This window comes from Populus trichocarpa, chromosome 10 (assembly GCF_000002775.5).
Source record: "Populus trichocarpa isolate Nisqually-1 chromosome 10, P.trichocarpa_v4.1, whole genome shotgun sequence".
NCBI classification, from domain to species: Eukaryota; Viridiplantae; Streptophyta; class Magnoliopsida; order Malpighiales; family Salicaceae; genus Populus; species Populus trichocarpa.
In genome coordinates this window covers 9,311,800-9,367,505 of record NC_037294.2, presented here as the reverse complement: position 1 = coordinate 9,367,505, position 55,706 = coordinate 9,311,800, and the positions used below count along the sequence as shown (strand labels likewise).

Sequence of the window (55,706 nt, the reverse complement as noted above, 5' to 3'; positions counted from 1 at the left end):
ATTAGTTCCATTATATTTTCAGTTTCTATTACTTATCTAACTGATTCATAATTATAAAATTATTAAGTATAAGCTCGGTACAGCGCATGTGCATCTCTTCTCGTAATTATATGAAAAGTAAACGAAGAAGAAAAATCGCCGTTTCGTGACTCGTGGTCCCCACGGTAAAAAAATAAAAAGAAGAAGCAAGAAATAAGAGCAACTCTTTTGGCATTCTTTTATCTGTTGTTTTGTGGCGGGAAGAGCAGAAGCAATGCAGAGAAACGTCTCAAATCCCCAAAAACCCTAGAATTAGAAATCATCAATTCAATATATTCAATATTCTCCCCAAAACTGAAAGACAAAATTCCAATATGTACTGGTTAGCAACTAGAAATGCCGTCGTTTCACTTCCCAAGTGGCGCTCCTTCGCTCTCCTCCTCCGTGCTCCTTTCAAATGCAGTTCACTTGGCCTGTCGCCACCGCCTCTGTAATTTCTCTCTCTTCATTCAAACTTATATTATATTTTTGTGTTTTATCATCTAAAAAAATTGTGAAATACTGATAGTTACAGCAGGATCGGACAGGCTCAACCTATTTATTGCTTTAAAAATCCGAAAGGAACCGCAAGAAATAGCAAGAAATCTAAAGCATCCAATAGTGTTCTCGACGATAAGGATCTTTCACACATTATATGGTGGAAGGAGGTGAGCTTCCATTTCTTTTCCTTTTCCCTTTCTTTTATTGAAAATGGAATAGAATTGGAAACATGTAATTTTGTTTTATTTCTTTTTGTGCGCGCACGCTCTATTTTATTACCGCAGAATTTGCAGCGGTGTAAGAAGCCTTCCACTGTTAATCTGGTTAAAAGGCTTATGTATTCCAATTTGCTCGGCTTGGATGCTAGCTTGAAAAATGGGAGGTACGCTCTCACAATGCATCTTTAGGTTACTTTTTATTGTTTTGCTGCATAAGGACTAATTACGAAAACCTTTAATTTTTCGGTTGCAGTTTGAAGGAAGGAAATCTCAACTGGGAAATATTGCAATTCAAGTCAAAGTTTCCACGCGAGGTTTTGCTCTGCAGGGTACGTGTTTCATAAACTCCTAAATTGTTAATCCAAGACAACAATGAATCCTGTTTGTCTTTCTCCCTTTAATATTTATATTGTTCTTTCGCACTACATATTTGTTTATAATTGGTTGATGATAGTCAAGTTAGTGTTTTATGTTTCCAGGTTGGGGATTTCTATGAAGCCATCGGAATAGATGCTTGTATTCTTGTTGAATATGCTGGTTTAAATCCTTTTGGTGGGCTGCGATCTGATAGCGTTCCTAGAGCTGGCTGCCCTGTTGTGGTATTGGATTTACATCCCTCATTTGTTATAGTAGATTTCTTAGATTTAGAATGTTTATGAACTACAGTTTTATTGCAACGTTCGCACATGCCATGTTCCTTACTAGTTTTTACAGGAAGGGGAAAAATGTGTAGACTCATGTTTAGATAACTTATAGCCTCCTATGCCAATTAAGCTGCATTCCCCAACTTGCATGACTAAGCGAAAGTCTTGAGAAGATTTCTTGTTGAGTTTAAGGAATGACATAATGCACTATTTTGTGATTGGTCAAAATTATGATGCAGCAGAAAGGATGTCAGTTCTGATTGCAGTGTGGCATCTAGAAGATGGTCCTAGGAGGGATGCTTAATTACTTCCAATTTTGTGTTACTGCGAGACTCTCTCTCTCTCTCTCTCTCACACACACACACACACACTTACACTTGCATTTATTCAGTTTATCTACATATGGATGTTTTGCTGTTTTTGCATCCTAACCCTATATCAGGTTCTTTGCAGTAGTCCTCTAAGTTACTTTCATCTTTTTTCAATAAATAAATAAATAATTCCTAGTTTCTTCAGTTATGTGAAGAAGGATTTTATATATAGAGGATAGATCTTGTCTCTTTTTTTTCTTTTCTAGAAATCTTACTTACCCAATTAGTTTAACAAACTTCATGCTTTACCCTTTCTTTTCTTTTCCCCCTGCATTATTTTCTGAAGAATGAGTAATGATGCTTTCTGTTAATTCCATTCATTCTCATTATTGGTGAAACTTTAATCGTTGTAAAATGCTCCTGCAGAATCTTCGGCAAACTTTAGATGACTTGACACGTAATGGGTATTCAGTGGTAAGTATGGAAACTGTTGCACAGATCTCCTTTTTTCAGCTAAACACGAAGGTTGTAGAACCTTTCTTCCTTTTAAGCCTATTTATTTAATGTGGCATGGGAGATCAAGTATTGTAGTCTTGTGCCTTTATCATGTGCTGCATATGTTTTATTATTATTTTGGTTGGAAGTGGAAAGGAAAATACTGATAATGTCATGCAATGTGGCATTGAATAATTTAAAATTTCTTTGGGAAAACTTATATGTTTTGACTACTTTAACATTTTCGATCCTTCTATTTTCCTTCAAGATCAACATTATTTTAGTTTTGCATTACTAAAATTGACCCTTTTATTTATTTATTTCATCATGTGGTGTTAATTCAATATCGTTGATCCCAATTAGTTTGGGATTGAGGTTGGTTGTTGTTGTGGTGTTAATTTTATCATGCCTAATATTACCATTTTAAGGTATGAACCTTTACCGGCTGATTTTGTTCAATGGTTCCATTATGTTTCTTACAGTGCATAGTGGAGGAGGTTCAGGGTCCAACACAAGCTCGTTCACGTAAAGGTCGTTTCATTTCTGGGTAATCACACAGAAAACACCCAATATTAACGTTATGCTATCAATGGTGTTGGTGGCCTTGGTCTTGTACTTGCCAAAGCAATTTATTCAAAATTTTTCTGGTTACAATGAGACAATAATAAAATATATACTGTAGTTTTAAAGCCTTTTCACCTTGCCCATACTCAAGAACATGTTTGGAATTAACTTAATATGTAAAAATGATTCAGTTGAGTTTTGAGAGTTTGATGTTTGTTTCATGCATTTTCCATGTGAGTTGTTCTTGGTGTGCTGCATTAATATGTTTCTAAAGAAAATAATTTTAATGCTTGGAAGGCATGCTTATGTGCTTCTAGTGGGAACAATAATAGTATCTGATATACGCAGATGATTTTGCACTATGTCTCAGTGTTTCGCAAAAGAAAAGGCATTGAGCAAGACCAAAAAACGAAACGCATTATGTGATTTACAATAATTTTTCCATTACGTTTTAAATTTGTGTTTCACTAGGAAGTCTTAGGTTCAGTTACAATAATTGCAATTGAGAAAATTGTAAGAAATGAAGGGATCATATAAATTAAAGATAGGCTGTGTTTCTGTTAATCATGTTAAATTTTATTTTTTATTTACAATTTCCATATCTTGTTCTGACTTGTTGCTTTGAGGATTCAGGCATGCACGTCCAGGGAGTCCATACGTTTTTGGACTTGTTGGGGTTGATCATGATCTTGAATTTCCAGAACCAATGCCCGTGGTTGGTATGAAAAACTATCATCATCATTAATCTAGTTATCTCAGTGCATATAAGATAAGAGGAAAAAAAAGCGAACTTATCTTTTGTAAAATATTTCTGGCACTTGTAGGGATATCTCAATCAGCAAGGGGTTATTGCATGATCTCAGTCTTAGAGACCATGAAAACATATTCATTAGAGGATGGTCTGACTGAAGAGGCTTTGGTTACCAAGCTTCGTACTTGTCAGTACCACCATCTATTCCTTCATTCATCCTTGAGACACAATTCCTCAGGTTTGCACTTTCTTACTTTTGAGGCTTTTACTACTTTCTTGAAATGACACAGTTTGTTTAATAAAAATTGACATCAATTTTTACTCCCCACATACCGCATCAATTCTTTTTCTTATTTGAGGCATACCTAAAAATTAGCATTCATGATTTTCTCAAGTGTGATACGAGATTTCACTTGTGGTGTTGCCTCAATTTTCATTCTTTCCTTGTCTGAAATGTCAATCACCCCCTTCTTTGGTATTAAAATCAGTGCAGACTAATGGAGAAAGGCAAGTACATCTTATGCTTGGGAACTTAAGCCTAAAAATGCATCTTTAAGTTTTGCTTCCCTTGCATGGAATATTTTATTTCTTAGTGCTCTATAGAGTCATATTTGGGTTACTCAGTGAAGGTTCAATTCTTCATTTCCAGTGACAACATCGTATTAAAATCAGTGCAAACTAATGGAGAAAGGCAAGTACATCGTATGCTTGGGAACTTAAGCCTAAAAAATGCATCTTTAAGTTTTGCTTCCCTTGCATGGAATATATTATTTTCTTAGTGCTCTGTAGAGCCATATTTGGGTTACTCAGTGAAGGTTCAATTCTTCATTACCAGTGACAACATGCATCTTTTTTCGTTGTTATTTTCTCTTCTCTTGCCCATACCATGTACTTTGTTGTTCACAATAGCATCTTTTTTGCAGGAACTTGTCGTTGGGGAGAGTATGGTCGGGGTGGCTTGTTGTGGGGAGAATGTAACGGCAGATATTTTGAGTGGTTTGAAGGAGATCCTGTCACTGAGCTTTTATTCAAGGTTCAAGCACATTTCTTCTTGTGCTCTTACTATTGTTTGCTCTTTGATTATAGTTACATAATCTAAGAATATCAACACTTTTAGGTCAGGGAGCTTTATGGTCTTGATGATAAAGTTGGGTTCAGAAATGCTTATGTGTCTTCAGAAAACAGGCCCAGACCATTACACCTTGGAACGGCAACACAAATTGGTCAGTTGAACTTTATTTACACAGTTTAATGTTGAATTGTTTCATTAGCACCAGGTTGCGACATGCGAACCAATTCGGCAAGATTTGTTCCATACTGCCAGGTGCCATACCAACAGAAGGAATTCCTTGTTTATTAAAGGTGTTACTTCCATCAAATTGCACAGGTCTACCAGAACTGTAAGTGTGATTTTTCACTCTCTTTCTTAAAAAGCCATGTAGGGGCAATAGTTGATGAACGTATCAAATCTATGTTCCTTGTTGCCAAGGAATGAATAAAGTAAAAGGGAGCTTGTCATCCCCACCAACGAAAGGGGTGTATAAAGGATCCATTCAATTTAATTCTCAAAAGAAGAAAAAATACCTGCCCATCCCTACACAAATTTGTACCCAGCGTATGAGTAATGATACCATGATACTTTGATTAACCGTGGTCAACCACATTATTTTAGTTGATTAAATTAGAACTTGGTTCTCTAAGAAGGTTCAAGTTCCTTAGTTGCCCCTGAGTTGACTCCTTAGTATTTTCTTTTTTGACCAGAAGTTCAGGAACACCATATATGTACAGAATTTTGGCAGTCAGTAGTTCTTGCAAACTAAGTTTTGAGGTGAATTAACTCTTTGAATGTTCATCTAGTGCTTGAAATTTATCTGGGAGCATAATGAGTGCAAAGAATTTAAGTATGATCATTGGTTAGGTAGGCAAGGTATAAAGATCCTTTTCAGTGTGTTGTGATATGGATCCTCTATTAATTTTTTTTTGTTTTCTCTTGTGAGATAAAAAGTTTTTTATTTTGGAACTTTAAGAGTGTCATTATTTTATTGGTCAGATTTTAAAAATTGTTGTATTACTAGTATTATTGAGCAGAAGTTGACTATTGACAATATAGTTGCAGTCTTAGGAAACTTGTGAAACAAAAGAAAGCCAGCTATTGGAGCTGAGCTTTTCAAATGCACTCTTGTACCAGATTTTATTATCTGCGAACTCTTTGAAATTTATGTTTTGATGCTTTCCTTGGAATGGTAGACATGAAAGTATTGTGCCTTGAAGACTGCTTTGCAGTTCATCCAAAAGAATGGATGAGGTTTCTCTGGTTAAGGAAGCTGAGAATTTTAAAGCAAGAATGATCAAATGTAGTACTTCAGGAAATTGGTCATTCCGATCTGTATTTTCCTTATTGAGGGTGTTTGTAGGGACAGGGGAGTGGATGTTGATTGAGGTGATGAAACATCAAAACTAGTTCAAGTTATGCAAATCTTTGTATGCACTTATTCTTTCATGGGTAGAGCCATTAAAATCTAAAATTGGTTCAATTTGTACATATAATTTGTTTATATGGTAGTGGAATTTCTATCTTGCCAAGCCATTTTTTATCTTCCACTTCAAAGAAGCTTTCCTCAAGCTTCCTTTGTTTCTGTTTTCGTTGTTATTAGAACTATGTTCTTCAAGATAGCTTTGCATGAAGTTTTTCTTTTCCTTGGTCTATCTAGAAGATGAAGGTGCACACACTTTTCTGTTCCCTTCTTGTCTTTGCGATGTAAGAAGGCTCATGTTTACTTAATATTTTTCATGATCTCTCAGGTATGTCAGAGATATGCTTCTCAACCCTCCTGCTTATGAAATTGCATCAACAATTCAAGGTGAGTTCTGATATGTATTTTATATAGGCTATTTATTGGTTGTTGAATTGCATCAAAATGAAGTTCATGGTTGTAATGACTTTAACTCATTTTCTTGTAAATTATTTTGTTGTGAGTTTAATTCCAAAAAAGTTGCTTGCTGTCTCTCTTAACAATTGGAAATATTCGTCGACTTAATTTTCATACTAATCTTAATTTAGAAACACTTTGGGTGCTGGAAGTGTATTCATTTCAGCTGAATTATTAAATACTGTGATTTCCTTTTGTTCGCATGCACAAATATAGATTCCAGTGAAGGGTAAATTTGACTTTTTCTGCATAATGTCATTTTTATCATGTTACGCTTTGGTTTTTGTATGATGTATACTCTTCCTATCTTGTGGTTAAATATGTTTCTATTGAAACTTGAAATGAAAAACAATATCATTTATCGTTATTTGAGAAGACAACAAAGGTAAATATCATTGCCAGAAGGAATTTGCATATTTCTTAAAACAAGGATATCTTAAAATAAAATAAAAAATAAATAAATTGGGCTTTGATAAGGCTAATTCCAATGTCACCCTTTAAAAAAAACACTTTTCTAACAAATAATTCCATTTGATAACATTGTTACACGCACTATAAAAACATTGCATTTGGAGTAGGTGGTGGTAGTAGTAGTAGTAGTACTAATAATAATAATAATAATAATAATAATAATAAAGAGTAGTTGAATAATGAAAAAGCAGAAATAAGGCTTTTCTTAAATATTGAAATATGCAATTCAATCCCCCGCTTCACTCATGCTAGTGATTATGTGACACTCATGACCATTAATTGGGCCAATTTATCACAGAAATAAAAACAAAAAGATAACAGAGACAAACAGTTCTTGATGCAAATGAAGTTTACATTATTTTAGACCATAATAAAATAAAAATAGTTAGTTATTGCAAACCTGTCAACTTTAATAGGAAAAGGCAACACGTCTTGCTAGAAATAAGTTATACTGAGTAGTGCATAATGGAAAAATTTAACTAGCAATATCTCAGGGCAGTTTATGGGATTTCCCCTTTGAATTTATTTTGTTCTGTTTTTGTCTGTTGAATTTCTGCTGTTCTTATGCCTTATGGTAGTGCCAATCATGTTCTTATGTACTATTTTGTTCTTGTTTGGCAGCAACATGCAAACTTATGAGCAATATAACATGCTCAATTCCGGAGTTCACTTGTGTGTCCTCTGCAAAGGTTGTTTTTAAATTACCTTTTTAATATGGTTGATGCAAAATAACTGCATGTTGCATTCTTTTGCTTCCTTTTTGTTTACTGTTTAATCTTAATTTTGGCTTCCATCTTCACTGGAATTAGAGTTATTATGGAATGTAGTACATGAGTTTCCTTTCCCATTAATGCTTTGTTAGGCTCTTTATTCACCATGTTTCGTTGTTTTAGGATTATGCTATGATTTCTTGATGATTGATTAAAATTGTTTGTTAAATTGTAATGGTGAATTGACTGAATTCAAATCATGTGTTTGGGAGGGCACGGTTCTTTTGTTTTACTTGATACAGTCAATATAGAATTTATAAAAGATAAGAACTGCAATTTTTAAGTCACATTCACGATGCTGAGGGCAAGATTGGATCTGGAAATTTCTTCAAAAAATGTTGGAGTTTCAGACACTGTGATCGACTGGGACTCTTGCTATGATGGTTAAGTGATTACCCTCGTTAAAAATTCAAAAACAATAAGCTCTTAAAATTTGAGCTTGTTAATTTGTATGAAGAAATTATTACCCAGTTGTAAAAGTGCATTTGATGGATTGAAACCATTGTTTATTGTAATATCTGTTCCTGCTACTTGCCTTTGATGCACCCTGAAAGTAATAATGGTTGCATGAACTCAATCAGTATGAAGATGATAACAACATAATATGTTTACTGTTGCCTAAATTCGGCAAAATGTATGGTCATCATTTTTTATTAATATTTTTTTTTGAAGATATCCATGCTGAATCTCTAAAAACTTTAAAATTCTGTATCTGATTCTTGGTTTCTTATGTGATGCAGCTTGTGAAGCTACTTGAACAGAAGGAAGCCAATCATATTGAGTTTTGTAGAATAAAAAATGTACTTGATGAAATATTGTTCATGTATAGAAACTCTGAGCTCAATGAAATACTGAAATCATTGATGGATCCTGCTTGGATGGCAACTGGTTTGAAAATCGACTTTGAGACATTAGTAAGTGGAAGCATCCTGTTCTATATGTTATTGATACCCTTTCAATAAACTTCTTCCTTTACTTGTTAAATAAACAAACACTAGTTTATGCTTTGGATGTTGGGATGGGTGTGATGCATTAAATGAAGAACATTTATCTTGTATGGTTGCCTTGTTTAAGATGCAATATATGCTGATGTTCACCAAAATATAACATTAGCTGTTCAGTAATGCATAGGAAAAAATTGAATCTGACATTTGAAGTAGTCATGGAGTGTGGTATCTTTTTTGTTTGAATTTGGAACTTCTATTTTTATTTATTAACTTCTTTTGTATATATCAGACCAATTTAATATTTTTTACCAGAATGTTTAACTATGTGTCATCATTTACTTCTTTGCAGCTATAAACGAATTCAAGGCTGCTTAAATGCTGCAGTGTTTTTTTATTTTTCTCATATTTCTTGTTGTTTTCTGTATAATTGATGCAACTTCCAAGGCAGTGGTGGAACGCCACTACTTTGCTAAGGAGGGCCATTGAGAAAAAAGTACCTTTTAAGGAGTTGAATAACATAGATTATGGGCGAAAAATTCTAATAACTTTGAGAAAATTTATTAGGTTAGGGATTGCTATGGGGAGGGACTCTCCCAAGGAATTTCCACGGTTCCAAGGACTCTATGGATTTAATGCTCCTGTCAAGATTCTACTTTCTCTATTTATTTATTTATTTTTTAGTTCTTTTTAACAAGAAACATTTTATTAATTTGTTTATTTTCCATAATTATATCTCAAATGCTAATTAGAATTTTTAAAGAAATATTGACACCTTAAGCAGATATTCCATTTGGATCACTTGGATTAATGCTTTAGTTTTTTTAGCTTAAGTTGTAGCCGTTTGAACAAGATCTCATGTGCTGATGGTTGTAACAAGCTTTTCAATTTGTGGCAGTAAAATCTAGTGCCATTGTATTTGCGTCCTCAGCTAGTTAAACATGACCCAACAGTAATGTTTTTGGCATGTTTTCTTTTTTCTTCTTGTATGGATTTCCTGGTTCAGTAAGCTGTGTTCATTATTATTTTTGTTTTTTCCAGGTTAATGAATGTGAATGGGCTTCAGGCAGAATTTCTGAAATGATTTCCCTAGATGGGGAAAGTGATCAAAAGATAAGTTCTTGTCCTGTTGTACCAAGTGAATTTTTTGAGGATATGGAGTCTTCATGGAAAGGTCGTGTGAAGAGGGTCCATATAGAGGAGGAATTTTCAGAAGTGGAAAAGGCTGCACAGGCCTTATCTTTAGCAGTAAGTCTCTGGAATAAAACTTTTCATGCTATGAGTAGACAACTTGCTTCTTACCCTAATTGTTCAATGCTCCTAGAAGAGTATTGATTTTTTCTGTTTTTATGTTCTTGATGGTATATTTATAAACTCGTGGCTATCTGCTTTGTCTATTCTTTTTTATTTATTTTGTAGTTCATTACTGAATCAGAAATTCACTGTTGTGCACAATCCATATCATGCATATTTATGAGTTTATCAGCAACTCCAGTCTTGGTTCATAGTGCTTTATATTTGATAGCTCACAGTATGACTCTGGATGCCCATGGTGTATCATCAATTTTATGTTAAGATATTTGACAAATTATCTGAAAAGGCGGATGATAAAGCCCAACTAGAGGGTAATTTGAGCAGCCTTAGACCAACTGACATGTTAAAGCTTAATCTAAAAAGAAAGTGGAAAAGCGCAATAATATGCTGTGACAAGAGAAGATAGACTATTTAGTGTTTTAGACTGAATGGGCAGCCCTCAACTTAAGGAGCATTTGTACTTATTTTTAAAAATCTAAGAAGATGAGAAGGTAGAATAGGATGTTCTGTAGAAAAAAAATACCTGTGCAATCTGAATTAGTCTCAGGCACTATGTCTCAATGCCATAATGTCTTAAATATATATTTCTGCATAGTTATATTTTCAACAATCCCTTATCTGATTGATGCCTTTTTTCTGTTAAATGATATCCCCTTCACTTCTTTCCTTGCACTGCCCCTGTTTTTGGGGATGTCCATGAACCAACTAACCTGTTCTATATAAACTGACTTACTATATAGAGTTAGGATGAGTGATTGGTCTATAAAATTAAAAATAACCGGCACAGGATGGTAAGTGGTGGGATCTTGATTTCTTCTACTACGAATATTCTACCTGATTCACTCATTAATTTAAAATAGGTGAATTTTCATTTCACAGTAGGTAAATAAGTGCAGACATTGGATCTCCTAAAGTGTCAGAACTCTTTCTTAATCGATAACTTCTAATGAGCATGGAACTTTGGAAGCCATGTGAAGACCATTGTTTTTCAGCTTGGATTCTTGCCAATGGCAAGAATCAGTATCATGTGCTGTCCTATTTCTTGAGCTCTATGGATCATTATCTTTTTTTTAAAAAAATCTAACTTCTCACATAGTGATATTTGATGGGTCTTGTAATTGGAATAGATAGACATTGGTGCATTGATATCATGTATTTTTATTATCTCAACAACTATTCCATAATCTCAACAACTATTCCATAATCTCAACAACTATTCCATAAACAACATAATCTGCTGGTGCAGAAAGATTTATTTTGGCATCTCCTGTATAAAAAAAGTTGAGACACTTCCGTTCAACCTTGGAATTTTATAACTTGACCTGACTAAATTTGTCATCTTTAGGATGTTTTTTTTTTTTATTATTATTAATTTGCTTGTTAATTAATATGGATAATATGATACAGGCATGAAGCATGTTCCTTTGTTAATAAAATATAGGCTTCCATCATTGTTGTAGGTCACTGAAGATTTCATTCCTATCATTTCAAGAATAAAAGCAACCACATCCCCCTTTGGTGGTCCAAAGGGAGAAATATTGTATGCTCGAGAGCATGAAGCTGTTTGGTTCAAGGGAAAACGGTTTGCACCAGCAGTATGGGCTGGTACCCCCGGGGAAGAACAAATTAAACAGCTTAAACCTGCTGTAGATTCTAAAGGTAGAAAAGTTGGCGAGGAATGGTTCACTACAATTAAGTTGGAGGATGCTTTAACGAGGTGTGCTGTTTTTACTTGAAGCTATGAAGAAAGATTTCTGTGATGTTCCCCTTTCACTTTCTTAGATTCTGTTCTGTATTTAGTTCTGTTTCAATAATCAACTCATGCCACCTCTGTTTCAGGTATCATGATGCAGGCGAGAAAGCAAAAGCAAAGGTTTTGGAATTGTTTAGGGGGCTTTCTGCTGAGTTACAAACAAAAGTCAATATCCTTGTCTTTGCATCAATGGTGCTTGTCATTGCAAAGGCATTATTTGCTCATGTGAGGTTGGTTGCTCATATTTTTGGAAGTTAATGAGTTTGAGCATAATTTCATTGGTAATCTTATCAGAAACTATTTTATTACTGTTTGATAAATGATATTGTCTTCTGCAGTGGTGTTTATTTGAAAAGTTTGCTGGAATAGACAAACACAAAAGAGTACAAAATACTTTACAATTTAGTGAATCTACTTGATCCATAATAGAAAGAACAACAACAAAATATCATTCCCCATTTTAATGGACAAGTTCTTATGGATGGGTTAAGAGAATGGGAATGTCAGTTTATGTGTATTGTATTTGGCAGTTGGATAAAAACCTGATTTAGACTAGGCTCACTAGTTATCAGTTACAAACAGTCCATCAGTCTGTGAAATATCCTATCTACCTTCATAAAGCTGATCCGAACCTATCTTCATAAGTTGACCTACCTCTTAAATGGTTTGCTCAACCAGCAAACTGTGCAGAAGGCAATTTTTTTATTTGATGTCACAAAGTGATTTGGATGAGTTCATGCTTTACAAGTTTATTTACAAGTTTATACTTTTCAACATCAACTTGTGAATGCATAATTTTTTATCTGGCATATTCTTCCACTGAAATGACAATGCCGCTTCGCGCGCGCGCTCACGAATGTTGTGGGCTACATTTCATGAGGTGGGGTGTTATGCCTGCCCAAACCCAATTGACTTTGGTCATTTTCCTATGGGTTTGGCTGATAATTAACAGCAAGAAAAATCCTTCATTTTTCTATTTTATTATCTCAATTAAAGTTTTTTGGAATATTTTGGGACTTGGTAATCTGAAATGTTGGAGTTGTGAATCTTTTGTTAATTGATTCACTATCATGTCTGACTTTTCCTTGATATTTGGTGTTCTTTGATCCACATCTAATTTTGGTTTCAATTTTATTACAGTGAAGGGAGACGGAGGAAATGGGTTTTTCCCACTCTTACTGGGTTCAATGATTCAAAGGTAGCATGCAACATGTCAATTTCAGGTCAAATTAACATTGCTGTTTTTCATGTCCGCAGTATAGAACCTTCAAAGTGTACTATCATTTCACTTTTGCATCAAACAACGAAGATTTTGAATGTACTGCAAATGTTTGTTTCCCATCTCCTGGTTGTATAACCATGATTGGAGCTGCCTAAAAGTAGCACAACTTTTTTGTGTTTCCATCTATGCTAACAATCAGACGTGTACTGCATCATGCTATTGGATCCCTGGTGTGCTCTAATATCAGTAATTCTCATCAGAAGTTATAATTTACTTATTATTAGTGGAGTTGCTTTTACTAAAACTAAAAATGGCAACCAGGTGATCGATTTTGTTTTCCTCTATGTATTATGTTGCTGTATGACAAAAACTGAATCATAGAATACTGCGTGGTAACATGGATTATTTCAAAGCGAATTTGCTGCACTTGATTCAAATTGTACAATTTCCTGCATTTCTGATCACCTGGCCTAGTAGTGTTCAGTGTCTAATGACGTGCTACTTAGAAACTTTATTCAAGGATGTTTCTTTAGCTGTAGCTGTTATACTTGATGGATATGTCACATTAAGGCCCTACAATATTTTATCGTATTGTAAGATTTTATCTCATCAAGCTGCTATGCATTTGTTAGTCTCTGATGCTGATGGTTTGAGCAGGGCGTGAAATCCTCGGATGGTGCTAACAGGATGAAATTTGTTGGTCTGTCTCCATATTGGTTTAATGCTGCAGAAGGCAGTGCTGTACAGAATACAGTGGATATGCAGTCCTTGTTTCTTTTGACAGGACCAAACGGAGGTGGTAAATCTAGTTTGCTTCGATCAATCTGTGCATCTGCATTACTTGGAATATGTGGACTTATGGTTCCTGCAGAATCAGCTTTGATTCCTAACTTCGATTCTATAATGCTTCACATGAAATCTTACGATAGTCCTGCTGATGGAAAAAGTTCATTTCAGGTATTGACTTTTTTATGCTCCATTACAATTTATGTAGTTTTTCGATCTCTTGTTAATTGTTGTCTACCCTGCAGATTGGGTTGTAGAGATGTGGTTGTTTGAATTTTTCTTTATCTTGTTTTAATGTCTCAGGTGGAAATGTCAGAAATCCGGTCCCTTGTAACTGGAGCTTCATCAAGAAGCCTTGTGCTCGTAGATGAAATATGTCGAGGAACAGAAACAGCGAAGGGTGCTTGTATTGCTGGAAGCATTGTTGAAACTCTTGATAGAATTGGTTGTCTTGGAATTGTGTCCACGCATTTGCATGGCATATTTGATTTGCCACTTGATACCAGCAATACCGTGTATAAAGCAATGGGAACAGAGTATGTGGATGGACGAACAAAACCAACTTGGAGGTTGATAGATGGGATTTGCAGAGAAAGTCTTGCTTTTGAAACAGCCAAGAAGGAAGGAATCCCTGAAAGTATAATCCAAAGAGCTGAAGACCTGTATTTTTCAGCTTATGCTAAAGGAGTTATTTCAGGAAAGACAGTCAACAGTGTCGGACAGTTTTCTTCTGATAGGATTGTTAATGATTCTGATGAAGCCCATTTATCGAGTGGAACCACAGCTTCTCTTCATCCTAGTACCCATTCAACAAAGGCAGTGGATACTGTGGAGAAGAAAGATATTGAAAATGCTATTACCATGATATGCCAGAAGAAGCTGATTGAGCTCTACAAACAGAAAAACACATCAGAAGTTGTATCATTCCACTGTGTTGCCATTGGTGCCAGGGAACAGCCACCTCCATCAACAATCAGTGCTTCATGTGTCTATGTGATGTTGAGACCGGACAAGAAGCTATATGTTGGAGTGGTACTTTCTTTTAACATATTCCTTTCCTGTTATTATTTTGAGCTCGCACGCGGACATTGGTCATTGCATGAGGGTTTATTTTTGTCATTGATTCAAAATGTCTATAAAAATAACCCAGATATTCTAGGGTGTGATAACTTAATAAACCTTCATTTCCAGCATCTGGTTATGGATTAAGCTCATCAATTTGATTTATTGAGTTTCAAACTCTTATTAATTACACTATTTGCTCAATTTTTGCCACAGACGGATGATCTTGAAAGCCGAATCCGTTCACATCGTTCAAAGGAAGGAATGGACAATGCTGCTTTTCTTTATTTCATAGTCCCTGGAAAGAGTATTGCTTGCTTACTGGAAACACTTCTCATCAACCAACTTCCTATTAAAGGATTCAAACTGACAAATGTGTCTGATGGTAAGCATCGGAATTTCGGCACAACCAATCTCTCTCTGGAAAGTGTGACTGTTCATTAATGCATCAACAGCTTTATCATTTCGCTTTTGGAGAAGCTGCTATGATGGGAGAAAATCCTGTGAAATCCCATCCTATGTATATGAGAAAGAAGCGATGGACAATACCTCTTTTCTTTATTTTATAGTTCCCGGAAAGAGCATTGCTTGCCAACTGGAAACTCTTCTCATCAACCAGCTTCCTGGTAAAGGCTTCAAACTGGCTGGTGTTGCTTATGGTAAATAGCTGAAACTTGGCACCACCATGTCTGTGGAGGTGTGATTTTCCATTAATGCATCAACTTTATTTCTTCGCCTTGGCAGAAGCTGCTATGATGGGAGGAAATGCCATCCAATTCCATCCTTTGTATATGAAAAGGAGAATTTTCCCGTTCCATGTATATGGCAAGTGATATGGAAGCAGTGTAGCGGTGGCTGCAGCAATTTTGTTTTTGATCCCAGTTGCTCCACTAGCACTAGCAGTAGTTGTAACTCGTATGTTGGCCCAGTTAAGAGGGCAAATTTGTTGCGCATCGATGTATTTTTGGAAACGAATTAATTATGCAACTGTATTCAATGCCTCAAGCAATTAGCCTGTCACTGGATATTCTTGAACTGAAGCTCTTAAAAACACGGAAAGCTGGTCTATGAGAAGTGATGATTAGTCATTACACTCGCTTGCTTGCCAGTAGTTTGGTCTTTTCATTGTGGTGTCGTTAATTATGTGCGTAAAAGGGTGTTGCACTACAAAAAAATAAAAATAAAAAATAAAAATCAGTTCCATTTGGCCGAGAAATTTCCAAAGGAAAACAATCACGGCCGAGTTCTTAATAACATTGGAGATTTAGGTGGTGTTGCGTTTTAATAAAAATATCAATGTGATTTCAATTCAAGTAGTCGAGTCTACATGGTTTATTTCATTGAGTTCTTGACTCTTTATTGAAAGACTAATTATCCCTTCAATTTATTGTTTTTCAATTATATTTATCTAATCCTACTTATTCCAAATAATTTTTACATACCTAGAGTATCATCTATCCATTTTTTTACACCTTTACACTTCTCTTTGAACACTTCGATGTTTGGGAATACGTTTAAAATTACTTCCGAGTGCTTTAAAAGCATGTTTGGTTGGTGTTTTTTTTAGTGTTTACTGGATACACACGCTACCTCAAATTTTTTTTTTTAAAAAAACTTTTTAACTGCTGACCAAACACAACCTTAAGAAAATTACAGTTTTAACTCTTCATTATTTTATTTTATTTTGGTCTACAGGCAGAGATCACACCTAGCGGCAGCTTAGGAGTAGAAGAAACATCTTTCCTAGGACGAGGACGAGGTCGAGGGCGATATGGATGAGGTAGTGGAGGCAGTGGAGAAGGCGAAGAAAGAATGGGAAGAGACGTATTCTAAAGCACAACAACACATGAAAGCAATTCAAGATTACGACGCCATATCTTCTTCTTCTTCTTCTTCTGTTTCTCTTCCGAGATTGAATGGCTTGGCACAAGATTGTTTAGCTTTGCTTCAATCCTTGCAGTTCCAGCTCGATCTCCTTGCTCCTCAATTGCCTACCGATGATCAACTCAAATCCGCCCTCCGATTACTTGATTCCTGGAAACAGCTTTACCATGAGTAAATCTTTCTCTTTTTTTCTCTCTCCCTTAATTATCTTCTTAATAAACACTAATTTGTGTGTTATTTGGAATTAGTTTGCGGGCGAGTTTGAGAAATGCTAATCTGCAAGCCAAGGCTAACATGAGAAAAGCTGCTCAACAAGAGGTACTTCTCTCTTTCTATTTTATTTGTTTTGTTTTAAAAATCTGATTGTGTTTTGTTTTAAATTATACTAATTAACCATTGTAGAGAGAGCTTCTTCTTGGTGGTGGAGAAGAGTCCACTATTCGCAGGCGAAATTTGCAGTATGTCTTCTTTTTACCTTCAATCAGAATATTGTAACGATCCATTGTTTTCTTTATAGATTTAAGGAGTAAATTATATCATGCACTGCTTAAAGAAAATGGGCAACTTGTTACTCTTCTTTTATGTGGTTTTGTTAACACTCGCTGCGTGATTTGTTGCTTTGTATCAGGACAAAGGCTGGGATGACATCCGCTGCAGAAAGCATCACGGAGAGCCTTCGCAGAACTCGTCAGCTAATGGTTCAGGTTAGTCATTGCGCTGTCTCTTTTTCCTCTTTTTTTTTCTTAATTTCTTTTTGTTGTTAATTTCTTTTTCTTACCCTGGGTTTGCAGGAGGTTGAAAGAAGTACTGGCACTCTCATGACTTTTGGTACGTGTTTTTTGTTTGTGCACATTGAAAGCATTTCAGTTTTTTTTTCTTCCTCCATCATAATAACATTGCGAGAATCCTCCTTCGCTCATTATTCCTTTCAACACATGTCATTATTTGTTGTTATCCTGTTAATTTTTGTCTGTTTCGTGTTCAATAATAGTTCAAGATTGGCTGATTTTAATTTCCAAGCAATTATTATTGCATTTCATCTTCTTTTCCTGTTTTATAAATTACGTGAAAGTGAAACTTTGTGAGTTTTTTATAAGATGATATTTTTATAAAGTTGATTCCAGATGGAAGATGATAAACAATTTGTTGGACTATGTTAGTTTTTGGTTCATCTTCTCATAAAGCTTTCTGGAATTCGCAGTGAGCTTTTCAAATGGAACTTGACTCTATTCTTTTCATTAGCTGATTCGATGGTTCCTTTTCTTTTCCTGTCACTCTGCTGTAATGTATCTTAAACAATTGAGTTCTTAAGCAGGAATTCTATACACAAAATCAAAACCTTAATTTACCATTTGTTTCAATTCATTCATACATTGTGTCCTTGAAAACAGTCTAGAAATCAAAGACAACCCGCTGAAATTTATCTTTGACAATCAAAGCCTGTGGACCTGCTGAGGTCACAACTTGGACTTTGTTGGAAATTTTGAATAATTAGCATGGTTTGCTCCAATTGTGTGTTTGGATATCATCACACTGGTTCTAGTATTAGATTGAGTTATTGATCAGAAGGTCTTAGCTCTTTAGACTTGCTTTTTGATATCATTGGACGTCATCACATTACAATTTCCTGTTGGCATTGGTTTGTAATTCAACATGCCATCTGTAACTGTTGCCACATAATTTTCAACTTTATTCTTTACCTGGTCATATATTTGCTACCCAATCTAGTATGATGTAATACTTTTTACACAGTTTTGGAGTTTCTTCAGTATTTTTCTTATTTCAACTTGTGCTCTTTATTATATGGCATGTCCTGGTTCTGTGCTTTTGAGAGTACACATCCTTTAGAAACCTTTGGGTAATTTAGCTAATGTATTCAGGTTGGTTTTGCAGAGGAATCAACAACAGTATTAAGGAAGGCTGAAACAGAATATAAGGGTCATCGCTCATTGTTATCGCGAACTCGCAATCTTCTCTCTACGATGCAACGTCAGGATGTTCTTGACAGGTATAGAAGAAAAGAAAATGGCTTTTTATGTCATCTTGATCAGAAATTATCTCCTTTCACGAAACCTAATGCTAATTGTATCTGGACAGGGTGATACTGGCAGTAGGATTTTTCTTGTTTTCATGTGCTGTTCTTTATGTTGTTTCCAAGCGCATTGGCGTACTTGCATTGCAGAGAAAGGTTACTGCTGCCTTAAAAGCCGGTATGGCCGGAAAAGGAGCCATCAAAGCCAGAGCTGTTGAAGATGCTATACCCAGAGTTATTGAAGATGGTATTGATGTTGCTCAGGTCCTGGACAATGCAGTTCCCAAGGTGGAAGTACCTGTAGAACAAGCCATGCATGATGAACTTTAAGGTTCTAGGTTTTGCTAATTTAAGTCCTCGTACAGGGGCTCTTCAGCTTTCTTACCCATGTTTCCATATGCTGGCTCACTTACAAACTCGAGTAATATACCATGCGATAGGATATAGGCTGTCATTGTTGTCGCATTTTTATTATGTTGAGGCCACCTTGATGAGCGATTAAAAAAATATGAATTTGTCATTGGCTACGATTGATCTCATTTTGACAGAAAGACCAGAGGAAAGAACATGAGAAATAAGTTAAAAGAAAATAGAATCTGGCTTCGGTCGCTATCTTCTTTCCATATGTTTAGAAATTGCGAGAATTAAGAGATGAAAACAGTAATAAAATGAAAAGAAAAAACTTAAATAAAAAGTTTTACTCAATCTGGCAATGAAAGGATTAACAATCTCAAGTTCTGAAATTGATTTGTATGTGTCATAAACAAGCGAGGCTTAGGGGGAGCAATGGGTCTGGAGTCACTTGATTGGCCGATGCATTTCTTCTTGAATCAATTGCCATCACTATAGAGGAAGCTGACCTCGGAAGTGATCATCTCTATGAAGCTTGCAGGATTTTCAAGTAATTTTGTGAGATTGACCAAAAATGATCATGCTAGGAGCCAGAAGTTTTTGTGGGTTTTTGTATTGAGCACATAACCTGCATTCTGTCCTCTTTTCTGCACTGCAACACAAGTGCACTTGCTGTTCTCAATCAAATACTCCGCTGTATCTAACCCCTTTGTACCCGACCCTCCTGACAGTTTATACCTGCTCGTGCTACAGATACAAAAAAGAACAGAGAATTAGGAACTTCATATCCGAAAAGATCTAGATAACAAGATCAAAATGATATCCATTTCTAATAGGATCTTTCGAGTCTGATCGAGTTTCAAGCTCTCTCCTGCCCAACCTCTCTCCAACATTTTCGATCGTCTTCATGAGGAGCAGGACTAGTTGTCTTACTGCTACCCAGATTTACTTTTTGAATGGCATGCTGAGAACCATACCTCATTTTCATGGTTGGAGTGTTTGAGGACCATAATTTAACATAATTCTTCTTTACCAAGTAACCACATATGCATGTTCACAGGCCAGAAATTAAAAAGAAAATGTAGCAGGAGAGGAGACCAGATAGAGACAGCCATAAAAAAGAGTTGCATGTTGTATCGAAAACATGGTATTTCTGCATTCTAGCTAGCTTTGGATTTTGGCAGTTTTGAGCCCTTCAGGATAGATTTAGTTAGGTTTGTGAATGTGGTTTATTAACAGAGTTCATGCAGAATCAGGGATTCCCCTTGCTTCTTCTTCTTCTTTTTTCTTTTTCTTCATCTTCCTAGCTATTTTTACATGTAATGTAATGCAAAGTTTGAAGATGGCTTGTCAATCTCACCCTAATATTGCAGTTGAGAAACCTCGTCTCTGGCCAATAATAAGAAGATCGACCCTTAACAGGTTGCTTTTGTTAAGGATAGTATTCGCCTTGTCCTTGGTCTCCTCCATTAACTGAGTCCTTTCTAAGCGAACAGGGATTTTTGGCTGGGCAATCCGGCACACCTGCCGCATTGCTTCAAGAAAGTCACCTTCCCCAACTCCACCGCCTCCTTCAGATGAGTTGGGCATGGGACCTGGCGTTAGACTATATATCTTTCTGAACGAAAATGTGTTCCACCAAGAATATGAACTTTCGACATGGAGAAGTATGAGCTCATCATTCTCAACAACTACATGGGATAGTGCATATTGAAGCGCACCTGCTGATTCGCGGCTTGGGTCTGCCACCACCATTACTTTTCTTGATCGTGCAGTGGTCTCACTCCCCATCACCACCAACGGCCACCACCGCCACTGCCACCAACAGCTACCAATTGGGGTTTAGACGACTAGAGGTAGAAAATGGGCTTTACAAATTAAATGTCATTGTGGATGGTTTGTGTTAATCCAAAACTACCTTGCTATTTGTTAGCTCATATTTTGTGGATTAACAACACAGGGCACTGTGGAGATGTGCTAAATATGGAGTGCTTTGATGTTCCACGCTAATTTTGGAAGTTTCTGGAACTCCAGCTATGTTTGTGACTTGGTCAATATATACCGGCAGAATCTGCCTGACAATCGGAAACCTTTTCCGGTTGTAGATCGTTCAATATATTCGCGCGCGCTCTGACCAATACAGTGAAAAAAATAATTCAAAAATCGTGAGCGGCAGGATTCGAACCTGCGCGGGCAAAGCCCACATGATTTCTAGTCATGCCCGATAACCACTCCGGCACGCCCACCTAATTGCTGTTTTCTTGAAACATTTGCATAAAGTAGGATTGGTTAAAGTATGACTGTTGCTAGGCTAGGCTGGTTCCTTCTTTAACAAAAAGAAACCTTTTCTTCAAGTAGTTGGGTTACTTCGGTACTGAAGAAAACAGGTAATGAAAGTGATTAAACGAACGATCATTATTCCTTTCACTTCTAGTAATGCCATTGCTATACATTCATTCAAGTAATATCTGTTTCGTCTTCAAGTTTTGTCTTTCTCTTTGTGTTCCTTTAACTTATTTTCATTATTTTTTGACAAAAATAATCCATGGGCACCTTTCAAAATCACTCCTTTTTCTACTTACGATTTCACTTTCACCTCTTCCAAGGATTTATGGCCTTCGTTTTCAAGGTTTAATCATGAATTTATCTTCTGGGTACTCATCAATTTAGCCCTTCTCTTCAGTTTCAGTTCAAAGTTCGAAGTTTTATGTTTTCTTTTTCTTTTTGTTTGGTTTCTTGCTCTCACATTTTAATGCTCTTCGAATTGTCCATTGTAGCTTTTGCTTACCACCTATTTGATATTTTGCAGGGAGTTTGGAGTTAGTAATAAAAAAAACTATGGCTTCCACTCTGTTAAAAAAACATTAAACCGTCCCATTATTGTTATATCCAAGTGCCTTCTTTAGAAGAAAGAATGGTGCCTTGTACTGCACGATGAAAAGCAGCAGCGTCACACAAACTCAAACAGCCACACAAGAAAAACAGCAGAACCCACAAATCAAAGTTTCTACCCAGACGCAGACCAAAACTATTGATAAACTTATAAAAGACTATGAGGCAATCATTGGTATAGAAACCCATGTCCAGCTATCCACTTTAACCAAAGCCTTTTGTGGATGTCCATACAACTATGGAGCTCAACCATACACAAGTATCTGCCCTGTTTGCATGGGGTTGCCAGGTGCTTTACCAGTTTTGAACTCCAAAGTCATTGAGTTTGCTGTGAAATTAGGTCTTGCGCTTAATTGCAAGCTGTCTTTAAACTCAAAGTTTGATAGGAAACAGTATTTTTACCCTGACCTTCCAAAGGGTTACCAAATATCTCAGTTTGATATACCAATTGCAACCAATGGTTATGTTGATTTGGATCTTCCTGTGGAATTTGGTGGTGGGCATAGGAGGTTTGGCATTACAAGAGTTCGTATGGAAGAGGATGCTGGGAAGCTGCTTCATTCAGGAAATGGGAGTTATTCTCAGGAAATTATTTATTTCCTTAGTTTTCACTAGTTTTCCTGAATTCTTATTGTGTCTTTTGGCAGATATTCTGTTTCATTTTTCTTGAATGTGATATCAGTATCTAGTGCTCCTGGTATTGCTGTCCTCATAATTTGTTCATTGGACCGTTATGGATAATGGGGAAAGGGGGTTATTAGTTCATTACCTTTTTTCCTCTAAATCTTCAGAATTGGTAGATAATTAAACTTGTGTTGTGACTGGGCACCTGACAAGTGTTTCTCGTCTTTTGCAGGTTGATTTGAATAGAGCAGGGGTGCCTTTGCTTGAATTGTTTCTGAACCTGATATGAGAAATGGTATTGAAGCTGCAGAGTATGCAGCTGAAATACAGAGGGTGGTCCGCTACTTGGGAATTAGTAATGGTAATATGCAGGAAGGCTCACATCGCTGTGATGTAAATGTGTCAATTTGACCAATTGGACAGTCAGAGTTCGGGACAAAGGTAATTTGAACTTGTGCTTCAAGCAACTCAAATACATGATTTAGTTGGCTCAGTATGTGGAGCATTTCAGAACTCAGAAAGCAAGAAGTGAAATGCTATGAATCATTATAATATTATACTGATAACTTGAATCTACAGAAGTTATACTGAATAGTGAAAGACATGGCATATGCTTGCAAATGGGTGAATACATCTTCAGCCATTTTGGAAATGCAAGAATTTCTTTTGCCATGCTCTTCACTAGCATATTCATCCCCTCTAAGCTCATTTTCTTTCTTGTGATTATCACTTCATTCTAAAGAATAGATGTACTGTCAAATGCATTATTTAGCAAATTTGAAAGAACTATGTTCCATGTGATTCGTAATATTTAGCTGCTCATATATTTTCTTATATTTCGTGTTGGCAGGTTGAGATAAAGAATTTAAATTCATTTTCGTCAGTTAATAGGGCCATTGATTTTGAGATATCAAGACAAGTGTTTCTGCACAGTCAAGGGCAAGGCAGTTCAATTGTACAAGAAACTCGGCTTTGGGAAGAAGGCGCTCAGGTTAAAACTAGATATTGTCCCTCATTTTAGCGGCAATACATAGAAGATGCAGTTCACTCACTCATTAATGGTTACATATATCCTGTTTTACCCTGTTTAGAAAACAATTACAATGAGGAAAAAGGAGGGGCTTTCCGATTATCGATATTTTCCAGAACCAGACCTTCCAGAAGTTATTGTAAAAAAAGAGTACATTGATAGTATTCAAAATTCTTTGCCAGAACTTCCAGAAATGAAGCGCCGGAGGTATGAGAGCATGGGCCTAAGCATGCAGGATGTTCTTTTCCTTGCAAATGACATAAATGTAAGTCCTTGTCACGGTCTTTAATGTCTCTAGTATTCTCTAGGATCTGTTTTTCAACTGTTCAGAGACCAAAAAATACATTACCACGTTCATATTATATACTTTCACTGCCAGAAACATGGTATAAAAGTTTGAGAAAAAATATGCTTTGGATTAGAAAGCCTTGGAATTATATGTTCTGGGGTTCTCAATTTAAAGTTGTCTCCATCCCCTCCCTAAAAATTTGTTACAATGAATTTTTCCTCAAAACTCTGTTGTGGAAAGCTCATGTTATTTGCCAGCATCTAGCTATGTTACAAGCCTCAAGAGTGCATCATGCACCAACAGAGTGATGTATGGTTTGCTATGCAAGTTAAGTTTCAGGTTATTGAATTCCAAACCTCCGAAGCTGCACCTTGAGCAATTTTCTTGTCTTACTGTAAAGCAAGCCTGAATGATTCTACTCACTGAGTTCTCAATTCATGTGTTTGTTGGATCACGGGCATTTCTTGTAAAAGGTATCACGCTGGAATGATCTGATGTAGGGTTTTCTTTCACCAAATGAATTTTTAGGTCGCTGAATTTTTTGATGCAACAATTGCCAAGGGTGCTGATGTGAAGCTGGCTACCAACTGGATAATGGGGGATATTGCTGCCTATATGAAAAATGAGAAAGTATCTATAAATGATATTAAACTTAACCCCCAGGAGTTGGCTGAGCTTATAGCTTCTATTAAAGTTGGGACCATCAGTGGGAAGATTGGGAAAGAGGTAAAAGTTCGTTTCCATTACCACTGCTATTTCATATTCAAACTTTATAAGGATCCTTTTCCTTTTCTTTTTGTTCCGAAACATACTTCATCATGATACAATACCCCATCTCATCTCCATAATACGATATGTTACCTTAACTTTGCAAGAATTAATGTCATTTCAGCCATTATTAGTTGTCTTTGCTGCTTGCTGCGAGATAGTTCTTTTTATTTTTTTCAGTATCTTTCTCATGTCTTCCTGGTTTAAACATGTTATTTACACTTAGCAAATGGCAACAAATATTAAGTTTTTTAAACAAAGTAGGATAAAACATAATTTACCTACCTCATTAGCTTGAAGATTTTGCTTCTTTCTTGGTGGATTACGAAAGCCTCATTAGCATGAAAGCAGATTAACCTTTATTTCAGTTTTCCTTCTTCTTTTTTTATCCTTTGCTATTGTCCTGTAAAGGCAAGAATTCTACAAGAGAGTACATATTTTGAAGACATTTAATAGTTAGAGATAAAGGCTAAAATTTCTGCAGCCTCATGTTATACAGCAGTCACAGACGGGCTTATATCTGCAGCCTTATGTTATACAGGAGTTAACAGGGTTAAAATCTGGAGCCTTTCTATTATTTTCTCTGTGCTGATGAGAGGAAAATTTTGGTACTTTTGGTTGTTCTCTGGGCATAAGCATAAATAACTACTAATTCTTAATTTTTGAGAATTCCTCATTTATTATTTGCAGATACTGTCTGAGCTCATAGCCAAAGGTGGAACTGTTAAGGGACTGATAGAAGAAAAAAATTTGGTTCAGGCAAGTCTCTCACTTTGCCCCTGCAGCATATTTAACTATCGTTCACAGCAATAACAAAGTGTTCAACAACTTTAGTTTAGAAGTAGATGCCCTGAGTTTATGCATAAATAAGCTAAAAAATAAATGTGATTGCCTTTACTATGCCAAACGGCAGAAATAAACAAATTAACTGGAAGCGCAGCTGCATGATTGTGTCATTTCCTTACAAGCCTTCTTGGTCTAGCATGGTGTTGAGAACCAGAGACGTGAAGAAAAGCTGAGTTTGTTGAATCTTCTAATAAAGTTTCCACCTTTACTCTCTTTAAAAGGTGCCAACAAATAATAAATCATTCAGCTGTGTGATCGATTACCTTAGTGCTTCAATTGTCGATTACCTTTGTGCTTCAATTGTCTAATGAGTTGGTCATGGTGTTGGCAAAGCTTAGAAGCTTAGCTTGAAAATGCAATGTGCTCTATGGTTGTAGAAAAGGCTGGAGGAGGTGTCCGCCAAGCCAAGCCAAGCTTTATCTGTGGTTCAGTTTCTTAACACATCTAACAGTGAGATGAGTGTAATTTCAGTGATTGAATATGGCATAAATGTTGTATGGAAATCAGGAGAGGAACACTATTTTAGTTCAAATAGGTGGGTTTCTCACATGTTTCAATATAACAGATAGTAGATCCTGCTCATATTGAGAAGATGGTAGATAAAGTGCTTTCAGAGAACCCAAAGCAGTTGGAACAATACCGAGCCGGAAAAACTAAGATACAAGGTTTTTTAGCTGGCCAGGTATACAAACCATTACAAGTTATAAGACGAACCTTCATGTAATTTATTTTCCCCTGATTATGCTTTAGTAGATTGGGATAATTCTGAACGCTGATTCATTTGCAGGTGATGAAATTATCAAAAGGTAAGGCCAATCCAGGACTTCTGAACAAGATCCTTCAACAGAAACTGAATGCCACAAGCTGAAAGACTCTGCAGGTGGTGGTATCTTCATGAGGATCCTGTTTCATACAGCAGACACTAATTATATTCCATCATAATTCTTGTCTTCCTTGGGTTTAGACAGAGAATGCGCTAAGAATGGTGGCTTTGCCCACAAGTGGGAAGCCACTACTGTTACACTGATTTGATTTTATTGTCAATGGCGATTCAAAAAAGTTCTGCTCATGAACCGTCATCATCATCTTGCACACCGGGTGTTGGTTTGAGCTTGGAGGAGTGGCCGAATCAGCTTTACATTATTGACTGGCCTGATTGAGGTGCCTTTTCATTTTTATAATAACTATATTTTCCCGGCTTTAGCATACAGAAGAATAATGAATGAGAATACCACTGATATGACTTGTGTATTCCCAAGTTATTGTTTTAACTTGTAAAATCCAGATGTTATAGTTCATTTCTAGTTCTTGCCTGCAGTGGAATGTGAGCAAGGCTGCTAAAATCTACGAGTCCGATGTCCTCTGCAGCAATCGGAAATTGTATTTGTATATCTAAACATAACTCTGCAAGTCGAGTTCCAGATGGTCTGATTTTATGTTTTCATGCTTGTCGACATCTAATGCTAGAAAGATAACCTGCAGGCTGCAGCATCAAAATTTTCCACACTAAACGCTACACATGAACAAAGAACACGACAAATTTATGGATGTGATAAAATAAATTTCAATCGATTACAGGATCATCCATCATAGAAACAACAATAGTTCCATGAAACATAAATGGCCCTAAAAATTGATGGAAGATGCTCGCGGCTATGCAAGCTATACAGACTGAAAATTGATCTATAGAATACGACCTTAAAGCATAGCGTGGTTCTAAACTCAATAACGGCCTAGGGATGACAGTCACTTTGGGTTATGCACTACTATCAAACCTTGTGGAAGTTTAGAGCTGCAGCAAATCTCAAAATATTGAAATCGTGATATGTCAGCAGATTGCCCTTTGAAGTTTGCATGTCAAGTATCAATTATAAGATAAAACGAGTTCCTATCATCGCAAGTAGGAGTTTGATACAGATTATATCAAAAGAAAAAATTGAGAAACTTGTTTAACGCCCCAGAGAATTTACAATATGTAATGTATATAACCCAATGAAATTAGAATGTTATAATCAATTGTACCATATTGACTAAAGAAAATAAACTTGTTATTTGCAAGGACTAGCTCAGAATTCTGCAAGTTAGCTCCGAAATTAGGCCTGTCCTAGTCAGAGGTTGAACCTCATGTTGGCCAAGACCAGGTAGAATACCTGGTCTTGAGAACGAAGGTGGGATGCAATCACTAAACAGTGAACTAATGCACTAATCGTAGCAAATCCGTGCTTGATATGCATGATGCCTCGTTGAAACTAGATAGGATCATACCAGTAAATATCAACTGTTGAAACTTTAAGTGAGAACTGCCAAAAAAACTCAGGACCTTTTAAGAAAGTTACATATTTAGTTTACATCAGTAAAAAAATGACTAACTTGCAAACGTTGGGATGAGTTTCTCAATGGTCCTCAATCAATTCTCACCAATTGCTGCACATAAATTTCTGGATAGAAGAAACTAGTTTGGTTCTTCCACTCATCTATTCAGCAGGATATCTGTAGTCTCTCTCTGGCAGGGTGTATGAAGTGGGTTGCTCAACTGATATATGTGCCAAGTCAGATCTGAAAGCAACTAGTCCCTGCAGCCAAAAGCAAGAGATGAACGTTAGCTTCCAAATGTAATGACCAATCCATCATATAATCAAATTTATATGTGGAGTGGCAGTGCTTGACAAGCGTGCATGCAGCAGTGATTGTAACCTTTCTAAGCACTACTAAAATGATTAAAAATGCCTGTAACAGATCTAATAGAAATCAAGCTGTGATACTTCAAATTCATGCCCAGTTTAATGTGACTGCACATCATCATAATTGAAAAATGGCTAAAGCAACCACCCAACATGGAGCATCTTCACAGCATTAAACTGGTTTAGTTTTCAGAAGGACAATGCTGTAGCAAATAATATAAATGGTAGAAGGAGAACATCCAGGCATTCTTTGTATATGACATAATGATCCTTCCTCCAATAAACCTCAATTTGAAAAATGTCAAAGTGAGCCTGAGCACAAGAAGGATGGTTTAAATGATGCAATGCAGAACAAAAATCTAGAATACGAATATCCAATGAGCCGTTGAAGGAAAGAGGTGCTTGATTTTGGAGCACATGACAATGTTGAATTCACAGCACAGATTGAGCATACATGACACATCAAGGCATATTGCCCGAAAAAACAAGCGTAGATTCATTAACATGAAAATTATTAAGTACTAAGCTTGTGTGAGACATATTACTTACCAGTATTTAATCAATCCATCCCAGCCACAAGTGGCCACTTTACTTTGCTCCAGCGGATGCCACTCAGCCCCAATGCAGACTCCCTCGTGACATTTGAGGGTCCTGAAAACTTTACAACTCTTCCAGTCCCAAAACCAGCATTTACCCTCACCATCTCCTGACATAACAAATCTTCCATCTGGTGAGAAATTGACTTGACAAGCATAACCAGCCACAATGTGACCAGCGAACCTCTTCTTCTTATTCAACTGGAATCTTTCCCTAGTACTATAAATAAGAATCTGGTTATCCAAACTCTGCGCAGCAAGCCAATTCATATTGGGATGAAGAGAGATCGATGGCATAGAATGCATGTGAGGCTCACTAATATACTTAATAACAACAGGGATCCCAAATTCCCATACACGGAGTGATTTATCATCACTTGAAGTAACAAATCTCCTGTTATTATCCACAAATGTGATGGTATTCACTGCCCCCAAATGCTGGTCATACTCCTGAGTAATCTGCCCTGTGTTCATATCCCACTGCACAATCTTCTTATCACTCATACCCGCCAACAATATATTCTGCTTATCATCATCAGGATTGAGCTTAACAACATATGGAATCTTCCCAGTCGAAAACGAAGAGATAACCTGGCCCGTCTCTGTGTCCCAGTACTTAATATTCTTATCATAACCAGCAGTTAAAAACTTGGAGCCATCGTTACAAAATGAAATATCCCTGACAGCCTTAGAATGACCCATATAAGTTCTCATACACTTTCCCGAATTAAACACATCCCATATCTTCACCTTCGTATCCATACCCGCAGAAAGTATCAAATGGCCATGTTTAGGGAAAAACCTTATAGCAGAAACTCCTTTAGTATGGCCACTCCATGTATGCACCAATCTCTTGGGTATATAACAATGATCATTACTAGCTTTAGCATCTTTAGGTGGCGCAATCCACGACCTCCCTTGATAATCCCTCTCTTCTTTACCATGAAAAGTAGTCTTATCAGCAACAAGCTCACCTTTTTCACCACCAGCTTTCTCCTCCTTCTTCCTCGCGTGCTCTTCCGCATATTTTTTCTGCTCTTCAGTCAACTCAGTTTGTAATCCCTCCTTCTTACCAGCCCAAGGGCTCTTCCTATTCTTCATCAACCACGCATCCGTAGCCGGATTCTCAACCTCTTCCTTGTCCATTCCATCATCGTCATCCTCAACAGCTTCCGTTTTCTTCTCAATCTTTCGCTTCTTTTGTTCATGTTGCGGAATATTATAAACAGAAATCCCATTATTTTTTTCTAAAACATCCAAATCACCAATATAATTATTACCTGCAGAAGCAGAGGGGTCAGCCGCGTAGCCATACTTGTGGAAAGTGTTGTACTGCTCGTCGAAGACGAAGGAATCAATGGCGGCGTCCTCGACGAAGCCGAGCTTGTGGTTGCGCATGCCCTGGGCAATGCCGTCCTTGGCGTAGGGATGGGCGGGGCCTAAAACCGGAGCCCACAGCTGGTCGTAGGTAGGGTTGAAAGCGACGACGTGCTGGACGGGGTCGATAGGTTTAGAGAGCATTTGATTGGCTACTGTTAGGGCTAGCATGGTGTCGTCGACTTTGGGAGCGGCGGATTTGGAAGGGAGGAGACGTGGAGGGGATGAATCCGGAGAGGAATTAGGGTTTTGGTCTAATTCTCCGTCGTTTTGGTAGTTTTGGAGAAGATCCATTGTTAGGATCCAAGACTGGAGGGAGGAGCTTTTACTTTTCTGGAAACGCGAAGGGAAAATTAAAATAGTGAAAGGAAAGGAAATTGCTGCTGCTGGTGGTGCTGTTGCTGTCTCGTGTTTTTGTGCGGGCTGAGGAATTTGAATTCGCTGTTCAAAACGGTGCGTTTATGATTTGTTTTAAACTACATACAGACCCTCCAACTACTAGTAGTGTTTCAATTTGGTACCCTAACCTACGATTAAAGCTATTGATCTATCTTGGTTGATTAAATGTAATTAAGCTATTAAAACTTATCCCTGATGTTATTGGCTGGATTTAAAAAAATTATAATTTTCATTTTATACTAACATAAATTTTTAAATCGAATAAAAAAAAATAAACTACTCTTGTATATGATATAATAAATACACAAACAATAAACATAAATTTTCTCTCTCTTCTAAACATGATTTTTCTTTTTTTAAATATCATTTTCTTTCTCTCCCATATTTATCTGAATCTAAATCAAAACCAGTGTCTGGTGTTTTTAATCGATTTTTCTCTTCTAGCCGTTGGAATTTCTTTCTTTTCTTAAAAAGCAAGTAGATATATCTAAAAAAAACTTTAAATTGAAGCTTATAAAGACCTCTAATTTTTTAATATCTATCATTTTATTGGTGGAAGGAAATCAATTCCAAGCAAAGCATGTAAATACTCAGTATTGCTCTTTGATGTATTGTAATCTGTTCAGATTCTTCCTTTTCGTAGTTTAATATTATAAATCTTCTCTCTGTTTCTTGCAATCTATATCTTATGTCATTTTTTAGTTTTTCACAGTAGGAATTAATCGAAATGCCGCGGTTCTCCGTTCAGGACTCTTCGCTCGTCTCTGGCATGCTAAAAATTCTAGCCATAAACCGGCTTCAGGTGAGTTCGGCTGGATTGTGGGTTTATGGTTGGAGACGGTGGATTGGAAGGGATCAAAGGAAACGACGATGATGGTTAGGTTTGGTATTTAGGGTAAGAAGGTGGATGGAAGAAGATGATTAGGGTTTTTTTGTTGGATGATAAATTTATAACATTTAGGTTTTTTATTTCATGATAAATTTGTAATATTTAATTTAATAGCTATTTAGTGTTTAGATAAAAAAATAATGACAGTCATGTAAATAATTAAATATTTTTTATTAACTTTTTTAGGTGCAAAATTATTATGTGTACACTAAAATTTATGATGCAAATTATAATTTTTTAAATTTATATTTTTTAACACATCTGAATTTAAAAGCTTTTTAGTTATTAAATAAAAAGCAATGATAAACTTGTAAATAATTAAATGATTTTTAATTTTTTTTAGGTGCATCACTCATAATATATATATATATATATATATATATATATATATATATATATTAAAGTTTATGATGTAAATTGTAATTTTTTAAATTTATATCTTTTAACACATATCCTAATTTAAAAAAAAAATACTTGTTTAAGGCATAATCAAATCAAAATTTAAGAATTTTATATATATTAAGTTCAGGTAAATGCATCAAGTCAATGTAAGAGATTTGTAATTTTGATTGGCGCATAAATCGATCGAATGAGGGGGGGGAAAGGAAGAAAAAGAAAAAGGTCAGGTTGATACAATTAGTAATAGAGGGGCTTAATTGAAATGTTTTTAATAGAAGGGATGGTTATTAGTAACAGGGTTCAAAGTGGGTCCCACAGAGGAGCAACATTTCCGTTGAGGTTAGATGGCCTGTCTTGTCCGAACAAGAAGAAAAAGGAAAGAAGAAGCCCTGCTCCTTTCCTTTATTAAAAACAAGAACATCAGCTATCGATCATTCTCATCACTCAAAACAAAACAAGAAGATTGTCTAGAAGAAGAAGAAGAAGAAGAAAATGGAGACACTGCAGTCATGGAGAGTGAGACTTTCCTTCAAGAACGCAACAATATTCATGACGTTGTTGAATACAATCACAGCCCTTTTCTTGCTTCAGGGCTCTCTCTCTTCTCCCTCTTCCCGCAACAGCAAACTCTCACCTGACCACTCCAATTCAGGCATGCTCTCTCTCTCTCTCTTAAAATTTTAATATACCGTTGGAATAATAATGGGTATATGTTTGAATTGAATAAAAAGTTATCGGCTAGGCGGATTTTATCACTTTGCTCTATTTTGTTGGTTTTGTGATTTGTAGCCCAAATAAACAGAGTCGTTTGTTTGTATCGCTTCTCTGTTGGTTGTTAAGAGCATGGGTGGAGTCTGGGATTTTATGATCAAGGACTTTCCAAATGAATGGGAAATCTTTCAAGTATAAGAATGTTTTATCCCCTCTTGTTTCACTGGGACAGGACTCGTCCTTTGATGTTTATGAAGACTTGTTCTATTTTCCAAGGCGCTGTTGTAATATCTCAATTTGCACCTTGCGAGTGAAGCTTGATATCTGCTCTTGACATTAAGTTGAAGCGACACTTCAGACTAACATTTGAGTCTCGTGCATATGTATGAGTCATAGCCAGAACCGGTCTGCTCCTTTAAAAGCCTTCGATATGAAGAAGTTTGGATGTAGGGTAAAACCTTCCCATTTAAATGCACCCTAGGGTTCCAACACTTTTTAAAAGAGTGCACCTTACTAGGAATAGGATTTATTGCCTCGAGTAATTTTGCTTCCTCTTTTTGGATAGATTACTTTTAGCTTAATCTGTCTAAGGAAAATTATCATAAAGACAATTTTTCGAATCTGTTTTAGATAAGAGGGTGTTACAAGCAGTTCAATGCTCATTTTAGTGGAGAATTGGCCCTCGGGATTTTTTCTAATTTTTGGAATCTGTATTGGATAAAAGGGTGTAACATGCAGTTCATTGCTCATTTTAGATGAGACTTGACCCTAAGGATGTTGTCTAAGTGCATTATGAGGTAATAATAGTATTTTGATCAATCAGACTCTACTATGGCGTTGTGTTGTATTTAATTGGGTTTGCTTCGGTTGATGGTGTATGTATGTTAGTTGTCAACTTTTCACCATTCTGAGAGGGGGAAGTGTGATAGATGAATTGTTGCAGAGTTACATCGACTGCTATTATCTGAAATTTCACCATTTTTCACCTCGCAAGTACTGCTTGTGTTTCATATTTCTTCAGATAACTGACCCCCAGGAAGCCCTGTAGAGAAACTTTATTGTTTTTATGTAAAAAACAATGATAAAAAAAAAACTGAAGAGGTGCGTCATCACAAAACAACACCATGATTACTCTCTTTCTGCAATGCTATGTGGATGTTATAGCTGGTTTGAACTCAAGAAAAACCACTGCATGTAGTTTCATTGTCAAATACAATATTTTAGTCCAATAGGACGTGGATATTGGAAAAATTGAAACTGACTTTAAGTCCCACCTCTTGAAATGTTGTTTTCGATCATCCAACTCACTCTAGGTCTCTTTTATGTTTCTTTTCCCTCTTTTTTATCTTGAAGGATCAGAACTATTGTATCTCAATAATTTCTTTTTGTAACTTAAAGGTTTTCTCCCCACAGTCCCCAGAGATCTGAATGTTTCCAGTAATTTTGCCATTATATCCTATTTCTGTATTGGCTATATCACTTGGAACTAATCAACAAAATATTCTTTTAATTGTACCTATATTGGTGACCTTTTATTTCAATCAGACAGTGGTGCATGTGCAGAATGTTTCAGAAAATAATGATCTCTAGACTTAAGAATGTAAAATTAACCTAAATCTTTCCACCACATTTTATCACTCGTTCCTGGCTTCTTCTAGATCTATAACTGTTCTTGGCTTCTTCTAGTTCGTATGAATCTAAAACAATTTTCTTCACAATTTTTTTTCTTTTTTGCCTGAGACTTCTGTAATGTAAATGACTAGAGTCTGAATCGCAATTTAAACAAGACTGTGGCAGCATGCTTTGAACATTTTTTAGTTGTCTGTTGTTTTAAGATTGGAAACAAACCCTTCAGTGCTAGTTTGGTGAATGTCAATGCTTTGCTATATTTAAGGCATTTAATTAACATTAAATTACGTCCACATAGCTTAAAGATGTACTAATTTAAATTCACAGTTCTTGAACATGAATCAAAGCATCTGGTATTAAGCTTGGTATCAGTATTGTCAAGGCCATGCATGACTCTTGAAGGTTGCTGTTTTTTGAATGACACTTTCTGAACTTGATGGTGGTATTTCTTGATTGCCACCGAGTTCTATTTATTTCTTTACTGTGTTTCTAAATCATTTCAGGAGCAATGGAAGCTCTTAACTGTGTTTTAACACCTAACAATTCAAAACGCAGTTAAGCTCAGCTACATCAAGGAGTCTGAAGAGATGCGCCTTGCCATGCAACCTTGGAAGCTTATAAAAAGAGTATGTTGTTTGCTTTAAATCTTAACATGCTTGTTATATGTTTTATTATAATCCCACAGAACAACATGAAAAACTTTTTGGAAATGAAGCTTTGCCTGTGCATTTGTTTTCTTACTTCCGTTTTGACTATTAGATTATGTGCATGAAATTTGGCATGCACTTATTTCCCAAACTCTCTCTCTCTTAGATGTTACCTTGTATCAAACAAGAATGAGGAGGGAAATTGTGCGAACTCATGGATTGGAGCAAGTTCTTTATAGAAGTTGGTTCCTTCTGTGTTTGCAGGTGAAGGAAATTGAGCAAGAAGTACATGCAGGACCTGAAACAGTCCAACAGAAAGATATCAAGCAGACTGCTGCCGCTGATCTTTCTAAAAGGTTACAGGATTTCCGTTCACTTAATAATGCTTCCAGTTTGAAAGGTAATTGCTTCCTGTATTTTCTATCATTCAGATGTTTTGTGCAGCTATTTTTAATGGTCCATACAGAAAAGCTTTATATCTGTGAGATGGTAATGGTTACTTTGCTGCATCAAATAAACAATAAACTTCCTGGCTAGAAAATATCAAACTATCCCAGTATCATTAGTTATAGTTTGGTTAGTTGACATGTTAAACACGTTAAGATTGCCTCTCCCTAAATGCATCCATTCAAAATGATTAGTTGCGTTCTGTAATTTTAGGTCTTGGACACTATTTAAGTCTCTGGATTCGTTTATATGGTGCCTCAGAACTTTATGTTCTTAAGGTGTGTTGTTGGTTATACTATCATGCTAATCCAACTAACATGTTAAATATTGACTCAGCTTTAGACGAATGGCGTAAACGGAAGATGGAACGAGCCAGACAGTGGGCTTTGGAAAAAAATGGAACAGTAACCTCCCAAGCTTGATGCCCTTTACGAAATGTGTGATTAAGGGGATTTGTGATGTTAAGCATCGATTACACTACTATGAACTCACCTCAAGATTGTATAAATGTACATAAGGAAAACTGAATGTTACACCAATTTCAGAGAAAATGTCTTCGGCAGTGTGCACTTCTGTGATGACAAAGTTAGTTGCTTCGCCAATGGTACCAGTTACCATCGAATAGCAATGTTTTAGTGATGGGGATACCAAGTGGCAAGAGCTGAACATCATCAAAGAAATTGCATCCTAAACATACTTGTAAATGCATGGTCATGCTCTTCTACTTGTTTAAAACTTCCATTCCTTCAAGAAGATTTAACCTGCCCAAGAACAACTTAAAACTGGAGGCAGTTAGTGTTCCAATTATTGGAATTTTGAGAGTTTTCTCACCAACCATATTTGTAGTGTCTGTGTATACCTGTGAGATGGGATACTCGCCAGCTTTCTGATTAACCTAATAACAAATGTTGTGATGTTGTGGGAGGTGATTCCGAAAGCGAAATAGTTTCGACAGACCTTTCAGTTGAAAATGAAAAAAATTGTACCTGTATCTCGTCAGCTCTTTGCCTCCATGTATTGGTCCCTAACTTCTTATTTAGATACCTTATTATGGGGATGGCAAAGTTGTAAAGTCGGCAGGAAGAGGAAAATGGTGAATGAGACATGCAGAAACGCCCACCAATTCGATAGCTTCAATTGATTGCCAAATTGGATTTCTTTATCGGAACCCGAACTCTTCCAGCAAATACACGCGCCAATATCTCCGTCCTTTTCCTTTCACCTCTGCTTCTCTGCATCAAAATTTGAAAATGGTGAAAGAATAAAGAACATGGGATTCACCTCAAAGGGCTGTTCATTTTAGTTTGAAGGTGCTGCTGGCACCAATGCTTGGAGTTTTGAATCACAATGGCAAACTGGGAACATTTAAGCTTCAAACTCTAAACGTAGACATCATAGTTTGGCATGCCCTCTTGAGACACAGTTCCCCAGTTCACATTCATGCGAGCTGGGGACCTGTCTAACAGGAATCGGTATCAAGATTTCTCACGCCACACCCGTGAAGAGAAATTCGTCAAGTGAACGAAAATTCTACGAGGGATTGCTTTTGAGATCTCACCCAGCGAGGAACAGATGCTGCACGGTTACTCATTCTAAGACAACTCTGGCACAACAAACACAACAAACATGCCTTTCATCATTCGAAGCTTAAGAGATACCATGCACATATAAACCTACCGCATGCTGACAGATGTGCACATATAAACCTACCCCATGCTGCTGTGCCAGTGCGATTTTCAACCACTTCATCACCCCAGAACAACAGTACACTCTTCGCCTGAGGGAAGGAGTCACGCATCTGGGGCATGCCAACCAAGCACGTAACATGATGAAATATCTTAGCCACCAATCATCACTCAATCAAACTCCTAATTTCAATAAGAAAATGCAATCCAAGATATTGAAAATAAAATGATTGGCAATCTTTGATGCACTGAGATTTTCTATACAAGCTTATACAATTGGAACTTTGTATATACAAGTTACAAAAAGTTCATCCAGTCATGCATACACGTAATAAGCTTACAGAAAACCCTAAGTAAATTGACTAAAGGAATTAGTGTACAAGACTACATCCTCGAGATTCAGTGAACTACAAAGTCAAAATGCCAGTAACAGCAGCATCCACATATTTGCTGAGAAATTTTCAGTTCCAGCAATTTGTTTCACCTTTTTAATCACCTGTGAAACCAGAAGTATGAAATCAGGGGGCGGGGACAGAGAAGGCCTTGTAGTGCAGATGATAGGTGAATGCTCCTTTCTAATCAAGGACTCTGTAGCATCAACTCTCAAGGTAAAAAGATAGCAGCCAGAAAATTGAGACCTTGGTCAAAACCGGGGAGGATCCATTTTCCAACTCCCACCTGCGAAAGGTGATGAACATGAGAACATGCATTTCTTTTTCTATGGAATAAAAAAAAAAACAGAACAGAACAAGAAGAAAGCTGCGAAGAATTAAATCATATTGCACAAAGTTGGCATGAGATAAGAAATTGATACTCACATTTCCGAGCATGCTATACAATTATGTTGCATGAACATGACATCACAGCTGTAATATATACCATGTAAGTCACTAATAACTTCAGAACCAGACCATTTTCAGCCCTAAGGAACATCCAATGGATGAAATCCCAGATTACATGGGTATTTTGATAACTGGGACCACCAACCCATTGTGCAGCCTAAGGTTCGATATTACATTCACAAACACTATCTGGAAAGTCAGTTGCTCCTCTTTTTGAGGTGACTAGATAGAATCTCCATTAGAAATTATTAGACACGTACACTTACAATTGCAAACACTCACTGTTGAGAATGTTAAGCAGGTTGGCCAGCCAGCGTTTATACTGCTCTGATAAACACTCATAAAATTTCAGATATTGATGCACTTAAATGAAATGACTTGATTACCAATCTACCCCCTCCCCTTTCTAATGAAAACTTTCTTGAGAAAAGTATTATTAAATTAAAGAGTTTGGGGGAAATATCTCAACATGTCTTCAAGAGATGAACCCCCACCAATTGCCCCATACATTCATGAATAAAGGTAATTATGTATAGAAATCACTGTTTGAGAACTCCCCCTAACCCAAAAATTCTGTCTCTGTGAATAATAGCTCCCGCCATCAGTCACCAACTTATTTAAGAGATTAAATATGGAACACAAGGAGGAAACACTAATAAATGAAAGAGATTACTGATGTGTTAATGGAAGTTAGTGAAACAATTAGTAGGAAAGTGAAGCACTTATCCATTATCAGGAAAATTTAGATCATTAACATCACTAATGCATTAGTTTTATTAATTCTCAGTAACAATTTTATAAATAAACCAATCACTATACAATGACACTATCACATGAAATCTAATTCATTGTACAAACATGAAATCTAATTCATTGTACAAATATTTGAGTGTTCATTTAATGGAGTTAAGCGCACAATTTCATCTACAAGACTTCATCTTGAGCCTTACAACAATTTAGTTTGAAGTTTATTGCCTTCTCTTGCTTTAGATGCGTAACTGAATGGTTTTCTTATTTAATTCTATCTTTTGAAAATTTTATTTTTTGGTATCTGCCAATCATTTTCTTTTTTCCACGTTATTTAGTTGTGGTTTTGCACGCAAACTATTGTAACCATAAAATCTTTATGTTGTGTAGAGATAACTAAACAGAAAGAGACAAAAAAGGATTTTGATTAGGTTGCATTTGATAAATATCCCAGGACAAGAGGGACAACTACAAAAGAGACAGAAACTTGTTTCGTTGAAGAGACAAAGACAAAATAAATTTGTCTCTAGAACAATTTTAAAATGAATTTTTATACTTTCAAAACAGAAATACACCAATGTCTCCATCTCTTTATTCCCGAGATGGTAAACCAAATGCTAGCTTAGAAACCTTATTCAATCTTCATAAGAAACTAAGGTAATGGTTTCGTAAAGATTTTAACATAAATACTACATCCTACAAAGCAGTAATAACTATCATGTGCTAATAAATCTATTTTCAGGGACAATAAGGAAAGCCAAAAAATTAAATGAGCCTCAATACATAAATGGATGTTTAAACATTGATGGATTGCACAAGGAGATGCTTATGAGGAAAAGGGGATATCCTAAAAAATGATAAAAGACTTAGAGAAACTGAATGATATCTGTAGTTAATTTAGAGAAGGCCACAAACATTTAATTTCCTTTATTTACACAGCCCTTCAAGGCTCCAACTTTTCATGGACAGCAATCAAGTGCTTCCAGTCCAATTTTGTCCAATTGTTATCAGCCCTACAAATGGCAAATCCCCATGTGCAGCCATTAGTACATTTGGGATGGTAAGGTTTTATTTAACAATCAACCCAGTCATACAATCAAGGAAGCATGCTGACATGATGGCTCAGAGGAAGTTTCATAATATTTGCATGTAACCGAGACTCTTCTTATTGAATAAACTTTCAGCCATAAACTTTTAAGTGGCATGACACTGTTAAATTGGTTCTAATGGACATGCATGAAAGCACCACAGTGAACGTAAACTCTAAAACTCAGAAACCTAATTGGCAAAATTGGAATTCAGAGACCATGCTGCAGACTACTCCAAACATAGAAAATGTAGTTTGTAGCTCAGCTTTGCAGGAAATATCACATTAAGAGAAAAGGAAATAATGTTCTGTTCCAAGAAACCAGAATAGCTAAGGTAAAGACATCCTAAAACAAACCTAAAACAAACATCATAAAAGATTTACACTTACAATAGGAAAGCCAGTATTATGATTTATAGCAGTAATGAGATACTAATTTAATCACAACTTAATAAGTAAAAGATAGGAAAGAATAGAACAGAATTTGACTTGTTCTGACTGCAAGAACTAGACACAAAAATAAATAACAAAAGCTCCACGAGAACACAACCTGGTAAGGAAAGGAATGCCTATGCACAATAAAACACAATAACTCGTTTGAATATAAAAAAATAATAATAATAACCCAACAGGAGACACAGTTACTACTGCAAACTACCAGAACTACAAAAACATATCCTATTATAACAATGCACAAACAGAATAAGATGCAATAATATGTGTCCAGGCTAGATGTCGAGCTGCAAACAGAGATAGTTAAGTTTACCTTAGCACATCATGTCCTCAGAACACAGTGCTACACCACACAAAAAAGTTGCACATCCTCTTTAAGCTTAATCGTTAGTTGCAAATAGCAAGCTTTCCTGTCCAGTCATCAGCCACGCCATAATCAAGGCTTAGCTCCCTCAAAGGTGGGATATTCTCCATTGCAAAAAGCATGATGTGAGGGAACATCAAATTATTGTGATCGTACAGCACAAATTGCACCAGCACGTTTGGAGCTGAACTATGGCTCATATAACAGGCAACATTCCTCATTTTTGACACATCCATTGCAAAATCCAGTGGTGGAAGCTCAGGATATGATGGGCGGGTGTAATTTGGATAGATCTGAGATAAATCCCCCCATTCTGCCCATTTAGCAGAAAACCTATTTGGATAAACCAAACCACCGCCATTCATAGTGAAAATCTGGGCTTGCTCTCTAGTGAGGACAACCCCTGCATACTCGCATATAAAAGCACCAGCATGGATCACGTCCAATGACCTAACTCCCCAACCTGTTTCCCTCGACCTAAACACTTCCAATCTATTTCTCAACCCCCTTTGTGTCACCCTATTCCGACAGGTTGGTGGACACCTGCACGAAACCCCACATTCAAATACCACCGGCTTCCCCTTCAACAAAAAACCATTCTCATCATAAGCCAACTCACCTCCATTCTTCTTCGCACAAAAACAGCCATCACTGCATCCCGAAACACAATCACATCCAGTTCCATTACTTCCATTAGTGAACACGAAGACTGGAAACACAGTACGTTCAAGATACTGATAGCACAAAGGATCATGATCATTGTCAATATCATTGAACAAAAAAACAGGCATATTCTCCTTCTTATTCGAAATATCAAGACTCAAATACCCTCTAGGCCTCACAGTCAATGGCTTAGTCCTCAAACTCTCCGCAAACTTCAAGATTGAACTACCCATTTCTGGTTGGCCATCTATCCTTAGAAGCCTATACTTGTAAACACCAAACCCTGATTTCCCAACATCAAACCAGTAATCAAGAATCTTATACAACCCATCATAAACATAAACCTTGCTACTAACACTACCTTCATGTTTAATCCCTCTAATCACTCTTACCTCAATCCCATGACGCATACTCCTCTCCAACGCCAAATTCCCTCCTTCAAGCTTCTGGTGCTCGCATTGCCTGTTCAACTTGTCCTGCCCACCATGTCCGGTATAAATAATCACATCTCCAGCATCCTCATCGTCCTCATAACCACCTGAAACGATAATGCTAGTAGCAATAGGCTCCCTATTCGAGCTCTGGCTCGCTGGAAGATAATCAATCCCAGCCTGAGCTTGTCCGTGCAATCCCATAACACAGAGTTCCATTCTAAAAAAGAAAACATCCCCAATTTGAACACCAGGAATGGACCCCACAATCCGCTTATCCCGATTGAGCCAGAGCCCACAATCCCTCATCGCAGAGGCAGCACGGAGATCTCCACGTGCGCGGCGTCCTAGGCGTTCTCCCCTTCGCTTCTCCTCCTCCAAGATAGACAAAATCCGAAGGGAGTCGTAGACCATTCGTGTCCGGCGGACCAAGTCACGAAAATACCTCTGGTCCTCGATTCCCAGGTCGGTGACACGCACGAGCTCAGAAGACCGCTGCGGATACTTCGGACGCCGGGAGACCACGACGGTGGAGAGAACACTGTTATTATTATCATTTTCATTAAAAGGGACAATAGCGCGGGAATCTGGGTCCGAAACGACGGAAATGTCTCCGTATTGATCTTGCAAGCGTTTCGCAAACGCTGTGCGAAAGAGTTCGGAGATTCGGTTGTATTCAGAGTAAAGATTATTGGCATTGTCGTCCTCGGAGGATGTGGACTGGGAGAGAGGAGGGATTAATTGGGAATTAGAGAAGTAATCCGGGGTGGAACTGGTAAAGAAAAGATCCTGGGTGCTGCTGCTGTGGTCTTGTGGTGGTTGTTGTTGGTAGATTGGGGTTTCAACATCAAATGGTTCGAGCTTAGGTTCGACTTTTGGGACTAACAAAGCTTTGGCTGTCTCCTTCGCGGACAGAAAGGTGGCTATGGTATTGGAGCTGGTGGATGCGGCGGCTGTGGTGGTGGTGGTTAGGGGTGAGGATGGAGACGGGGCAAGATTGAGGTCTTGAAATTGGAGCAGAGAACCCATTTTTTAGAGAAAGTAGGGTTTTGTTAGGGTTTTTTCATAGATTGAGTGAGGGAGCGGGGAGCGTTTCAAGTTGAAGAAGCTGCCATGGCAATGAAATGAAGATGGTAAGGAGAAGTTAGGCAGTGATGGGGGAGTGTGGACATGTTGTTTTCAAAATTATTTTTTTTATTTTTAAAAAATTATTTTTAATATTATAACATTAAAATAATTTTAAAATAAAAAAATTAACCTCAAATAAAAAAAAATCAGAAAATACGAAAATACATGTTTACGTTGTTTTTCAAATTATTATTATTTTAAAAAAATTATTTTTGATATTATAATCTTAAAACAATTTAAAAATAAAAAATTTAATTTTAAATAAAAAAATAAAAATCAGAAAATACGGTTAAACTGCAAAAAAAAAACCGCTTCTAGGACAGTACAGACTACAGACAACTTTGTCCTTCACAAAGTTTTTCCACTTGTACTTTTTCTCATTTTTTTCTTTTTTTGGCTGATTTTTTTCACACGTGTACGTTTAAGATCTGATTTTAAGACAGGTACGGTGACTGACATGTCATTGTAAAAGGTGACACATCAACTATCGGATTACGCTGACGAAAATCACCTTGTATGCTCAAAAAGTTTCAAAAGAGGAGTAGTTGGACTCTGGCACCGGAATTTGAGAGGGCTGAACGCTTACAACACGAGTAATAGAAGTCATCTACCACTCGTAATCTCTGCTATTTTTTTAAAATACTATTTTAATTATATTATTTAAAAAAATATATACTATATTTAAAAAAAACTCTCAAAATAGTCGTTTTTTTTAAAAGAAATTAATTGGGAAGCATACTTACTTAATTGTTGATGTAAAGATACTCAATAATAAAACAAGATATTTAGATAATGTTTGATGTTGCAGTTCAATTGTATTTTTAAATTTTTTTGATTTTTTAAATTTTAAATTACTTTTATATTTTTTATTATTTTAATATATTGATATTAAAAATAAATTTTAAAAAATAAAAAATATATATTATTTTAATATATTTTTAAACAATAAAAATATTTTTAAAAATAATATTTATTATTCTTCTAAATAGACAATTAGTATATGCATAAAACAATATAAAATATAGAAGATAATATTTTTTTTCTTTTTTTTATTGCGTTACAAAATTTCTCATCGCCGCTATGATAAGCTAGTTTTGTACGGTGGTACAAAGTTTATCTAAGTATTATTTTTATTTTTATTTACAAATTAACCATGCTCATTTTCCTTATATTCAAAATATTCTTTACTCTTCTGGATTTTTTTATAATATTTATATGTGAAAATGAATAATTAATTATTTTAAAAATAAATTAAAGAAATACTTATCTTAAAAAATTAAACATACATATTTATTTTTAAAATAAAAGACATTAAGTATAAGAATAAAAAAATATAGAATAAACATAATTATTTAAATTTAAGAATAATAATTTTATTTCTTCTAGTGATGAGATTTTATTTTAAAATATGAATAAATTATTAAATAATATAATACAATAAAAGACTATTTAAAAATAAGTTATATGTGCCTTTAAAATAATATATTATTTCTATTAATAGAACTTATAAAATAAAACAAAACTAAATAAAATAAAATAAATACTTCAATTAAAAATTAAAACTTAATTTTTTTATTGATGAAACAAATAAGCAATAAAATATAAAATTATATTTTATATATATATATATATATTGCTCATTTTTTATTTATTACTAGAAGTCTAGAATATCATTTACAAACAATTAGATTATATACACACACACACACACGCACACACGCATGAGGCAATATAGAAATAATATTATTTTTATATCATGTTGTTCTGTCGTGTTTACTTACTGAATATAAAGTTTTTACATAAATTGGTTATTTTTATTTATCGCTTCATACTGAAATAATAAATGACTCGTGTCTCACTAGAAATCTAGAATATCATTAACACACAATTATATATATATATATATACACACACGAGACAGTATCAAAATGATGTTATCTTTTATATCGTGTTGTTCTGTCATGTTTCGTGATTGCCAAATATAAAAGAAAGTTGTCGGCAGATCAAGTCGTGATTCCACATATATGTGTGTGTGTGTGGATAGAATACCTGCTTATTCTATCATGGTCCTTTAAATCTATCCATCAAATCCAATCTATAGTCCAGTCTTATTCCTTTAAATTTACGCACTCTACCAATGCACTATCCTTTTTGCCTTTTGTTTTTAAATTTTTAAAGTATTTAAAAAATATATAAAAAAATATATATTTTTTATTTAAATTAATATATTTTTAGTATTTTTAAATAATTTTAATATACTAATCCAATCTATAATCCAGTCTTGTTCCTTTAAATTTACATACTTTACCAATGCACTATTCTTTTTGCTTTTTGTTTTTAAATTTTTAAAGTGTTTTTAAAAAAATAAAAAAATATATATTTTTTGTTTAAATTAATATATTTTTTTAGTGTTTTTAAATAATTTTAATATAATAATATTAAAAATAATTGTGAACAAATTTCAAGCATACCATGACAAGTCCACTTCTCCTATCATGTTAGAAACACGGGGTACTGGTGGGGCAACAACTCCTACCAACATTTCAGTATTTTCAAAGGTGTGTGTTAAATAATCCCTAGGAAAAAAATATTTTATTCAAAAATTAATAACAAAAGATAAAATAGCTTAGAGTTTCACTGTAAATTTTGTATAGTAATTTTTTTTTTTGTAACTTTTGAAGTGTAAACTCGCTGAATTTAGTATTTGGGGCAGGAAGATATTTATTATAAAACATATAAGTCATTAAAGGAAATGGGAGGGTTATATAGTCATTTTATCTCTTTAATCGCAGTATAGCTAAGTGGCTGTTTGGTAGTGTGGCTGCGGGTGAGGTTCACCCGCAGCCACACTACCTAGTGTTTGGTTAAAGAAAAAGCATGGTGTTTTGCTGGTAGGGCTCACTGATATTTGAGGTTGCACCACAGGTTTTGAGAAGCAGCAAAATGTTGCTTCTCATGCTGCTGACCCAACGTTAACAGTGGAGCCATGCTCCACTGCGCACTGTTCACGTGAACAGTTAGTTTTTTTAAATAAAAAAAAAACTAGTGCGCAAAGTTTTTTTTTTCCTGAAAAACTAGTACAGTTAATTAATTGCACTCGTATTGTTCACTTGAAAAATATATATATATATTTAAAAAATTAGTTTAACGTAAATTAAATTTATTCGTACTGTAATCTCAATTTTATTCCTGATAATATTTTACTTAATTTTATTGCACGCAGGATAAATCATGATAACTGTAGTTATTGTCGAATGAATTTTGTACATAATGAAATTGTTGATTTTTTTTAAAAAAAATTGTGTTTTACTCGAAAAACTAGTACTTAATATTATTTAATAACACTATATAAATTAGAAGGATATCGCATAATGACGTAACATTTGTGAAATTTGATCGCAATTCCAATTATGTTATTGCATTAAAAATCATTAGTATTAATATATATATATATATATATATATATATATATATATATATATATTAATTATTTTATAACCTCAATTTGAAAAGCATTTTTTTAACCAAACACATTAAACTACTTTTTTTTCAACCTCAATTTCAACCACAGTTTTAACCAAACACCTATTTTTTCAAACCAACCTCAACTAAAAATATTTTTTATAAAACAACTTTTTTCAAACCACAACCACAAAAGCTACCGCAATACCAAACACACTCTAATAATCTACTCTTAAAAAAAAAACATTTTCCGTAGGTCAAGAAGCTTCCAGGTTTTTTAGTTTTTTTTGCAGCATGATTATTTAAATACCTTTAAAAATAATATTTTTTTAATTTTGGATGTATGGGTATTTTAGTTATTTTATTATCATCTCATATGAGATTAGTGGTGATTAAGTCTTTTAATATATAAAAAATATTTTTTAAAATTAAAAAGTGGTTGTTGTGTGCCAAATGAGCGTCGCCCGCACCTTTAAGATGCCACGTGCAGTACCAAAATATGCCTGGATGCCACCGTCCAAGGCGGCGTTCAATGCGCTTCATCGCGCCCATCACGATAGTGAGGTGCGTGCAATTAGCATACTGTCGATTGAGCTCTGGTCACATGTTCTTTCTTCCCTTCCTCTTTCTCTCTCCCCTCCTGGAAAAACATGTTGGCCTTTACAAAAATGAAAATGTATGACTACTTGTTCATTAAGTCGAATCAAGTTTTTTTTTTTTTTTATTGCAATATATTTGGTCTCGAATCATTTATTGAGTTAATATTGTTTTTCAATTTTATCCCTTGATATTTAATTTTTATATCAAACTTGGTACTTATTCTTTAATTGCAATGTATTTGGTCTTAAATTCTTTATTGACTTGGTTTTTTTTTTTCAATTTCATCCCTTGATATTTGATTTTTATATAAAATTCAGTACTCATTTTTTTTATTGTTGTTTTTAGTTTTTCTTATCATTTTCTTGATTGAAATTTTTTTTCAATTTTATATTTATAATTTTATTTTTTGTGCCAAATTTGATTCTTATTCTTTTTATATCTATTACTTTACTAAAATTATTTTCAATCCCATAAAGTGGCAATTTGAATTTGCAACTTGCAAGCTACTTTGTATGAAAAAATAGAGTAAAATATTTACTACGAGGAGGTTTGGAAAAAAAAAACTAACTATTTGACATGTGTTCTACATCGTGTTGTGTATTCTTTTAAAACTAGCTATTTGATATGTGTTCTACATCGTGTTGTGTATTTTTTTAAAAAAAAGTTTTGACATGCATGCTTTTTTAATGTATTTTTTTCATAAAAGAATTGTAAGTTTAAATAAATGAAGAAAAAAAGTCATTAATCATAACTAAAAAAATCAAGAAATAGATATAGATCAAAATATTTGATCCAACAACATGAGATATTTATTTAGTTGTGTTTACTGCATTTGTTTATTAAAATTATTTTTTCATCCAATCAAACGATAAGAGAAATAAACGTACACATGAAACTAATTGAATAAAAAAAAAATATGATGCAAAGTTGTATATATTAGAAATATTATCTATAAATTATAACACACACACACACACACACATACATGTGAATAAAAATAATATTTTCAAAAATTAAATACATACAAAAATAAGTTTTTTTACAAAAAAATCTCTATTAAAAAAAGCTAAATAAGAAAAATAAAAAATCATAAAGGATGGATATTAATTAAAATATAAATTTAAAAAATATTAAAAAAATTCTATATTAAAAAAAATAACAATTAAAATAAAAATCAAAACTAGAATAGAAAATAAAAAAAAGGTAGTGATATTCCAGATGTCATGAGCTCTTCTAAAAAAACAAACAACTTATGTTGCAGACCTTATCAAGTTTAATAAATTGGTTTTATTTAAATAAACAATAAAAAAAACAATGATAATAAACAAATAAATTTTTTATATAAAAAGATCATAATAAATTGAAATTAAAACCTTGAAAGTACAAAACTAGATTAAAAAAAATAAACAACAAAAAGGGCTTAAATGAACCCAAGTTGGGGTGACAAACATATGACTTGGGCAGCAAGAGGCAAGTCAGCCCGGGTTAACCTGTAAAACTCGTGATTCAAATCATGAGATTGTGATAATCTAATAGAAAAAAATTGAAGAAAACCACAAAACTAATATTTTTCTTTTAAAAAATTAATTTCAAGCAATGAAATGAGGGAAAAAATGAGAAAATAACAAGATATCGACCTGCATTAACTTTTCAAATCCGTGACCTGGTTTATTATACCAGAAGCACCATAAAGGATTAAAAACGTTGAAGGATGAAACCATACAAAAATTCAACTGCACAAAAGGATCCAAAACAAAAGATGATAATTAAAAGAATGAGGGTGAAAATCAAAATAAAAAATAAATTAGAGGGCAACATAAAGTTTTTGATTTGAGGATTAAATTGAGAAGAAAAATAACTTTAACAAAAGAAAAAAACCCAAAAGAACGAGGACCAAATTGAAAAAAATAATACTTTATAAACTTTGATTAAATGATGAAAATAAAAACCGATAAAACTTTAATAAAAATGCTAAAAAAATAAAATAAAAAAAATAAAGATCGAATTGGAAAAAATAAACATGACAAATTATTAAAAGACTAAATTGAAAACAAACAAAACTTTCAAAAAGAGTTAAGAACAAAAATTAAAAATCAAAAGAATAGGGACTAGAATTGAAATAAAAAAATAAAAGGACCAATGTGCATTTTTTTAGGGAGGAAAGAGAAAAGAATAAAAAAAACCCATAGATGACAAACCACCTATCCCCTACTGTCACTGTCACGTGTCATACCATAAAAAAAAAATATGTGGTGGTGCTTCCAACAACATTGAAAAAAAAGAGGGTTGTTCAACAAGAGGTGTTGTTTGCATTGTTTAAAAAGCACGGGCGCCTCACATATGTTAAGGAACTTTTTGAATATAAAAATCAATTATTAAATATAAAAGACTAAATTCCCTCTATGAAGTCAATAAAAAAAACCTGAATGTAAATGTCATTGGATGAATGTCTTGTTTTTTTTTCTATCTTAAGGGTAAAAGTATCTTTTACTGTAATCTAAAAAAATAAAAGATAGAAATACTCTTGATCAATAATTATAATTTTTTTTACATGGAAAATAAATTAGTTATTTTATTGTTCTAAAAAGTAGAAATAATGTATATACCTATGATAATTATTTAAAGATCAATTAGCCATTAAAAAAGATTAAATTATCTCCAAAACGAAGGCTTCTCATTTTTCTTCAGAGCATAAAAATATAATTTCACAATTAATAGTTCTTGGTTTGGTTTGGTTTTTATAAAAAAAAATAACAAAACCGATTTAAAAAAAAAAAACCAAAACAAAACCGGTCCAAACCGACCGGATTCGGTTTGGTTTTTTAGGACAAAAACCGGTTCAAACCGGTTTGACTCGGTTTTTTTTCTAATTTTTTCAGTTTCGGTTCGGTTTTTTTTTTAATTTTAATCGGTTTTTTTTTTAATTTGGTTATTATTATTATTTTTTATTATTTTCTCGGTTTTTTAATTTTTTAAAAAGTGATTTTCCTATTCGTTTTATAGTTTCGGTAGTTGCTAGAGGGTTTTTTTTTTCCTGCTTTGTATCTTTCCACGCAGACACAATCAAGTAAAAAATTACCTAAGAACACAAAAAGTCTTTTTATGTTGTATCGGTTAAAGGCCAAACACTCACCTTTTTTTTTTCAAACTAAATATCTACTTTTCTATATTTTTAAACAGAATAAAATTAAAGTTTACAAGAAACAATTTCCACGAGATTTTGGAAAATCAGCACATTCCAACTATCAACTGTACAATTACTCTCAGGTATATCTTTTAAAAATAATTTCTTTAATTTGTTTTTATTATATCATGACTTTATTGTTTTCTCTTCTAGAGGACTATAGTATTTAGAATTTAAAAATTATTATTTTTGTATCTTATAGTTTTGTTATGCTGTATTTTATGTAATATATATATATATACACACGCACACGCACATTTGCTTTATAGTAAGAAAAAAGTACTAATTATTTAATTAATATTTTTAAAATTCAGGTGAAAATCATGATCGTGACAGGAATAATTTATTTAACGTTTGAGAAAAAAAATATTACTTGAGTTGCATTATGTTTTTCTTAGACTATAGAATAAGTATCAATAGTCACCCTTTGAAGTGATATAAAATTTCTATTTATATACGGAGCTATGTATATAAAAGAAATAGAAAATGTGTATTCATATTTCCTCCACGTGGGAGAGAGAAAAATAAAATTTCAATGCAGTAATAAGGTGTTGTGTGTTATTGTAATTTAAAAGGTCCCAGCAATAATTCTAGAATAAAAATAAAAGGTTCACTGCGTATACTTTAATAATTTTGATTTTTCAGTATTTCCTTTGTATTACTTTAAAGAAAAATATTTAAAAAGATATTGTTGAGTATTTAAGTTCGAAAGCCCTCTTACATTGTTGCCTATTGTGAATTATCAGCTACATGGATTGTTTTATGGGTGGGTAAAAAAACTGAAAAATCAATTAAATCAAGAAAATCAGAAAAAAATTACTAAAAAACCAAATCTTGAAAAAAAAATAACTAAAAAAACCAATTAAAATTTTGAAAAAACCGACCAGTTCGGTTTGGTTTTATAAACCTAAAACTGAAAAAACCAAACCGAACCCAAACCGAAAAAAACTGAGTCAAACTGGAAAAATCAAGTCAAACCGGTTTGAACCGGTTTTTGTCCTAAAAAACCGAACTAAAGCCGATCGGTTTGAACCGGTTTCAGTTTTTTTTTACAAAATAAATTTAATTTGGTTATTTTTTTTATAAAAATCGAGCCGAACCTGATGACATCTTGGAGAATGAAGACACGACAGGCCAATTATTTCAAAAGGCAATGTTTTATTATCTAATTTGAATTTTTTTCTTTATAAAGCTGAGAAATGAAAATTAGTTTTTTTAATTGTGTTGCTTCAAAGTAATTAAATAAAGGAGAAAACCTATCAATCGTGTAATACTCATTTTTCCAATCTTACCCTTAAATTAAAAGATTAAGTAATTGTAACATTTAGTTTATCAATGAACCTATACATCTAATTTCCCCTTTAAAATCAACGATTATATAAATTGCCCATGATAGCTAAATTATAAATAAAATTAAATATTATATTAAGAAGAAAAAAATGGATTTTTTTTTAATTTAGAAATAAGAGTACAATGTTAATTTGTAGGCTAGTGAATCTATCTATAAAGAAGAAAGGTCATAAATTATAAATCACATGGTAAGTTATGGGAATTTAATTTTTGTTTTTCCGAAAATACATTCAAATCAATGAGTAGCCAACATATTACGTGCAACGCACGTGATCATAAATATTTACAAGAAAATATTTAAGAAAAAAGCGTATTAGAAAATATAAATAAATTGAAAATTATAATTGATTTTTTTCTTACAGTGACATGATTGAGGAAATATGTAATAACATGAGAGATTGCGAGGTCCACCACGCACAGGTGTCTTCAAGCACTCATTAGTCAAACCAGTAAAAATAGTCCCTTAATGAAATGACAAAAAGCTATAATATCATCTCGTCAGACATGGATATAAAACTTGTATTCTATTTGTTTTTGTATTTTTGTATTTTAAAAGTATAAAAGTATTTTTTTAACAAAATAAATTTTATTTTATTTTTTATTTGCTTCAAGTTAATTTTTTTATATTTTCAAATCATTTAAATGTGCCGATGTCAAGTATAATTTTTTTTAAAATAAAAAATATAATTTTAATGCATTTTCAAATAAAAAATCATTTTAAAAAATAATCACTACTGTACTCTCAAATACCTTCTAATTCATAATTGTTACTCGAACCTGGCCATAAGTCAAAAGTTAGGTGGACAAATTTTGATTAATCCGGTCAATTCAAAATGATATATTTTTAAAAAAAATTTAAAGTTTTAAAAGATAACATTTTCTTAAAAAATAAAAAGTCATGTCATGTCTCGTCCTAAATTACTTTTAAAAAGTTAGGTGTGTTATGAGCGGTTCTTTGAATCAGGTCATGAGTTAGATAAATCAATTTTGATTTATATGAGTCAATTCAAAATCATATATTTTAATAAACTTTTTAAAATTTAAAAAGATAATATTTTCTTGAAAAAAAGTCAAGTCATGTCTCATCTTAAGTTACTTTAAAAAAGTAAGGTAGATTATAAGCGGTTCTTTGAATCAGGTCATGAGTTAGATGAATCAATTTTGATTTATACTAGTCAATTTAAAACAATTTTTTTTTTTATAAAAACAATTCTTAAAGCTAAAAATATGTTATTTCAAAGAAAAACAAGCTGTATCTCACTCAAGTTTTGACCAAGACAATTAAAATATAAGTTGATTATTTAACTAGATCAGCTTTTACATGATTCAATATTAACTTTTACATGATTTAATATTAAACCTGGCTTTTACAAAGTCATTTAGGTGATTTGTCTAACTAAACTAGATTTAGTAACACTATTATGACACTCTTATTTCAATCCTAACATTTTACTTCATTTTACCTTTATTCAGATTTCATCGGAATCTCTTAGAACTTCAGCCTCAGGCTTTGATAGCAAACTTTATATGTAATTGCACATATTCTAAATTTAAGGTTCAAACGACACTTAAATAATTCTTTGAAGATTGCATGAAAAAATACTTATCCATACTTTTGTGTGTAAAAAATCCAGGAGTTTATGTGAGTGTATCGATTTTATTTTTAAAAAATTTATTATTGTTGTTGTTGATTAGATATGCGCTTGTTTTAGAGGTGGAAGTTGAGTTTTGTATATGGAACATAAAATAAAATAAAATAAAATAATTTTGGATTGTAGCTAATCTTAATTTCAACTACAAAAACGAAAACAAACCCATGGTGTCTAACTTAAATTTTATCAAATTACTTTATTTTAACGAAAAGATATAATAAATTAAGATCTAATTCCTTTAAATTAACGCAGAGACCCTTAATTTTATCTAATGAAGGATGGCGTCTAGCTTTAATTTTACTTTGTTTTTAAAAAACTCAAAAAATATATTAAGTGCAATCGCTTAACTTTATAAACTTTAAAAAATCTAATATTCCTTGTCAAATATGTGTTTTATACTTTTGTATTATTTCTTAATATTATTTATTTGTTTTAACTTCGAGACATGGTAATTTAATAAGAAACAACAGCGACCACTGTTTTGAATGAAAATAATTTAAAAAGAAATGGAAATGAAGGTGATTGCTGCGATGACTTTTCAGTGGTGACTTTATTATTGTTCATTTTTTTATATAAAAAGTAATAAAGTATTTTTATTTATGCAATTCAATTATAAAAAATAAATTAAATTTGACCGCTTCGATGACTTCAATTATTTGATGTGGTCATATGTAAGTTGTCATTCTTTTATATTTGAGGCGTGAATGTATAATAATAATTATTTTTTAAAAATATTTTTTTATTTAAAAATATATTAAAATAATTTTAAATGAAGACACGACAGGCAGGCAAATAAATTAAGGTGTCCATCATATGTAAGTTGTCATGCCTATTGTGAATTATCAGCTACAGCGATTGCTTTATGGAGAATGAAGACACGACAGGCAAATCATTTCAAAAGGCAATGTTTTATTTTCTAATTTGAATTTTTTTTTCTTTATAAAGCTGAGGAATGAAAATTAGTTTTTTTTTCTTATTTTTTTTATATTTAGTTTTTTTAATTGTGTTGCTTCAAAGTAATTAAATAAAGGAGAAAACCTATCAATCGTGTAATACTCATTTGTTCAATCTTACCCTTAAATTAAAAGATTAAGTAATTGTAACATTTAGTTTATCAATTAACCTATATATCTAATTTCCCCTTTAAAATCAACGATTATATAAATTGCACATGATAGCTTAACTATAAATCAAATTAAATATTATATTAAGAAGAAAAAAATGGATTTTTTTAAATTTAGAAATAAGAGTACAATGTTAATTTATATAATCATAAAAATAGTACCTTAATAAAATGACAAAAAGCTATAATATCATCTCGTCAAACATGGTTATAAAACTTAGATTTTATTTATTTTTTTATTTTTAAAAAATAATTTTTTTATTTGCTTCAAATTAATTTTTTAATGTTTTCATATTATTTTAATGTGCTGATGTCAAGTATAATTTTTTTAAAAATAAAAAATATAATTTTGATATATTTCCAAACAAAAACCATTTTGTAAAATAAAAAATAATTGCTATCATACTTTCAAATACCTTCTAATTCATAACTGTTATTCGAACCTAGTCACGAGTCGGAAATTGGATGGATAAATTTTGACTAATCCTATTAATTTGAAATGATATTTTTTTAAAAAAAATTTAAAGCTTAAAAAATAATATTTTTTTTTTAAAAAAAAGTCAAGTCATGTGTCATCCTAAGTTATTTTAAAAAAGTTAGGTGGATTATCATTTCGATAACAATTTAAAACATTTTTTTTTAAAAAAAAATCTTAAAGCTAGAATAATGTTATTTTGAAGAAAAACAAGCCATGTCTCACCTATGTTTTGACAAGAATAATTAAAATATAAGTTCATAGTTTGATTATATTAATTTCTACATAATTTAATATTAAATCTGGCTTTGACCAAGTCATCAAGTTGATTTGTCTAACTAATCTAGATTTAGTAACACTATAATGACACTCTTAATTTCAATCCTGACATTTTATCTTTATTCAGATTTCATCGCTCAGGTTTTATTAATAGCAAACTTTGTTTGTTTTCCTTTTTCATTTTGTATAAACAGTGATGTAATTGCACATATTCTACATTTAAGGATCAAACGACACTTATATAATTCCTTGAAGATTGATTGCTGCGATGACTTTAGTGGTGACTTTATTATTGTTAATTTTTTTTATATAAAAAATAATAAAGTATTTTTATTTATGCAATTCAATTATATAAGTGTCGTTTTCTCGAAGCATCACATTCCCTGTAAACTAAGTTTTACTCAAGGGAATCACATTCTCTTGAATTCGAATATAATTTTTAATTTATTAACTAAAACACCCCCATTATTGATATCAAGTAGACCAGCATATTCTTTCTTCTTCTTCTTTTAAATAATAATAATAATAATAATAATAATAAGAGTGTTTTAGTCTTGATACCAACATCTTTAGTATAATACTAGTTTATTATATTGTCCACGTTTTCATTGCGGGTTAGATCAAGAATTTTTAGAAAATAAAAAAATTTATATCTAGATCATAATTTTTTTTTCGGTATTGTCATGGTACTTGATATAATAGTTCAAATTTAAATTAAGAGATAAAAAACTGATTTACTACCAATCTAGTACTAAATAATAAAATTAAAAAAAAACTAAAAAAATAAATATTTTATGTTAAATGGTGAAATAAAAAAAATAAAAAATATATAAAAAAAAAACTCAAATGAAAAATAAAAAAATTCAAGTGTTTATCACATCAAGGCCCCACTCGAGGCCTAGACTAGTTTTTTTTTTTTTATTAAAACTTTATTAT

The 55,706-nt window shown here is 33.8% G+C and overlaps 6 protein-coding genes, 1 long non-coding RNA gene, 1 other non-coding gene and 1 pseudogene across 13 annotated transcripts; 5 read left to right on the top strand and 4 right to left on the bottom strand.

Moving 5' to 3' along the window:
- The first annotated feature begins 208 nt into the window (after positions 1 to 208).
- Positions 209 to 15,879, top strand: LOC7459994 (DNA mismatch repair protein MSH1, mitochondrial). 2 transcript variants are annotated; one of them, XM_024611008.2, is made up of 22 exons: positions 209 to 469; positions 554 to 686; positions 804 to 901; positions 991 to 1,066; positions 1,217 to 1,336; positions 2,119 to 2,166; positions 2,670 to 2,734; positions 3,385 to 3,470; positions 3,576 to 3,740; positions 4,426 to 4,535; positions 4,620 to 4,725; positions 4,827 to 4,902; positions 6,305 to 6,363; positions 7,525 to 7,592; positions 8,414 to 8,587; positions 9,659 to 9,865; positions 11,392 to 11,648; positions 11,771 to 11,914; positions 12,825 to 12,882; positions 13,564 to 13,863; positions 13,996 to 14,724; positions 14,971 to 15,879. In XM_024611008.2, the coding sequence occupies exons 1-22, from the start codon at positions 354 to 356 to the stop codon at positions 15,196 to 15,198; spliced, it is 3,423 nt and encodes a 1,140-aa protein (XP_024466776.1). In that variant the 5' UTR covers positions 209 to 353; the 3' UTR covers positions 15,199 to 15,879. The 2 variants fall into 2 exon arrangements, with proteins under 2 accessions (XP_024466776.1, XP_024466775.1); XM_024611007.2 differs by having other exon boundaries at positions 548 to 686.
- Positions 15,880 to 16,431: 552 nt separating this feature from the next.
- On the top strand, positions 16,432 to 19,197 carry LOC7475427 (uncharacterized). Its single transcript, XM_002314475.4, has 7 exons — positions 16,432 to 16,809; positions 16,887 to 16,956; positions 17,041 to 17,096; positions 17,267 to 17,342; positions 17,430 to 17,466; positions 18,532 to 18,646; positions 18,736 to 19,197. The coding sequence occupies exons 1-7, from the start codon at positions 16,526 to 16,528 to the stop codon at positions 18,998 to 19,000; spliced, it is 903 nt and encodes a 300-aa protein (XP_002314511.1). The 5' UTR covers positions 16,432 to 16,525; the 3' UTR covers positions 19,001 to 19,197.
- Positions 19,198 to 19,334: 137 nt separating this feature from the next.
- LOC18102458 (uncharacterized) lies at positions 19,335 to 20,982 on the bottom strand. The gene is made up of 2 exons (XM_024610663.2): positions 20,382 to 20,982; positions 19,335 to 19,768 (listed from the first exon to the last, which is right to left on the bottom strand). The coding sequence occupies exons 1-2, from the start codon at positions 20,810 to 20,812 to the stop codon at positions 19,600 to 19,602; spliced, it is 600 nt and encodes a 199-aa protein (XP_024466431.2). The 5' UTR covers positions 20,813 to 20,982; the 3' UTR covers positions 19,335 to 19,599.
- A 203-nt stretch (positions 20,983 to 21,185) lies between these two features.
- On the bottom strand, positions 21,186 to 21,267 carry TRNAS-AGA (transfer RNA serine (anticodon AGA)). Its single transcript has one exon. It is a non-coding gene; the product is annotated as a tRNA-Ser (tRNA).
- A 151-nt stretch (positions 21,268 to 21,418) lies between these two features.
- LOC7475428 (glutamyl-tRNA(Gln) amidotransferase subunit B, chloroplastic/mitochondrial-like) lies at positions 21,419 to 26,924 on the top strand (annotated as a pseudogene).
- Positions 25,497 to 30,534, bottom strand: LOC7475429 (uncharacterized). 4 transcript variants are annotated; one of them, XR_002984361.2, is made up of 3 exons: positions 28,701 to 30,533; positions 27,841 to 28,043; positions 25,497 to 26,953 (listed from the first exon to the last, which is right to left on the bottom strand). XR_002984361.2 is itself a non-coding variant. In XM_002315556.4 (2 exons), the coding sequence occupies exons 1-2, from the start codon at positions 30,416 to 30,418 to the stop codon at positions 28,037 to 28,039; spliced, it is 1,725 nt and encodes a 574-aa protein (XP_002315592.2). In that variant the 5' UTR covers positions 30,419 to 30,533; the 3' UTR covers positions 27,772 to 28,036. The 4 variants fall into 4 exon arrangements, 2 of the variants coding, with proteins under 2 accessions (XP_002315592.2, XP_024466429.1); XR_002984360.2 differs by having other exon boundaries at positions 25,497 to 26,373; XM_002315556.4 differs by lacking the exon at positions 25,497 to 26,953 and having other exon boundaries at positions 27,772 to 28,043.
- Positions 30,535 to 30,871: 337 nt separating this feature from the next.
- On the top strand, positions 30,872 to 31,591 carry LOC127905893 (uncharacterized). Its single transcript, XR_008060404.1, has 2 exons — positions 30,872 to 31,105; positions 31,272 to 31,591. It is a non-coding gene; the product is annotated as an uncharacterized LOC127905893 (long non-coding RNA).
- A 473-nt stretch (positions 31,592 to 32,064) lies between these two features.
- Positions 32,065 to 35,830, top strand: LOC7459995 (uncharacterized). The gene is made up of 4 exons (XM_002314477.4): positions 32,065 to 32,463; positions 34,707 to 34,777; positions 35,063 to 35,198; positions 35,582 to 35,830. Exons 1-4 carry the CDS (start codon positions 32,304 to 32,306, stop codon positions 35,665 to 35,667), a joined length of 453 nt encoding a protein of 150 aa, XP_002314513.1. The 5' UTR covers positions 32,065 to 32,303; the 3' UTR covers positions 35,668 to 35,830.
- A 1,313-nt stretch (positions 35,831 to 37,143) lies between these two features.
- LOC7475430 (histone-lysine N-methyltransferase family member SUVH9) lies at positions 37,144 to 42,677 on the bottom strand. Of its 2 annotated transcripts, XM_024610327.2 has the most exons (3): positions 40,373 to 42,677; positions 39,435 to 39,532; positions 37,144 to 37,608 (listed from the first exon to the last, which is right to left on the bottom strand). In XM_024610327.2, the coding sequence occupies exon 1, from the start codon at positions 42,544 to 42,546 to the stop codon at positions 40,447 to 40,449; it is 2,100 nt and encodes a 699-aa protein (XP_024466095.2). In that variant the 5' UTR covers positions 42,547 to 42,677; the 3' UTR covers positions 37,144 to 37,608; positions 39,435 to 39,532; positions 40,373 to 40,446. The 2 variants fall into 2 exon arrangements, with proteins under 2 accessions (XP_024466095.2, XP_002315593.4); XM_002315557.4 differs by lacking the exon at positions 39,435 to 39,532 and having other exon boundaries at positions 40,373 to 42,676.
- Positions 42,678 to 55,706: the final 13,029 nt, after the last annotated feature.

What these genes read in the sequence shown, in the direction of transcription:
- LOC7459994 (XM_024611007.2), top strand. Translation starts at nt 354, where the DNA reads ATGTACTGGTTAGCAACTAGAAATGCCGTCGTTTCACTTCCCAAGTGG. An exon ending in GAGCTGGCTGCCCTGTTGTG is followed by an intron (nt 1,337 to 2,118) that starts GTATTGGATTTA and finishes ATGCTCCTGCAG; the next exon opens with AATCTTCGGCAAACTTTAGA. An exon ending in AATTGCATCAACAATTCAAG is followed by an intron (nt 6,364 to 7,524) that starts GTGAGTTCTGAT and finishes CTTGTTTGGCAG; the next exon opens with CAACATGCAAACTTATGAGC.
- LOC7475427 (XM_002314475.4), top strand. Translation starts at nt 16,526, where the DNA reads ATGGATGAGGTAGTGGAGGCAGTGGAGAAGGCGAAGAAAGAATGGGAA. An exon ending in TGGCACTCTCATGACTTTTG is followed by an intron (nt 17,467 to 18,531) that starts GTACGTGTTTTT and finishes TTGGTTTTGCAG; the next exon opens with AGGAATCAACAACAGTATTA. An exon ending in CGTCAGGATGTTCTTGACAG is followed by an intron (nt 18,647 to 18,735) that starts GTATAGAAGAAA and finishes GTATCTGGACAG; the next exon opens with GGTGATACTGGCAGTAGGAT.
- LOC18102458 (XM_024610663.2), bottom strand. Translation starts at nt 20,812, where the DNA reads ATGGGGAGTGAGACCACTGCACGATCAAGAAAAGTAATGGTGGTGGCA. An exon ending in TTCTCAACTGCAATATTAGG is followed by an intron (nt 19,769 to 20,381) that starts GTGAGATTGACA and finishes TTGTATCTGTAG; the next exon opens with CACGAGCAGGTATAAACTGT.
- LOC7475429 (XM_002315556.4), bottom strand. Translation starts at nt 30,418, where the DNA reads ATGGATCTTCTCCAAAACTACCAAAACGACGGAGAATTAGACCAAAAC.
- LOC7459995 (XM_002314477.4), top strand. Translation starts at nt 32,304, where the DNA reads ATGGAGACACTGCAGTCATGGAGAGTGAGACTTTCCTTCAAGAACGCA. An exon ending in CTTGGAAGCTTATAAAAAGA is followed by an intron (nt 34,778 to 35,062) that starts GTATGTTGTTTG and finishes CTGTGTTTGCAG; the next exon opens with GTGAAGGAAATTGAGCAAGA. An exon ending in TAATGCTTCCAGTTTGAAAG is followed by an intron (nt 35,199 to 35,581) that starts GTAATTGCTTCC and finishes ATATTGACTCAG; the next exon opens with CTTTAGACGAATGGCGTAAA.
- LOC7475430 (XM_024610327.2), bottom strand. Translation starts at nt 42,546, where the DNA reads ATGGGTTCTCTGCTCCAATTTCAAGACCTCAATCTTGCCCCGTCTCCA.